The 72,089-nt window shown below is 40.2% G+C and overlaps 1 protein-coding gene and 1 pseudogene across 1 annotated transcript; one reads left to right on the top strand and one right to left on the bottom strand.

The window, feature by feature from the left end:
* The first annotated feature begins 26,206 nt into the window (after positions 1 to 26,206).
* Positions 26,207 to 53,782, top strand: LOC131255853 (uncharacterized; annotated as a pseudogene).
* A 3,517-nt stretch (positions 53,783 to 57,299) lies between these two features.
* Positions 57,300 to 60,872, bottom strand: LOC131255229 (receptor-like protein 18). The gene has a single exon (XM_058255922.1). It carries the CDS (start codon positions 60,870 to 60,872, stop codon positions 57,300 to 57,302), a length of 3,573 nt encoding a protein of 1,190 aa, XP_058111905.1.
* Positions 60,873 to 72,089: the final 11,217 nt, after the last annotated feature.

Raw genomic sequence — 72,089 nt, 5'->3', positions numbered from 1 at the left:
CACAAGCCTCCAAATTCAAGCAATGTGGCCCACCTATATTTTAATTGGATTCATTTTTGGAGAATCCAATAGACCGTGAGGCCCTTCATTATAAGTGGTTTAGATCATTGAAAAGACCATGATCCGAGCACTAAAGCCCCGGTATATCTTATGGCAACACATGGTGATGTAGGCATGCAAACCTTTGGTGATAATCCTTTCAAGCACTGTTTTTTATTATCCCTGGGAGTAGAGGAGTTGAAGAGTCAACACGGAACAAAGAGATAGGAATGCAATTTAATAGATGATGTTGCATGTCCATGGTCATCATCCAAACAACTTTCCACACGAACGTGACTGATCGGTGCTTTATTTGCTGATTATCATGTTGTTATTATATAATATAAATTCATTGGTCCCCAACAGCAGCAAGCTGGTCCACGGTTTAGCAACTCCAATCTGTGTCCATCTGGCATTCCCTGCTCGAGCGGATTCAGTTGATTCCAGGGTCCATTGAGGTCGGTGGGTCCCTAACTCTGGGGTCCACCATGATGTATATTCCTTACATCCACGTCGTCGATGCATTTTGACAGCTCACTTCAGGGCATGATCCAAAAAATAAAGCAAATCAAAAACTTATGTGGATCAACAAATATCAGCTTGATCCAGTACTTTTGTGGCCCACAAGAAGTTTTTAATACTCAATCGCCACTGTTTCATGTGGTGTGGTCCTCCTGAATTTTGGATCTAGATCATTTTAGGTCTTGTTTCCTAAAATGAGATAGCAAAATTTGCCACTATTTCATGTGATGTGGTCCACCTGAATTTTGGATCTAGATCTAAAATGAGCTAGCAAAACAGATGAATGGCATGGATATAAATAAATACATCAAGGTGGGCACTAGGGTGAAGGCCGCACCAAATTCATAGAGGTTGGGACCACACCTAATCCACTCTCCATTGGGATCATCCAATCTGTGTGTCCAATAGATAACTGGTCTGGATCAATGTACTACTCATTTCACGAAAGCACTGTTTTTCCCTTTTACATATCGTCTTGCCTCAATTGCAGCTGAGGCTCAGGTCTCAATTGCCAAATACAAGAGCGTAGGATTAAATCCAGAGTTCATAAACCAGCTCCAACGGTTGCTCAAACCAGTAAAGAGAAAAAAAAATGTTCTATTTCTTCTCTTGTCACTTGGGATTTAGAACTGTCCAGCGGAGCCCACAGGCTGACTACTCCAATGATCAGAGCCGTCCATGTTGTAGATTCCTTCTAATTAAGAAGGCCATCGCAATAAAATTGCACTGAAAAGATGATTACAGCCGTTGTTGTATCTATAGATGAACTTTGTCGTGGGGATAGAGAATTTCAATGGCTTGTATTCAATCCTAAAAATCAAATGTTATTATTTGTTCTAGTAATAAGAATTTGGACGGCTTTTATTATTAGACTATCTCAACATGTAGGTCGTAATGGATGGTGACATACACTACATACTAAGTGGGTCTACAACGGAAAGCTTTGTAAAGGCCACCGGCGATGTTTATTTCACATCCACAGCGTTTTTTTTTTATTTTCCTTCACCCAGTTCCGTGTAACGTATTCAACAAGTTGGATGGCCAATAAACATTACAGTAGGCCTTAAGAAGTTCTTAATCATGGGTGTTCAATCACAACCATCTCCTCGAGTGGGATCCTCCTTATATATGAATCTGTCTCATTTTCGAGCTCATACTCTAATACGGGATCACAAAATGAATGGACAGTGTGTATAAGACACATACATCATAGTGGGGCTCACGTAGCATTTCCAACACCGATGATTACTGGAGAGATCACTACCACAGCCGAGTACAAGAGGAGGGCTTTCCAATTCCCAGTTCGTTGTTCAAAGAGCACACGTTCTAATTTTTTAACTTTTTATTTTTATTTATTTTTCTTTTCATCTGTTATTTTTTCTTTTTGCATGCGGATCATGTATATTGAAGGCACAACGTCTTGTCATTAGTTCACATTATTAGAAATGTAAGTGTTTCTTGTACACAACGGAGGATAGAAGAAAATGATAACGAAACGATTAGATCTATCGAGTTCAAGGCTTGACTTGAATAATCAATTTCTCAAGACAAATTTGCTGTCCTTTTTCTAGAATTTCTAGCAGTGCAAACGAAGGAAATCTGCAAATTGCCTTCAGGATACAATGAACTCTCAATCCGATTTTCAACATGAAAATTTGCACATTTAAGTGTTGAACAGATCTCTAGTTTTGAAACCGATATGCCTTAAGATGCTCAGAGAAAACTCAATAAGAGATTAGATTGAGAGTAATTGCATAGAAGAAGATATAATCTTAAAGATTAAGAGTATCTACTTCTAGATTATAGTATCCAGGATTTATATCAATTGAAAGGTTATGGTTTTCTTCTTGAAGAGGTGCTAAAGAGCCCCTTCAAGAAATCTATACCCATTCACAGCAAATAATTACCTTTCCTTGAAAGGACATGATTCTTTGTCCTATGGCAGTTATTTCTATACCCATTCAGACAATAGCAGTTATCCAATAGGAAAAACTATATCCACATAAGCGACACGTGGTATAGGTGTCACATGTACAATCATGTCACAATTACTCTCAATCATAAAAAAGGTAATAAAACATCAGGGTTAACCTCGGTTCAATACCAGTTGAACTATGGTCCAAAAAAGTTTGAATCGTGTACTAAAAAGACTAAGACTCTTATTGCTCATTGCGACGATGCGCACGTGCGAAGTGTTAAGTGCGCCTAATAAAGCGCCCAAGCAGCTTTACAGCCCATGATGCGCGCATGGACGATGCTTTGCACCGCCGTCGAGGAGATTTGAACCCTAGTTGCATAAGTAAAAAACCCTTCTCTTACCAACTGACTATATACACTATTTATGAAAAGTTTAAATAATTAATATATTTATTTACTTTTTAAAAATAACTTTTATTTTTGAAATTTATTTTTATTCTCACAACAATCCTCCACAATTTTAAAAATAAAATCAGATTTTGGAACGGATGACATATTAGTATAAATAGGTGCATAAGTAAAGGTATCTTTTGGATTTGAACATTTACTTTAGTGTATACGTATCAAAGTTATGCCAGGTACTTAGTGACCCATTAGTCTTGAACTAAGGACCTTATATGACTCACCGGACACATAACATACATCTATTCATATATAACTGGAAATCTAAAAGTTCACACATTTCTGGTCTTGTGCGTATCCTTATTTCATGAGTATTATAGAGACGATCTCAATCTCTTTAAAAGCGACATCACTTCTCTACTTATATAGGTAGATCTATCAAAGATGATTCTGCTTATCTCAGCAAAGTCTACTTATAAATCTATTAAGAGTGAGTACTCAGCCTCCTGTAAAATGTAGAAACCAAACACTAGCTGAATTTTTAGGAATGAGACTCAAATTTTCTTTTTCTACTATATGTTTGAGTTACATACTTGACTTGTTTGTCCCTTTGAACCTGGCTACATACACTATTTATGAAAAGTTTAAATAATTAATATATTTATTTACTTTTTAAAAATAACTTTTATTTTTGAAATTTATTTTTATTATAAAAAACACAACACATATTAGCGTCTATGACATCAACTGAAATCAATTGAGAAAAACTAAAAAAGAAAAAAAGAAAAAAAACATAAGAATTTTTAATGGGAAAATATACTCTTTATATATATATATATATATATATATATATATATATATATATATATATATATATATATATATATATTACACATGCACGCACACCCCACACACTCACGCCTTAGTGGGATTTCACCACTTATAGATACTTGAACCCATGACTGGGTATTGAAACTCCTAAGAGTCTACCACCGGAGCAAGAGTGTAGGAATTTTTAATGGGAAAATATACTCTCAACTTTTGTACACTGATTTTCTCTTTCCATAGTGTTTTTACGTGTGGAACTATTAGACCGCATCATGATGCATGTGTTAGATCCACATTGTCTATTCATTTTTTTCTGATCATGGTAAGAGCCTAAAATTGATCTAGATGAAAAGCTCTAGTGGACTGCATCAAAGAAAGATTTTGAGATTGAATGACTACAATCGAAACCTTTCTAAGGCCCTCCAGAACATTTATTTGCCATCTAACTTATTCATAGGATCACACATATTTGGATGAAGGGAAAACACAAATATAAGCTTCATTTAGGCCTTCTTTTGCCACAAGAAGTTTTCAATGGTAGGCATCAAATTCCTACTTTTTCCTGGTCCACTTGAACTTTTCATCTACATCGGTTGTTGGCTCATGCCGTAAATGATATGGAAAATGATGTGATCTACACGTCAAAACATTACACTTTTCATCTCTTCAGAATGGGATTAGGTACTGACAGCTCACTTCCAGAGAGGAAAAAAAAAAAAAGAATAAAAAATTCTTTTTCTTCTCTTGTCACTTAGGATTTAGAGCCGTCCATTGGAGCCCACAGGCTGTGGTCCAATGATCAAAACATGTCCATGTTGTAGATTCCATTCTATGAAGGCCATCGTAATAAAATTACACCGAAAGGATGATTACAACTGTAGCAATCTATAGATGAACTTTGAAGAGAACTTTGAAGTGTGGATGGAGAATTTTCAGTGGCTTGTATCCAATCCAAAAAATCAAATGTTATCATTTATTGTAGTAATATGAATTTGGACGGCTTTGATTTTTAGCTATCTCAACATGTAGGTCCTAATGGGTGGTGACATACGCTACATCCTAAGTGGATCTACAACCAAAAGCTTTGTAAGGTCCACTGCGATGTCTATTTCACATCTACACCGTCCACCAGTTTTGCTAGATCATGTTAGGGCATGATCCAAAAAATTATCTAAATCAAATCTATTCTAAGAAAAAATTGTTAAAATTCATTAAATATAATATTATATATGTATGAATACAAATGAATGTGTATGAATATAAATTCGGAACACTAAAACGCAAAGTTTTTAATGGGTCATAGTTTTATAATATTAGTTCAGATCACATCTAAGATACGCTCAAAGGAAAAATTTCATCTCAAATGGGGGACCGTATCCTACCAAAACCCATGTGGGACATCCAGTTAAAATTTATAAATAATCATAATAATAAGTTTTAACCATTAAAAATTGATCAGTTTTAGTAACTGCTTTGAATGGTTTATCTCAACTCTAGATTTAATCCTATGGTTGCTATTTGGCAACTAAGGATTGAGCATGCAACAGGCACTGGAAACGGAATGTCCGGTGTGAACATAAGACTTTGAAAGTCCTTCCTCTGACTGACAGGCATGCCACATGTAAGAGGTTTGCCCCGCCTGCACAGTAATCCATTCAAGCAAGGCTCTATGGGGGCCACTGCGATGTAAATATTTTATCCACGCCGTTCATCATTTTTCTTAGATCATTTTAAGATATGAGCCAAGCAATGAGGCAGGTACAGGGCTTAAGTGGACCACAGAGTGGGGATTGAGCATTAAAAACTTTTTGGGAGCCGGAGAAGCTTCGGATCAAGCTGATATTTATTTTGTCCATTCGTCCACGTCGACATGACCTTGCGAATAGGTTGGATGGTTAAAAAAACATTACAGTGGACCTTAGAAAGGCTTCAACGGTGGGTGTCATTATCACTACATCTTCCATTAGTGGACCTGCTTATTGTTTTTGGCTCATACCTTAAATGATCTGAGAAAAGCGATGATCGGCGTGGATAAAACACTTACACCATGGTGGGCCCCACAAATCCGTCGTCAGGGCGGGGCAGGACGCAATCCACGTCCACGAAAGAGATGCAAAGCAGTCAACAAGCGTGTACCATTCTTTCCATTTGGTCATGAATGCCCGTGTAGAAAGCTTACCATTCTTTCAATTTAGTCACGAATGCTCGTGTAGAAAGCTTAACCTTCTTTCAATTTAGTCATGAATGCCCGTGTAGAAAGCTTACCCTTCTTTCAATTTAGTCATGAATGACCGTGTAGAAAGCTTTGCAGGTGGTGACCATGAAAGACTTTTATCCATCAAAATGTCGGACCCCACCTTTGTTCATTAATGTTGCTAGAATACATTGCCCGACGTATTGCTATTGGTTATGCATAGGTTTTAGTCTTTCCGACCTGGCTTCATCTTTCAATGGTCTGATCAATGGGCCTCACCTTGGATGAAAACGTGAAAGCTTTATAAGGTATGAAAGAGTAATTGGAGTGAACGAGTGTATGTTACTAGTAAAAATATGGCCAGGGGTGTATTTTTGTGCCCACAGGAATATTTGTTTAGCATCCAAACTGTGAATCTAATGAGGCCCTTCATGAAGATGGGACACACTAAAAATCATGCTGATAAAAAAACCTCACATAGGCCACACCATATGAAACAGTATGAAAGCATTCCCAAATTTCCAAATTCAAGCAATGTGGCCCACCTATATTTTGATTGGATTTATTTTTTAAGCATCAAGAACGTCTATAAATAGTAAGTTTACTGTTTTATAGTAAGTCATGATTTCTAAGAATTTTAGTTATAGTTTGATTCCGAAACTTCTTCTATGGCTTAGTATCCCTATTTAAAGGGGTGTAAACTCATTTATTCGGTCATCAATCAATTTATGAAAATTTCTAAATCGTATTTCTATTTTCTTGCTTTTTTCCTCGTGGATTCAAAAAGTCTTAATGAGGAGTCTAGAGAAGCTTCATGGATTCGTGACGCAGGGAAGGACGTGAGGTCGAGCATCGTCTTCCTCAAGAGGATAACTATTCTGAATCCACGGAACTTCTCTGGACTCCTCACAGAGACTTCTCGAATCCACGAGGACAAAAAGCAGAAAATAGAAATAAATTCTAATAAATTCGAAATTAATTACTGAATGAATAAAAACGAGTTCACAACTCTTTAAATAGGGGTACCAAGCAATGAGAAATAAATCAGAATCAAACTACAATTTGAACTCCTAGAATTCGTGCCTTGCTATAAATAGTAAACTTACTATTTATAGACGATCGTTATGTCTACTAGTGCGCAAGGTTTTCGGCCAAAAATAGTAAGTGTCCTATTTGGCTTCACCAAACCGTTCTCCTAATTTTTCTAAGCTCTTTTCACATTGGACGCAACTCCTAAAGACCAACAGATGAAGAGTTATAATCAAACTAAAACTTATTATTTATAGTAAAAAAGAAATTAAAATAGGGAAACGACAGTCGATCTGGCGGTATTTTGCAAATCCGGCTTGAGTAACCTAGCGTAGTGGGGTTAGTTGGCTAAAGTATATCGTTCTACCCCAAAATCATATGTTTTATGTCAGATAACTCATTCCGGATTACGAGATATGCCCAATTTAAGATCCGATGGTTTGGATCACTTCTGTCATCGACCGGGCCTTTTCTGATCCATCTTCGCCACGTAACTGTCCGCAACCCGCTCTACATCAGTCTCCTCTACATCAAAAGAACTCGTCCTTGAGTTCTCGTCTTGCTCTGGTTCATGATACTAGGTCAGATCCGCGACGTTGAAAGTCCGTGAGATCGTCATGTCATCTGGAAGATCAACAACATAAGCGTTGTCATTGATTTTTCGGATGATTGGTACCGATCCAATATTTTTATTCTTTAACTTGTTGTACGTTCCGGTCGAAAATCTTTCTTTGCACAAATGAACCATTACTTGGTCGCCCACCTCGAACACTATTTGTCGACAATGCTTGTCCGCTTACTCCTTATACTTTCCGTTCAAGGCATGTAGCTTATTCTGTACCTCCACATAAATGCCCATGATCCTGTCTGCCATATGTTCTGCTGCGATGCTCATGCTTGGGAGCTTGGGCAGAGGGACCAAGTCTAGTGTGTGGCGATGTACTCGTCCGTAAATAACCTGGAACGGGGATTTCCTTATCAAGCTTCACCATGTTGTTGAATGCAAACTCCGCTTGAGACATGGCCAAATCTCACTGCTTAGATTTTTCTCTTGCAATACATCGAAGGAGTTTCCCAACGTATGATTCACAACCTCGGTTTGCCCGTAAGTCTATGTGTGGTAGGCGCTGCTGAACTGAAGTCGTGTATCGAATCGAGTTTACAAAGTCCATCAAAAGTGGCTTATGAACTTCGTGTCATGGTCAGAAGTAATAGTCTTGGGAATCCCGTGTAACTACATAATTTTTCTAAAGAATAGATTCGCCACGTGTGTTGCATCGAGAGTCTTCTTGCATAAAATAAAGTGCGCCATTTTGGAGAAACGATCTACTACCACGAATACTGAATCCATGTCGCGTTGTGTTCGTGGGAGACCAAACATGAAGTCCATAGATAAACCCTCCCAAGGGCCGTCAGGCACGGGTAACGGGGTATAGAGGCCCGTATTATGAGATTGTCCCTTGGAGGTCTGATAAATATAAAAACTTTGGACTGCCTTTCCCACATCACGTACCAATTGCGGCCAGTAATACCGTTCTTCCACAAGAGCTCGTGTCTTGTCTCGCCCAATGTGTTTACTAAGGCTACCTCCATGTAGCTCTTAGATTATCTGTTCCCTTAGCGAACTGTTAAGGATGTACAATTGATTTTCCTTGAAAAGGAACCCGTCTTGCATATGTAAGTTGCCGGGGTGACCTTCTTAGCATCTAACATATGCGTCCTTGAAGTCATTATCGTCGGCATATATGTCTTTGAGACGCTCGAACCTAACAACCTCATTGCTCATAGTGATTAACAAAGTTGCACTGCGACTCAGCGCATCTGCTACTTTGTTCTGTTGCCCTGACTTATGTTTTAGCACGAACGTGAATTCCTGCAAAAACGAAATCCATTTAGCATGCACACGGTTAATGTTAGCTTGGTTATTAATGAATTTGAGAGCTTGATGGTTCGTGTAAAGTATGAATTCCTTTTGAATCAAATAATATCGCCAGTGTCGCAATGCCTGGACCACTGCGTACAACTCGATCTCATATGTAAACCACTTCTTACGTGCATTGCTAAGTTTCTCACTATAGAAGGCTACCAGTCTGCTTTCTTGAGATAAAACTCTCTCAACCCTGACATATGAGGCATCAAATTCAACTTCAAACAGTTTGTCGAAGTTGGGAAGTACAAGAACTGAGGTCATGGATAATCTGCGCTTAATTTCAACAAAGCTCCTATCTGCTTCGTCAGTCCACTGAAACTGCCCTTTTTTCATGCCATCTGTGAATGGTACTGAATTTTTTCACGAACTGACGATAGAATGTCGCCAGTCTATGAAAACTTCGCACTTCGTGAATATTTGTGGGAACTTGCCATTCTATGATTGCCTTCACCTTTTCCTCATCCACCGAATGCCCGTGGATGTTATGATAAAACCTAGAAACAATAAGGTATCAGTCATGAAGCTGCAGTTTTTAAAATTGAGATACAATTTATTTTCAGTGAGCACCTGAAAGACCTTCTTGAGGTGTTCCATATGGGTGGTTTTGTCTTGATTATATATCAAAATATCATCGAAATAAACTACAACAAACCGCCAAATGAAAGGTTTTAGAACTTGGTTCATCAATCTCATGAATACCAGGCGCATTCGAAAGACTGAAGGGCATGACCATCCATTCGTACAATCCTTCCTTGGTCTTAAAGGTCGTTTTCCACTCATCACCTGGCCGTATTCGAATCTAATGGTAGTTGCTCTTTAGGTCTAATTTAGAGAATATTTTTGTACCCTCTAATAAGTCTAGCATATCATCTAATCGAGGTATAAGAAACCTGTATTTTATAATGATTTTGTTAATGGCCCGGTTGTCGACACACATGTGCTAACTCCCATCTTTCTTTTGAGTTAATAAAGTTGGTACGTTACATGGGCTCATGCTTTCTCGAATAAGACCCTTACGGATCAGCTCCTCCACTTGTCCTTGTAAAATCTCACATTTATTCAGACTTATTCAATAATGAGGTCGATTGGATAAACTGGACCCAGGGACAAAGTCGATACGATGTGGGATATCCCGCATGGGGGGTAAACTATCGGGAAGGTCATCGGGCCAGATTTCTTTCAATTCATGTAACAAGAGCCTTAGTCTTTCAAGGATGATAGTAGGTTGGAGTTCTTCTCCTTTTGCAATTAATGCATAAGACTGTCCTGTTACTTTGGATTCTTACACGAAGTCTTGTATGGTTAAGAGAAAACGGCCCTCCACTTTAGAAGTTTCAAGTGGTCCCTCTGGATCCATAGGGGCCAATATGGTCTTCCGGGCATCCTTGATGAAGATATATATGTTATCTCGCCCTTTATGAGTGATGTCACGGTCAGATTGTCAGGGCCGATCGAGTAGTATGTGACATGCTTTCATGTCAACCACATTCCATACTACTTCATCCTTATAATGTTTGTCAATTGAAAAGGATATGGTACGCTGTTTACTTACCTTTGTTTCGCTGACCTTCTTAGTCTAACCGATTGTATATGAAGAGGGATGACGCTCCATTTTCAATTGTGATTTTTCCACCATGACCTTAAAGGCGATGTTCTCGCTGCTTCCACTATCAATGATCACGTCACAAACCCTTCAATTCACCATACACCTAGTGCGGAAGATGTTATGCCGCTGTGGATGCACTTCTTTTCTTGGCGCATATAGTAGCCACCTCATGACGAGTGACTCGCTGCGATCTTGCTGAACCCAACTTGAATCATCTGCCTCGTCTTCGATGATATGCTTCTGTTCTTCAAAATCTGGATCTTCATAGGCGTTATCAGCATTACCATCATAGATGGCGAGGTTCGCCACTTTTCACTGGGGACAAGTATTTGATAGATGGCCCGGTTGGCTGCAACAATAGCAATTGTCGGGCCTTGGTCGAGCATAGGGCTTCGGGATTCTACTTGGACTAGCAGTAGTCGATACGCCCCTTTAGGGTCTAGCTTGTCTGCTTCCCTGATCTTGGCTCTCAGACGTAGGAGGTTGAGTATGTACTCCTACGGGCTCCTTCCCCTTAGGCTGTGGAGCTCCCTAGGGCGGACTTGCAGCAGCGATCCTTGCGGTATGATAGGTCCGTGTGTTAGGACGTTCAAGTTGCACTTCCGCCCGAGTAGCTAACTTGATTGCATCATTCATCGTTCAAACGGACTACAACTGGACCCGATCCTGGATCGTTATACGCAATCCACCGTTGAATCGGGCGACTTGCTGTGATTTAGTCTAGACCAAATCGTTACGCGCCGTCAGGCGATAAAATTCTTCTGCGTATTCTCTCACCGACTGACTACCCTGTCGATAATTTTGATATTGTTGGAACAATACCTGATATAATTGCTAGGGAGGAATCAGACATATAATAGTTGCTTCATCTGCTGCCATATGCGGATTGGTGCTTTCATCTGCCTGATTCGTGCGAGTTGTAGTTGTTCCCACCAAGCTGAAGCTCAGCCTTTCAACTTGTATGCCACAAGCTTGACCTTCTTTGCTTCAGGAATGTCCATATAGTCAAAAAATCACCCAACTTCAGAAAGTCAATCGAGGAAGTCCTCAGTGTGTAGTTAGCCATTGAAGTTAGGAATATCAACTCGCATCTTGAATTCTCAATCTACTCAATCGCCGCCTTGTTTGGGGTGTTGAAAGATTATGTCGTCAATCTCCTCCTCACTGGATCCCCCTTCCTCAGGAATGACCTTTGAATGCACTGCCGGTATTATCCTACTCTTAGGGTGATTACGAGTTTCAGCAATTGGCAGTGGAGGATTACCACTAGAGCTGGGCATCAGACCGAGTCTGATCGGATTTGGTCCAACTCGACTCTATTCGAAATCTGTAAGGCCTGACCCGAATTCGATCCGATCCGAGGCCGGATCCGGGTCATCTGACTTGAACCTATCGGAATCCGTATTGGCCTGAACCGGTCCGAGTCCGACTCGGTCAGGAAAACCAAGTCGGATCGGATTGGGCAAAGTCCGGATCATCCATTTCATTATTTCAACTGTTTCTTATGGTGTGATCTACTTAATTATTAGATATACTTAAAAATTTAGCATCAATCCCTACAATGATCTGAAAAAACTGATGAACGGTGTGGATAAACCAAAAAAATCAAAACAGGCCCCACATAGTTTACTTAGTGAGATAAAATAACTTACTACGAAATGGCTTCTTGAAGAAGCTTCGTACTACCGGCTATAGGCTATAGCTGACACCAGCTATATAGCTGCTCTAGGAAATCGGATTGCGTACTCAGTACGCTCTTGTCGTACTGTGTAAAATCTGTTGGGCCCACCCTGAATGTATGTGATCTATCCATGCCGTCCATCTGTTTTTCCATATTATTTTAGCGGTTGAGTCCAAAATTTAATAATACCCAAAGATCAAGTGGACCATACCATAGGAAACAGTTGGAATAATGATTTTCACCGTTGAAACCATTTCAGGGCCCACGGTAATGTTTATTTCTCATCAAACCTGTTCATACGATCACATAGACATGGATTAAGGGAAAAAAACAAATACAAGCTTGATCCAACACTTCCGTGGCCCCCAAGAAATTTTCAACGGTAGATGTTCAATTTACACTGTTTCCTGTGGTGTGGTCCACTTGAGGTTTATATATACTTCATTTTTATTATCAAGCCCTAAAATTATCTGGTAAAATGGATGGATGGAGTGGATAAAATATATAAATCATGGTGGACCCCATAGGATTTACTCAGTATGCTTAGGGTACCGATTTACTCAGTACGCAATCTCCTTCCCTGCTCTAGCCTGTCGTTTGTACATGAACTTGTAGTGGTTACATACGAGCATGGTATATCCCAGCATTTCTAGCCAATGCGTCGTAATATGGAAAATCTGAGCCGTGAAGAAGGTGGGGCACCATACAAAGATCATCCATTGCAAGGATAACTCTGGTCCACTGATCACACAAGCCACACCACCAAAATCAATGAAACCTACTTATTTGATTCAACATTCATGTATGCCCCACATAATGAGTGGATCAGCCAAATTTCTAAGTAGAAAATCTTCATATTGTGACCCATCTTTTGAACGGCTCGAATTTTCTATAAATATGACACGGTGGCAGAACAGATGGAGCTGTATATGAAAGTTCACATGCTTCTCCTCATCTATTGGGAGACTTAAACCGCCACTGCGGCTCTAGGTACATGTCGTGTGAAGACGCGCACTGACGCTCCTCGAGCTCCGAGTTGTACGAACGGTTGGAGATCAAAGTTACAGGGCCCCACAGTGATGTATTTATTATATCTATACCGTTCATCTATTTTTAGAGATAATTTTAGAGCATTATCAAAAAAATGAACCATATCCAAAGATCATCCGCACCACACCATAAATAGCAACAGAGATAATGATTTTCACCGTTAAACAATTTGTAGGGCCCACTATAACATTTAGTTTCCATCCAATCTGTTCATAAGGTCACAAAGACCTTAATGAAGAGGAAAAATAAATTTCATATTGATCCAAAACTTCTGTGAACCTAAAAAGGGTTTCAATGGTAGACGTTCAATCTCCCACTGCTTTCCGCAGTGTGGTCCACTTAATAGTTAGATTTGTCTTATTTTTTGTCTTAAGCCATAATACGATATTGCAAATGGATGGACGGTTTGGATATAACACATACCTCATGATCAGACCGACAAAACTTGCTAACGTTACACCAGCCAATTCGCTTCGTACACCAGCCAATCTGCTTCCACCAACTTGGTCCAACTTTGAAGACTCCAGGCTGTAAATAGCTGTATGCGAACCATTCAATGCTGGCTACGACTCTCTTTCTCTCTCTCTCTTCTTCTTCCGAACACAGAGAGATCCCGTAAAGCTTCAAAACTGAATGGCAGAAAGAGAGAGATATAGAGAGAAATAGACAGATATAGAGAGATAGAGTTGGGGGGCTCGAGTGTACATTGAGCAGGGTTTTTTGGTGGCAAACGAAAAGCCAAAGATGGATGGGCGATAAGACTTTATTGAGGAAGAGAATTTTGTAAAATAGAGGGATATTTACATCCTGGGTCGGGTCGGTTCTGACCCTTTTGGTCTGGGTTTTCGGATGGTTCTGTCCGGATACACCACTATCCGAACCCGACCCGAAAAATAATCGGATCTGAATGGACGGACTCGATCAGGGCCGATCTAGGCCATCGGTTTTGTTTAGAACGATACCGACTCAGGTCGAATCCACCGGATCGGGTCCAACATTCCCACCTCTAATTACCACCAGGAATACGAAGTTGCCCTAAGGTTTCTGCCAAGAGACCCGCTATGCAATCGATGGAAACCTACAGCCCTTGCATGGCTTGCCGATTTTCTTGCTGCGCTGCTTCAAAAGTTGTCGCCATTAAAGATAAATTCCCTAGAGCACCGCCCATGGGATTGTTGCCTGACTCGTCGTTAGAAGTCATCTATCCAAGGAAAAATCTCGCTTTGATACCAAATTGACACAGGGAAGGACGTGAGGTTGAGCACTGTCTTCCTCAAGAGGATAACTATTTCGAATCCACGAAACTTCTTTGGACTCCTCAGAGAGACTTCTCGAATCCACAAGGAAAGAAAGCAGAAAATAGAAATAAATTCCAATAAATTTGAAATTGATTAATGAATAAATAAAAACGAGTTCACAACCCTTTAAATAGGGGTACCAAGCAATGGGAAAGAAATCAGAATCAAACTACAACTATAACTCCTAGAATTCGTGACTTACTTAAATAGTAAGCTTACTATTTATAGATGGCCGTGATGTCTACTAGTGCGCAAGGTTTTCGGCCAAAAATAGTAAGTGTCCTATTTGGCTTCACCCAACCATTCTCCTAATTTTTCTAAGATCTTTTCATGTTGGACACAACTCCTAAAGCCCAACGAATGAAGAGTTATAATCAAACTAAAACTTACTATTTATAGTAAAAACGAAATTAAAATAGGAAAATAATCGTCGATCTGGTGGTATTTTGCAAATCCGGCTTGGGTAACCCGGTATAGTGGGGTTGGTTGGCTAAAGTAGCTCGTTCTACCTCAAAATCATATATTTTACGTCATATAACTTATTCCGGATTGTGAGATACGCTTGAATTAAGGTCCAATGATCTGGATCACTTCTATCGTCGACCGGGCCTTTTCTAATCCATCTTGGTCATGTAACTGTCCGCGACCTACTTTACATCAATTCGAAGTAGTTATCCTTGAGAAAAACAGTGATCGACCTCATTACATTCATCCCAACGTTAGTTATCTTTTTGTGTCCCGTTGTGTATGTCCCTTACATCTATGCCATCTATCCATTATAATAGCTCACTTTAGAGCATGATAAAAATAAAAAAAATAAAGTAGATCCAAATCTTAAGTGGACCACACCACAGGAAATATTGACTGAATACCCACCATTAATGTAACCCTATAAATTTTTATGATACTCAGGTTTCATAAATACATGGGAAGATTTTTTGTTTTTGTTTTTATTTTATTTTATTATTATTTTTTTTTTTGGTGTATTATTAGTGTAAGTTTGTATGCATGTGAACCCAAATAACTTGTATAGACAAAAATTTGAGAACTCTAAACAAGACAAAACCTTCGGGACGTCTCATTGCAATAATTCAACCATACATTACCAGACTTAGGGCCCAGATTCGTAAGATCCAGAGTCCGACAGACCCACAACTTGCTGTAGGAATATTCGGCGCTAATTTACATTGATCGGATCGTCAAATTTTGAAACGGACCGCCCAAATCCACTTAGACTAGCCTAAAAACACGTTGGATGGTTGATGGACCAATCTGGATCAATCTTAGGGCGATCTGACCACTAAAATCATATAAATCATAATGAACAGCTGAAAGTACACGACGTGTAGTACACAAGGAGTCTGACCCACTCCAGGAAATTCCACTAAACCAGTACAGGGCTGGGCCACGCAGTGGACGGCTTGGATCATCCATCCACAAAAATCGACAAAAAAAAAAGTTAAAGTTATCGGGTCAGCAGGTGCTGACCGGGTCAAACTCGATAAAACGACTAACTCGAAGAAAGTTACCCCTGGCCCACCATAATAATCCTACAGATGATCTGGACCGTCCATCATGTTCGGAGTTCAAATCCGATCAACCGTATGTAAGACGCACACCTTTACACGCACGTGTGGAGGGGAATTCTCCACTCATCTGAACCGTTGGAGGCTATACATCTCAGCCCTTCAATTCCTTCTCACTGGTATCGTTCAAGAAACCATGTTTTTTTACTTTCCACCAACGATTTCAAACTGTTACAAGCAAGGTGTGATCGTGGCCATCCACGTCCCCTCCGGATCATCCCCAGCGTATAAAGGGTATCTAGAGGATCATATACAGTTAGAAACGCTAACAGAATACGCTCCCCCATGTGCGTCTGTCCTCGTGCACGAAAAACCAGCGGAAAGTGAGGATTCGAAGCCCATCGACTTTCCGATCCTAACCAACCGAATATTGGGTCCCAAAAGCTTTGTGGGACCCATCCAAGACGTCCAGAACGTTTGGATCGCAAGATTAACAATTCGAATGAAATCCGCCATTAGAGGTGGGGTCTTCTTCCCCGTTCGAACGGAGCAGAAATCCTGTTTCGAACACAGAGAAAGAGAGAGGAAAAAGACAGAGAGGGAGAGATAAAGTAGAGAGAGAAACAGAGAACGTCCTCCATCGCTGCCGGGTTTCACAGCTGAGTCCATGACTCGCTCCTTAACTCAGAACCAGGTCTTACATTATCTTCGACACTCTCGCAAGCTCCTTCCTTAACCAGAGATCTCTGGACATACAGAGAAGGTGGAAGAAGATATCATGGGAGAGTGAAGAAGAGTTGCAGCTCTTCTTTCGATTCTACTGAGTTGAACAGCGAGTCGACTCGCTGACTTAATCACTGCTGAGATTCCAGTAACTTGCTGGTTGGTTTTTGGTTGCCGATATCTGAAGGGACAAGAAGGAAGAGGAAGAAAGAAGAAAGAGAAAAAGGAGGAAATTCGTTTTCCTTTCTACCAACTCCGACAGACCCAAAACCAACCTTACACGACCCATTGCCACACCTAATAGTGAGAAATGAATATTTGAAATAGTACACTAAAAATGGAAATGGGTGTAAGGAAATCAATTAGGGATGTGTAAAAAGTCACTCCCATAAATCATAATGTTCATTATCTTTTAGCAGTGGGATACATTTTACTAATAAATAATTTGTACTTTGAGTTATCTACTACTGCTTTAATTTTGGGTTGTTGTATATCAATAATTGCAATAAATATTTTATTATTTTAAATAATGTTTATGGACATTCATCAAATTTAACTATCAAAAGCAACCATTGATCTCATCTTTATCAATCATTCATCCACTGCTGACGCACATGTCAATGTTCAAATTTAATAGGTTCATGTGTTAATGTATGGCTGATACTTTCTTTGCATGGGGACTCTTTATCTATTGCACTGATGGATTTTTGTTTTCTTTAGTCTGATGGGCTTTTTCACAATGATTTTTTGTTATTTGTTATAGGAAAAAAACATAGGTATGTGTAAGAATCAAGATTAGTTTAAAAAATAAAGTTTTGAAGAAATGGAAAATAAAAAATATAAATAAGTACAATATAACTATTTTATCATTTGAAATAATCTAGGACTTGTTGGCAAATCAGTCTTTCAAAAGTCTCCTTGTTGTACACCATGTATTCATGTCCAACACCACTACACGTGTTCGTGTTCAAGCTACAATGTTACATCGGCTCATTTATTAGCTATGCAATTCAGGGAGGTCGGCCTCTGGTGATCTCCAATCTTCTAACATCAGATTGTGGCCCATTTTCAATATCCTGATGATCTCAGTTGGATTCAAATGGTAATTTGGCTTGGGAGCCGGCAGTTGTCTCATTTTCATTTGATAGTACAAGGATGCATTGATGATATCAATCGTGATCAAGGTTTTGTAAGTTGAACATCTTTGAGAGGTTTGATCAACATGAAAGCGCTTATAACTGTTGTGAATGAAATTTGGTGAGGTTTGATCAACACAGAAGCATTTATTACAGTTGTGAAGACATTTGGTGAGGTTTGATCAACACAAAGCATGTATAACAGCATCACAACATTGCACTAGTGCAAGATTTCAGCCATTGATCAGTTGTGCTCTCAGTCATCTATATTATCTGGTCCAAAAATCAGGCTGGTTGGTAGGATTCAGGATTGTGTACTTACTAAGGTGGGGCTCATGATTTATGGACTCCCCAGGTGGTGCTCAGCTGATCCGTGGTATCTAACATAAAACATGTTACACCAATTTTCAGTAAGAGACGGGTTTTTTATTATAATTTAGAGTTCGAAACAGGACAAGAGATGGATTTTCTTTTATAATTGAGACTTCGAAACGGTGAAAACATCAAATATGTGACCATCAATATATAGTTGGATACGTTAGATTAGAAAAGTATAAATATCATCATTCTTCTCTCGTGCTTTAGTTCCCTTGGGATACTTTGCTCCTCCTATCCCCAATTCTCTTATTGTGGTTGTATTAGATCAAATGCTGGAGAGGGAAAAATCAACAATAGCATTCGCTCAATAAATAGAATACATTCTCTGATTCCCTTCCTCCAAAGTGTCAATACATTTTCGGATTCCCATTCTCCGAGGTGTCAGAGTTCACAAAAAGAATTTTCATTCTCTACGTTTAGTTTATGTTGATGATTACATAATTGTAAGTTTCTTTGAAAAGATTTATTTATGAATCTAAACTGTTAACTTTGCGGTATTTTACCTATGGAATGGTTTTGTAAAAAATTCAACATCATAAAGAATATTGACTTTGTAAGTTGTAGAGCGAACTCAACTGACAACTTGTTCTTCGAGAGATCTAATTAAAAGAAAGTGATTGGCCATGCTTCGGGCATAACTGGTCATTAATTTAATAGCTGCGGTTAGGTAGAGATGTTATGCAGATCTTTCAGCCTTTGTACTTGTAACTGCACACATTTGTAAAGTGTTAATGCATCATCCTTTGAGGCAGTGAAATATACATACTAATAAGTGTTAATGCATCACACTTATTGGGTGAGCTGGGTTCAATCCCAATTAGTGTGGTGTTACTTTTTTTACTTAAAAATAAAAAATAAAAATTATTTGTTAAGTAGCTTTCCATGAATGAGTGAAGGGATTTTGATTAGTTAGCTTTACAAGGTTAAACTGGTTATTTGGGCCTTTAAGGCTTGTTTGGAACACATGATTAAATGGTATGGAATTGCATTAGAACGAATTAATACCATTATTGCACAATGATTGTATGTATAGAAATACCATGGTATTTTGATCATCTAATTCCACGCATAGGGTTAAGTAAAATATATGTTTGGTGAGACATAAAATTGTAATTAATGGACCAAATTTTACACCTAGTGTCAATACACTTGTACATTTTGAATGTCAAGGGAAAAGGACGCGTATGGATGAATGGTGTGGATAAAATACAAATGTAGTGGATTTTGAAATCCACCATAAAGATAGCGGCATCTATTGCTGCAACCGGATGATGTGATACTTGTATTATTAATCCAATCCTTTATGTCGTTTTTAAATGCCTAATGAAATTTGCATGAGGCCACACGTAATCTAACGTTGCCTTAGTATTTTGGATACAAAGGCTATGCTACAAGAATGGCAATAAACACTATCAGTTCCTTTCCCAGGCCACAAAATGCATCCAGATCCAATGCTAACTTGTCGCGTTTTGGTGGTTTAGCTGTCTCTTTCTTTATTTGAGGCATAAATATGGTTCGGATGTGAACCTTTAAAAATGACATGCTTTCTAACTTGATCCAGATGTTATGGTATGCATATTTGAGGCATAAAGATACTTTTTACATTCATTTTATGTGCATTACACTATCTGTCATTACGTTCTGTTGTGGAAGCTATTGATTCGTGTTTCCACATGAAATTCAAGTTGTCCTGGTGACCCATTGATGTAGAGCGGGTCGCGGACAGTTTCATGGCCAAGATGGATCAGAAAAGACCCGGTCGACGACAGAAGTGATCCGGACCATCGGACCTTAGATCGGGCGTATCTCGCAATCCGGAATGAGTTAGCTGACGTAAAATATATGATTTTGGGGTAGAACGAGCTACTTTAGCCAACCAACCCTGCTACGCCGGGTTGCGCCGCCCGGAATTGCGAAAAACCCCTTGATTGACGGTCGTTTCTCTGTTTTAATTTCGTTTTTACTATAAATAGTAAGTTTTAGTTTGATTATAACTCTTCATCTGTTGGGCTTTAGGAGTTGCGCCCAACGTGAAAAGAGCTTAGAATAATTAGGGGAACGGTTTGGTGAAGCCAAATAGGACACTTACTATTTTTGGCCGAAAACCTTGCGCACTAGTAGACATCACGACCGTCTATAAATAGTAAGTTTACTATTTATAGTAAGTCGCGGATTCTAGGAGTTTGAGTTGTAGTTTGATTATGATTTCTTTCCCATTGCTTGATACCCTTATTTAAAGGGTTGTGAACTCGATTTTAATGATTCATCAATCAATTTCGAATTTATTAGAATTTATTTCTATTTTCTGCTTTCTTTCCTCGTGGATTCGAGAAGTCTCTGTGAGGAGTCCAGAGAAGTTCCGTGGATTCGGAATAGTTATCCCCTTGAGGAAGACGGTGCTCGACCTCACGTCCTCCCCTGCGTCACCCATGAAGGTATATGATATCATACAACTTAGTTTTGAAAGCTGCAAACAGAGAAACAATTAGATATGCTTCACCTCAATGTGTAGTTGGATTAGAGTTAGCAATATCTAGTGAAGAAGTTAATAGAATGATAGAATTTAGAGCTAGGGTCATGATAACCAAAAGTTTGGTCACTCTTGTATTTGGTGAGCCATTGTTGTACCCCAGATACATTTTTGTACTACTGAGCCATTTTCATGCCCATGGGCCATTTTTTGTATTTGGTGAGGCATTTTTGCACCCAGAAGACATTTTCATGCCCATGAGCTATTTTTGCACTGATGAACCATTTTCAAACCCGTGAGTCATTTTTGGGCCTGTCAACCATTTTCACACCCGAGAGCCAATTTTGCCATTTTTATACCAGTAAGCTATTTTCATTCTCATAATGCTTTTTGTATCACTTATTTATTTATTTATTTTTATCACCAGAGGTTCTGTAGACAGTTGGTGGGGAGCTCTAAAATAGTATGTAGAGAATTATAGAAAATTATGTGGTAGAAGCATGTCAATTGCCTAAAGATCTTTAGAAGTTTCTAGAGTTTTCTAAAGAGGTCCTGTGGATAGTGTCATATAGAGAAAATCTAAAAGTATTCTCAGTTGTTGGATGATTATCACATGGCATCATCGTAGCAATCAAAGTTTCTAGAGTTTTCAAGTGAGCAATATCCAAATCTAGTTATCTAGAGTAATGAAGTTATACAGGCAATTGATCCCACCATGAAGATCACATCTGTATGTTGAGTCAGAACATCACTTATCCATCTGTTTTGATGGCGTGACCCGCTTGATGAGTGAATCAACTGATTTTTGCTTCAGGTTACTTTCATGATGGGGCCTACCATTTGCATGCTTGTCCCACTGGTGACTCGTTAGTAGGAAAGATGGAGCAGCATTTTCTACACAAGGGCAATGAGAGGAATTTCAGCCTCAAGCTTTTATTGATAAAGCAAGATTTTCTGCATTTGCATGTTTTTGTAGATCATGACATGTAACAAACCACTCGTGAAATTCCTGCAAGTCCATGTACTGAAAAAGAGTACAGGGAAGATTTTCTATTTCTTTGCTTTACCTCTCTCTCTCTCTTTTCATTTTTTCTGTTCTTGATGGAAAGAGCTGCAAATGCATAAGATACTTAGAATGGTAATATATATCTTCTTTTTAACTCTCATCTAGTCTTGGTTACTTACGTGATGATTGTGTCTGGAAATAAGTAGATGCTTTTTTCCTTTCGATCTGTTTTCTTCTTCTTCTTCTTCATCTGATCAATATTCTCATGTATGCAGAGAACTCACTAATCAGGCCTCTTACTTTGAATATCTTATCAATATTTTCTTGTTCGCAGAGAACTCACTATATAATCAGGCCTCCTACTCTGAATATCTTCCCATCTGAGCCCATGCATGTAGAGCCACACCAACGTATAATATTCAAAGAACTCTCTCTCTCTCTCTCTCTCTCTCTCTCTCTCTCTCTCTCTGTGTGTGTGTGTCTTTGGGTTCATCAAGCAGTCCAAGACAACAGCCGTACCAAAGAATGGTCCATTACACCCCCCCCCAACACACATGGATCCTTACTCCTGCTCCGGTGGTAGACTCTTAGGAGTTTCAACACCCGGTCAAGGGTTCGAGTATCCATAGGTGGTGAAATCCTACTAAGGCGTGAGTGTGTGTGTGTGCGTGTGTGCATGTGTTATATATATATATATATGGAATCCTCTCCTTGTTGCAATTTTTCAATTTTTTTTAACCATTATCACCCATAGCTTGATTAGGGGTGTGCTTAGGGACAGGCTTATTCTGTGAAGTCTAATTTTACAGGAATAGTTAGAGTGGGTTTTCTAACCGAGTGGAGCTTATGACTAGAAAATTTGGTGTGGAAATCTTTGCCACTCAGACATGAGTAAGGGGAAAGCACCAATATCAACTTGATCCAAAAATTCGAAGCCCTAAGAAGTTTTTAACAGCAAGTGTTTGATTCTCGCTATTTCCCACAGTGTAGTCCACAAATTTTGGATTTGTTTTATTTTTGGGCTCATGTCCTTAGCTTTAACTGGCAGAGCAAATGGGCAGCCCATATTTATTTAGTAAATTCCTTGATTTTAGAGTAAAAAAATAAGTTGTCACTCTCTGCATAGAAAATGATACAGTAATTAGTAAATAATTATTAACCAAATAGGCTATTACTTGGTTATTTGAGGGCATGGATTGGGTATTCCTCTCACCAAGATTTAGCCAGAGACGGACAGTACTGCTGACCGCTACTTGACGCTACAATGATGTATATGTTTATCTAAGCTGTATATCTATTTTAAAATATCATTTTAGAGCCCGATACTCTAAAGGAGAAAGATTGAAAACCTGGGTGAATGGAAAACATACATATCAAACCAAAACTTGTGCCCCTTAAGAGGTTTTCAGTGGCAGACATTCAATCCCTATTGTTTTCCAGAGTGTAGTCTACTTGAGCATTTAATCTGCATCAATTTTGATATATTTATTAAAATTAATTTTTCAGAATGGATGGACAGCATGGATAGAAAAAAATACATCACAGTGGGCCCACAAAGCCCCTGACCGAACCATCTGTCTCTAGCTAGGTCCGGTACCCCATCCCCGGGCGTTAGTTGATTTACATTCCCAACTAAACGGAGGTGTCCCATCAGACAAAATCCTTTTTATCCATCAGGTATATCACATCAACGCAATCAGATCTAAACCCTCCAAATTCGGTGGCCTACTTGGACAGAACACATCCCCTCCAATGGTACAACTTAACCCTCCAATCGTGGCCATCAAATGGCAGACAATATCAAAATGGTTGCTAATACTTATTAGACGGTCAATATCAGAAACCTGAGGTGATCTGATCAGTTTGATCCTTTTATACGGTTCGTCCAAAGTAAGAATCCCAATTTGCAGTCTAGATTGAAGTTCTCTTATGCCCTGTGAATGATAGATGGTAACCACCACTTAAGAGGGAGTGGATAACACCTAGGTGTGTGTTATCCTTACCATATGGGGTCCACCTTGATGTGTTTTTTGTATATCCACTCCGTACATCGGTTTTTACATCCATTTTGTGGCGTGATCCAACACCTTAATAAAATATAAATCTCAGTTGGACCATACCACTAGAAACAATAATGAATAACCATTAAGGCTAAAATCAGCTTTTGATATATCTGATCTCTGGATCTTTCTGACATTATCAATAGGTTTGATTGTAAATAAACATTAGAAAAATCTTACGATGGGCCCTTTGAAATTTTTAACGGTGAGGCACTCAATCACCACGGTCTCTTGTAATATGGTTCACCTAAGATTTTTATCTTAATTTTTTTGGGATCCAATACTAAAATTGGATGGAGAAATGGATGGACAACATGGATATACAAAAAATCATCAAGGTGGGCGCACTATATGGGTAACACAGACTAAGGTGTTACCTAGGTATAGAGGTGGGCATTTTTGACCCGATCCATTGGATCCGACCTTATCAGACCCGATCCGACCAGTTCCGAACCAAACTGACGGCCTGGATCGGGTAGGATCGGGTAAGATCATTTAGATCCGACTAGTTTTTGAATCGAGATTGGGTAGCGATTAATCCGGACCGTTCCGATCTGAAAACCCAATCCGAATAGATCCGACCGTTCCGATCCGAAAACCTGATCCGAATAGATCCAGACTGTTCCGATCCGGCCAGATCCGAAGTGAAAATCAATATTTTTACTTTTTCCTATGGTGTGGTCCACTTGAGCTTTGGATATTCATCAATTTTGGGTTCAACAGCTAAAATAATCTGAAAAAACGAATGGATGGTGTGGATACACCACATGCATTCTCGGTGGGCCCCGACAGAGTTCACTCGCCTGTGCGTATGAGTTTTTTGCATGGCACGTCAACAGGCGGGCAACTACTGTATTCTGTATTATTTGCTTTGTAAGTCAACACCGTAGGCTGCGAGAGTATGTATTAAAGTGACTTAACCAAGTTCCTTGGGCCCCACCATAATGTATGTTTTGTATCCAACCTTCCATCCATTTGGAGAGATCATTTCAAGGCAATATCCAAAGAATGAATGAAATCCAAAGCGAGTGGACCCCAACATAGAAAGCTCTATGGACAATGACGCCCACCATTAAAATTTTTTTAAATGCTACAAAACTTTTAGATTAACCTGATATTTGTGTTTTCCCTTATTTCTTTATTTTTCAACTTTTGAACAGGTTTGGATTTCAAATAAACATTACGGTGGGCCTTAGGATAGTTTCAATGGTGGGAATCATTTTCCCCACTTTTTTTTTTCTGTGATGTGGTCCACTATAGATTTTTATCTACATCATTATTTGGCTCATGCCCTAAAATGATATCTCAAAATTGATGGTCGGTGTGGATATAACACATATAGCGTAGTGGGGCCAACAGAAATCGGTAACGTTACTTCAGTAGCCTGCCCGATGGGACAACATAAGCAAGTAGCCTGCCGATGGGACAACACAGGTAGCAGGTGTTGATACAAATTTTTTATAGTCATGTGGGGCCCACCTTGATGTATATATGTTATCTAAGCCGTTCATCTATTTTGATATATCATTTTAGGCGTTGAACAAAAGTGGACCACACCCTATCAAATGATCCGAATAGTGCCCAACCCGATCCGACTCGGTTTCCCTGACCGAGTAAGACTTGGATTGAGTCAAATAAATCAAGTATCGAATTTGTCCGAGTTAGGTGACCTGGACTCAGTCTCGGATCAGATTGATTTCGGGTTAGCCTATTTGAATTTCAGATCTGACTGAGTTAGGCCCAATCCGATCCGATCCGACCCGGACCGATGCCCAGCTCTACGGGTAACAACTAATCCGCTCCATACTTAAGATTTAAGAAATGGTAAAATACGCAGCATGTAGTCCGCATCTTCACACATTACACACGTGTTTTCATTTGGACAAATAGGGCCCATTTTATTGCAATCCAAACCATTTGATTGAAATACGTTACAATGTAGACTGTTGTTGCATTACTCTTAACGGTCAATTCGTAGGACACAAATCCAACAGATAACACTCCTCTTATCATGTACTTTTTGATCCATTGTCCATCTGTAGAGAGACAAAACAGAACAACGGTCTGGATTACCCAACCAATGGCCCCACTTGTCAGAATGTGAAACTCATGTATATGCTGGTTCCCATACCATATTGGCGCTGAACAAATCATTGACTTCTCAGCCGTCCATTTAACATCATCAACCAGATAATAACAATGATTCCCTTCAGATGCTCTATCTACAACGGAATCCACCATTTGGACGATCTGGATTGACCTACAAGTGGGCCACGTGTACAGTACATAGTCACCACCATATAATAAAAAGGGTGGAAAACCTACATTTTAATTGGATGAAATCCAAACCTATTCTTCCACGTCTCACTCTCAATACCACAAACACTCTTCCTCCTCCTGTATCTTTCAAAATTCCACAAATACCCTTCTGCCTTTTCCCCTTCTCTCAATGAAATTCCAAGAATACCCTTCGCATCCCTCTCCATGGCGAGCAGTAACAGCAGCAACAATAGCAGAGACGATCCTCTGTCCTTCTCAATACTTCATCTTCTCCGATCCCAGTCTCTGATGCCGCTGATTCATTTCTCGCCGATCACAATTCTCAGATCGGCAGCGCCTCCGGAAGCTTCCAGAACGATGGCTTGCTTTCTTCTGGGGGAGGCGACGGGGGCAGAGATGTCGAGTTCGGGTTCCTGCGGCCGGAGTTCCGGCAGGGCCCGCTTGTAGGGACGGTGCAGATCTATGAGAGGCACGTGTTCCTCTGCTACAAGAATCCGCAGGTGTGGCCACCGCATGTCGAGGCAGCGGAATTCGATCGGCTTCCACGGCTGTTGTCGGCGCTCATGACTGCAAGGAAGGGCCAGGTGAAGAAGCTGGTAACTCCCTCTCTCTCTCTCTCTCTCTCTCTCTCTCTCTCTTGTGTGGATTGATTAGTAGTCTGCTTTACTACCTGATAATTGTAGTCCACGGATTGTCTTTCATTGTTGGCTGGAACCGTTCATCTGGTGGCTCCTGTGGTTGATGACTTTGGGTTTTGTGTTACTGAATCTTTGCCTGTCAAATCTTAACCGTTGATCTTGTTTTTTATTGATGGGCAATGGTGGGGCTGCCAGTTCGTGGAGAGGTTTTGCAGCTTAGCCAGTTCATTTTGGGGTCTGGTGGATGATAGGGTTCAAGCCCTATCAATCCCATGTGAAAGAGGGGAAGGGTGTCTTCTTGTGTAAAACACGGTTAAAGGTAAAACCATCTCATATTAATTACTCCTGAAGGAACTACATAAATAGAGGTACAAAATCTTACCTAGCTGGTAAAATAAACACAAACACTAACAACCTATTTAAACTCAAATACTAACAACTAAGTAAATCTCCTAATTTAGAGGAGTAAAAACAGCAACTACTAGATACATCAGCATGCTGGACTTGTAGGTTGGGCACATACCATTGCCCCCCTCTGAAGCTTGTCCATTTACTCATGATGTGAAAAAAAGATCACTCCATAGTTCCCATGTAGCCTCTTCACTTGGCATGCCAGGAAACCTTCACTGTCAAATCAGGGCCAGATTCCACTGGTAACAAATCAGGCAGTTCTGGTTCCTCAATCATGAAGATTTGCATTTATTTACAATGATGGCCTGGTGTGAAGTGTTCATCTTAGTAATAGTTAGGGGTGTACATCGAGTCGAACCAAGTCGAGCTGGCCTCGGCTCGGTCCTTGAGCCTGACTGGCCAGCTCGGCTCAGTTCGGTCAGCAGCTCGGGCCAGTTCGAGCCGAGTTCGCCATTGCAGCATTTTCACAAACACCTGGACCGCACCTTCAAAATCTCATTGTATTTGAGACAACAACAATGGTTTTACAGGTATTTTATCAAACACCTTCTAAGCAACGTAAAAATCAAGAAAAAAAGGGTGTTGGTTTCATATACATACTTTCCTTGCCACCAACCACACTTCTTTGAGTCATTTCATCAAACACTTGGTGAGCAACATCAATATCAAAGTAACCGAGTCACCGAAATGGTTCGATTCGAGCTGGGTTCGATCCGAGTCGAGTCGAGCTGGAGCCAGCTCTAACTCGGCTCGAACTCAGCTTCGAACCGAGTCGAATCGAGCTTTTTCGAGTTGAGTCCAGCAAGCTAACCAAGCTAGCTCGGTTCGTGTACACCTCTAGTAATAGTAAAGACCTCGATCATGTCTGATCCTCATATTTTCGGGTGTATCTTTTTAATAGGAGCCATTACTGCTCTAGGCCAAGTTTTCGGGTGGGATTGCATGGGTGCAACATTCGACCCTATACTTATATACCCTCCTGTATCTGTTTGTGTTGGCACATGATTAGGCGTTGGTCGTGAAGACATTCTCAATTATGCAAGCTTCTCCTCCTGGCGACCAACCCCATTGCCTCCTATAGAGTAGAGGGTCGAAACATCAACACTTCCTGGCTAACCTCATCACATAACCTTTGAATGAACATGCCCATTAGAGCTGGATTTGACCACCCTTCAATGCAATTGGTAAGGTGCTCAAATTCGTCTTGATAGCTTTGGACGGTCCTTATTCCTTGCTCCAGCTTCCCCCTAATACCATCAGGATTCTTGTAATTGGTTGGCCCAAAACGGATCTACATGGCCTCTGTGATTCCCCATCCATGTTGAACTAGGCAAGGAGAACCTTATCAATTTCTATTGTTTGATGGTAGCGAAAAATTGCTCAAATTTGTAGATGAACTCTAATGGATTGAATCTACCAAAGTGTGAAAAATCAATCCAAGCGAAACGTGGTTGAATCCTTTCGTCTCTTTGTTCGTTTGGATTTGCAGCACTGGATTCTTTGATCCCCGAGTGCTCTCTATTGGTGGTGGGGGGAAGCCACAAGAAGAGGCGCTCCAATGTTTGTTTGATCAATTTAAACTAGGTGTTCATATGATCTTTGGCTTTGTTTGTTGCCTCTGTCTTGGGAAGGGCGTCCTCTTGTGTAAAACACGGTTAAATGTAAAAATCATATGGTATTTTATTACTTCCTGAAAGAATTACATAAATAGAGTTACAAAATCTTACCTAGCTGACAAGATAAACATAAATACTAACAACTAAACAAATCTCTTATTTAAACACAAATACTAACAACTAATAGATTTAGAAAATTCAGATCTGTAAAACAGAGGACCTAGGCTAACACAAATGCGGTGCACGAAAATATAAAAGATTACGAGAGTGGCCCACTTGGAAGTCCCTACTTCCAATTTAGCGTGAGTAATGCAACAAGCACCTGAAAAGTCAATGGCGCCAATAAAATCAGGTTTGGAAAAGTGAATGTGATTTACAAAAAAATGAGATTTTCGTTAGGGTTTTGGGATATAGGGATTGAGATTTGTGATTTTTTTTTTTTAGGAATTAGGGATCTAGGGATTAAGGGCTTTATGGATTATTGGGAGGGGAATCAAGGAGGGAAAAGTACCAAAAGGAGCCCACACGTCGCAACCTGTATGGACGCACGGCGTGTGGGTCCATGCGTGGATGGGTAGGGGAAAAGAGAAAGGAGGTGGATTGGGTTGGGTTTTGATGGGTTTAGAAGAGTTGTAAGGGAAGGAAAAAAGGAAAAAAGAAAAAAGAAAAAGAAGAAGAAGTGGATTACCTTGTTGGAGAAGAGAAAGGGGAAGAAAGCACCTTGGAGGAATCCACCACCAAGCAAGCCTCTACCCTTCCACAATTCAATTAGCAGGGAGGGTTTCTCACAAACCCTAACAACAAAGGAAAAATACCCTTCCAACACAAGGAGCTTTTTTCTTTTATTTTTTCAAGCTCTCATTAGGGTTAGACATCCACCCCTCCTTTGCTTTTATATTAAAACTTCAAAAAAATTACAAATATGCCACTCACTTAAGTGACAGCCCGCCATCCAAAATAAGCAAAGTAAAACACTTACCATCAATCTTAACCATCCAATAAATTCTAAAAATAACAAAAAAAATAAATGAAACAAGATCAGAAACCAAGGGGCTTAGATCTAAAAGATCTAGTGGCCGGATGGCCTGATTGACAAGATTCAACTGTCAGATTGACACTAAATAAAAATTCTATTGCTAAAACTGTCTCCTAAGCAGCCCACACGCACATAAGTGGGGTCTTCCTAATGCATGTCCAATGCATGTGGGGTCTTCAAAATGGCCCGACGGGCCCCATTTGGAACTCGTCTCCCATTTACAAAGAGAGCTGTGCTGATGTGGCTGGTCGCCTTCGTCTCTGGTACACCTGAGTAGGTTCTCCGATATTCCCATCAATTATGTTACCATAAACATGTTCAAAAGAAAAATTGAATACATATTTGGAATATGTACTTATTCTGAATTTTCTATATATATGTTTCTAGAATTTTTCGAGCAAAAAGAATTTTCAGCCGTTGAGGGAGTCATAGCTAAGGAATTCTATAACAGTAATCGTGACTGTAACATCCACCATCCTCACCTTTACGATACGGATTGTAACTACCGTTATAGTCTTTCTCTCTCTCTCTAATTGAAAGAAAAACCTGCGAAACCTGTATCGGCCTCTATCACGGACCGTAATGGGGCCGTTACGGCCTTTGCAAGGGGCGTAACATAGGCTTTATAGGTTATTTTTTCCATAGTGGCCATTATGGCCTTTTTGACCCTGTAATGTGTAACAGTTGTCACTGTTACCTTTACATAATGGTCTTTACGACCCCATAATGGTTGTTATGACACACCATGGTCATAGTGGTCGTTACGCCCACGCATTGGCCGTTACGACCAATACCCGTACACCGCTACTGTTACCGATACAAAATACCTTACTCCCCATAGATAAGGAAACTGTCCATCGTTCTAAGGATCGCAAGGTTTTTGGTTATCCAATCATGTGAGTAGTCAACCACTTCATAGAAGGTCAATTAGTTTGCATGAGCTAACAAATTCTCTGAAATCCCTTGATCCGGTGAGCTTGCTTGAGCGTCCAAGCTTTTTTGAGCTTGAATCTAATCACATTGAAGTTGCCCCCAATACACCATGGCCCCTCCAAACCTGTTGTTGATTGACTTTTCCTCACTTCAAAAGTCGGCCTTCAAACTTCTCTAATGGGCCCTTGTACATCTGATACCACCCAGACTGTCGCGTCCATAGTCCGTGATGGGAGCCATTTAGAGAATTATTGGTGGGTTTTGAATTTTTAGAGTAAGTGGGGTTTGCGTTTTGAAGGTATTTGGTTATCATTGGTGAGTTTTGATTTTTGGACAAAATGGGTATTCTGTTCGAAAGGTTTTTGCAGATTATTGGTGGATTTTGATATTTAGGGGAAATGAATTTGGATTTTGGAGATTATTGGTGGCTTGGACTTTTGGAGGAAACAAGATTTGGGTTTTGGAGATATTTGGAACTATTCATTGGTTTTGAGTTTAGATATTTGCAATGATTTGGATTGGGGTTTCAAAATATATTTGGACATTAGCATGGTTTGGTTTGAATCTTTTTGATATATCTGCAGCTTGACTCTTAAGACTTCTGATGCAGGACCAATGCATGAAATCAAATAATGTGTGAGATTAATCAACAAAATTAAATTAATTAATAAAAATCACAAATCCTGCTAACATCGTCACAAATATCAAGCTTCTAAGAGGAAAGCATGCATAGTTTAAGCACAAGTTGTCAAGTATCGTCTTACACGATCATTAAACATGGAAAACTAGGATTTAATGGATGTAGAGGCGTCTAAATAAGTATATGGTTAGGTGTATTGTAAAGGGGAAGGTTTAATACTACCTAGGGTTTACTAGATTTGGGTGTGGCTGAAGCTAGGATTAGGGAAGTTTGGGGACAAGGTGAAATTAGGGCTAAATTGAGGAATTGGATGAAGGGATTAAATGATTCAGGTATTATGAGATGTGAATTAGGGTTTTGGATGTAGGGAATCGGGGATTTTAGGTTCATTGAAGGATTTGGGGATCCAAGGTTTAGGAATTTGGGAAAATTGGGAGATTTGGGGTTTTAGGGTTAGGGTTAGGGTTTCGAACAATGGATGAAAGGGTTTTGAAGGGGAAATGAAAAGATGCAAGGGGTATAAAGATATGACTGTATGGACCAGCCGATGGGCTTGCACATATGGTTGTACGGTCAAACGTGTCGGGTCTGGTCAGCTTGGGTTTGGTTCGTAATCATGGGGTTTTGATGGAAATGATAATTAAGAAGAAAGGAAGGTGTTTGGAAGGGTTATGGATGGCTTAGGGTGAAGAAAAGAAGAGATTTCAACAAAATACCTCGAATGAAGAAGGAAGACTCACTCCAAATCGCACAGAACTAGTCTTCACATCTCATGAAGAAGAGAAAACAGAGACGTTTTTTTTACCTTCTTCTCTTCTGCTTTTGCTTCTTCTTCTTCTTCTTCTGCTTCTTCTTCTGCTTCTGCTTCTGTTGCTTCTACTTCTGCTTCTCCTTCTCCTCCTCCTCCTCCTCCTTCTTCTTCAACAGAGAGATTGGGGCCTGCCTTCTTCTTCTTTTTGTTGAGAAAATCACCATTAGAGAGAGCTTCACCAACCCCCATGGGGTCTTCAACATAGATACTCGCCTAGCCACAGAGAGATTGGGGCCTGCCTTATCCTCTGATACGTGCGCAAAGGCGTACGTGATGTGATGTCCTCATCAATTTCCTTGACAATTATCGAATTTTGCAGAACAAAAGTTGTAGATGTTAAATTGAGCTAATGTTTGGTGAAGTTATTTTCACCACATTAGAACATTTCATTCTTTAGGGTTAAATTTTTGTGTTGTGATTAAGGTTTTGGAAAATTTTTAAGTGTAGGTTTGTCGTTGCCTAATTATTTGAAAATAATTTGCATGTAAGTCCTTGTTTTGAGAATCATGTTATTTGGATTTTGAAGTTTGGACATGGAACATGTTTCTCTAGTATAAAAAGCAGCAGGTAGGTTTTGCTTTTCAAGAATAGTTTTTGGGTTTTGGAGGGTAGTACTGTACTGGTGGCTTTTGATTTTTTGGAGGAAATGCAATATGGATTTTTTGATGTACTGATTTGTTGTGCTCTTATTATTATTATTATTTTTAAACACTTGTTCATTCCTTTTTAGTTTGTTTGGTAACGTTAGGATTTGTAATGTTTGAGTTCCTGAGATAATGAATCAGATTTGACTTTTGGAGTAGAAGTGGTTGGATTTTGATTTGATGATATTGATTTTCTATGGAAATTGATGTGGGGACTAGGTTTGGAGGGATGAGTTAAATCTTTGTTTCATTGTGGCTTTTTGATATTTAGAGAGAGTTATGTGGGAGTTTTAGTCATTTAGATCAATCACATGTTTCTTCATAGGACCTTTGGCTATTCACCAAACAATTTTAATATTATCAAGGCTTGAGTTTGTGATGAATTTACTTGTTGGCCTGATACCTATACCGTACTGGTGATTCGGTTTTTGGACTGTTTTGAAAGAGTCCTCTTGCCTGATAATCATAGGAGAAATTCATTGAAGAAATTCACCCTGACTTTTGATTCCAAGTCTAACCTTGGAGGTTCTTTGTACAGTGAATGGTGGGAAGGTGATGCTTGTGCCACCCTACATGAACTCTTCTTTTATGATTCCATCCTACCATAGCCAACTACCAAAAATATCACGAAACATTATTTGCATAACCCGAAGTAATGCGTAAATACATGAAAATAAATGGATAATTACTGACAAGTATGGCAGGCTTGAGACCATTTGCTACTTGTAACTTGCTGTCCTTGAGGAACTCCTGAACTTGGAGAGTGTTCTCATAACAAGCAGAAGACCAAATGATGCTATCCATTTTTTAACAACATTATAATATCTTTGTAACCGACCCTAGTTAATTGGATAATGCTTAGATCACTATGATAATAATTTCTTTGCAATTATTGCTCCCATCTATGTGAATCCAGACAAATAGTTTTTTCATTGTCTTGAAACTTGACAAATTTGTCTTTCTTTTAGTGATGTTTGGTGTTGTTGTCACTTGGTATTGATTCCCGCATGGAGGAATTAACATCATAGGCAAACAATGGTAGTTAGTGTGTTTGTCGAGAAGAGGTTATGGAAATGTTTGTCTAATTGCAAGAGGAAGCTAATAGTCTCACGCAGCTGACGGGCTCCCTTCGGGTTGCTCATCAGATTCTCGAGCTCCCGCAGCGGCCGGGCTCTCTCAAGATGAGGAAATAACTGGAAATGCGCATCTCTCCGGCATCTTCGCCAGATATAGCGATGGCTAGAGATGGTGAGGCTAGAGAAGGTGAGTGGAAACTAATTACGAAGAGGAATCTTATCGATAAGAAAAAAGATGTTGATAGCTACCCAACCCTCTTTGTCAAAGGTTTCCCAGAAGGTTAGCTACCCATCAACTTTGCAAGAGTTTTTGGGAGAGCTGGAACATTGATGGATGTAGTGAGACCTAGACATAAACAAAACGAATTTTACAGGGGGTTTGCTTTAGTGAGAATGAGTTCGGAGAGAGAACTAGCTAAGGTGATTGAGATTCTTCATGGCGAAAGCTCGGGAGAGTGAAGATGCTAGTCCAGAGAGCAAGGTTCAGTCTGGAACTGAAATGTAAAAAAAGTGCAGGAGAGTACAAACAGAAAAGGGCCCCAGCAGTGCGAAGGGTATAGAGAATGCTAGTGTATTGTATTTGTATTGTATTTATTGTGTGTGGTTAGTGGGCTCTTTTAGTGTAAGTGCATGTGCACACTTCCTTATTCTCCTGCAGTGTACTATATGATTTATCATAATAAAATATTATGTGTTAGGGCAAGCAAGCCTAACGCATCATCTCTCCCAAACTCTCCTCCTCTCTCAGTATTCTCATCTCTTCTTCACATTTTCCTCATCAAATTTTTCTTTACTTGGTATCAGAGCAAAGATCCAGGCATTCCGCATCCAACAGGTTAAGAGGCGACACGTCACCTTGTTGACGTCAGCAGCCGTACGGCTGACGTCAGCGTTGTACGGACGCATGGGTTCAGTTTGAGCTAAAAGTTTAGGGGTTTGATAGATCTTGATCTTAGAAGATTTGTCATGATTTTTTCAGAATTTATTGGACCTCATTTCATGGTATTTTGGGCGAAATAGAGAAATTCGAAAATCGGTTCGAGATTCCGTTTTTCTTCGATCTACCTCAAATCGGTAAGCTTTTCTTTGGTTTCTTTGCTCAAGATGGACCGAAATCTTCCTCCCAAGCTATCCATGATGGATTTTTTACTTAAGATCAATGTTTGAGAGGTTTTTAACCTCAAATTGGCGTGCGGCTCGGCCGTTTTTCACTCGATCAGGCCCCATTTGACTGCGTTTCATGGTATTTTGGATGATTAATATTTGTTTGAGGTTTATCTCTTGTTATCTTGAAGGATTGAGTGAGATAGAGTTGCTTGAATCAATCTTTCTTGGCATAGGGGGTCTCTTGGCATATGTTTATTTCTCTTGGACTCTACTATGGCTGACAAAGGGCCCTCATCTCTTGGCATAGGGTCTCTTGAATCCAACCCCTTGCAGATTACCTCCATTAAGTTGAATGGTGACAACTATCTTCAATGGGCATAATCTGTAAAAGTATTTTTAGGAGCCCGTGACAAGTTGTCGTATATTTGGATGATTCCCCAAGCTCTACAGATGTTACCTACAAGTCTTGGACAAAGGAGAAATATCAAGTTATTGCATGGTTGTTGAATAACATGGATTCCTCGATTAGCCATTCAGTGATGTTTTTATCCTCGGCTAAAGGCATTTGGGATACGTTTCATGATATGTTCTCGGAATCTTAGAATTTTTCACGGGTATCCCAGCTTATTTAAGAAATTGGTCAGTTTCAATAAAACTCCAGATCCTTAAAAGACTACTATTCGACGCTTCGGGGTATGTGGGATGAGTTAGATATGTATCAGCCTCTTCCTTCCAAATGTAAAGAGGATCATGAACATGCTCATAAGCAACGGGATGATACTCGTATTATGCAGTTCCTCGCTGGGTTGAGTTCTGATTATCTTCACGTTTGCGATCAGGTTATGCAGGATCCTCTTCCCCCATTGACGACAGTCTATGTCATGTGTCGGTGTGCTATGATCTCAACTCTTCCTTCTCATTCATTTGTGCCACCTGAGCGTTCGACACATCTTGCTGGCGATCAGTCCTCCCTTGGTCTTTGGGTACCATCCTTGAGCTTAGGGCGCATTGTTGGTTTTGGTGGTCGTGGTAGAGGCCGCGAGGGAGATTGCAGTCGGGCAGCCGTAGTCTTCGTGGTCGTGGTAGCGTGGATGAGGATGTGATGGTTCCTGTATTTGTTCACATTGCGGTGGAACTAATCACACTATTGATTATTGCTGGCGGCTACATGGTCATCCTACATATGCCGCTGCTTTTATTGCTTCCACTGTTACTTCTAAGACAGTCTTCCACCCCGACAGCTGAGCAGTCTACTTCAGGGGAGTCTCTTATCATTTCTCGGGCGACATATGATGCCCTTATGCGGCTTCACATTCGGGATATTCCTGAGCTTTTTCACGCAGCTTCAGCCCAGTCAGGTACTGCCTTTCTTGCGTCATCTTCTCCTACCTCATGGGTCAGCAACTCTGGAGCTTCCTCCCATATGACTGGTAAGTTGCAATTCTTTTCTTCTTATTCTTCTTCTTCTCCCACTCAGTATGTCATAGTTGCAGATGAAACCTAATCTCCCATCTCTGGGATTGGTTCCATCCCTCTCTCTTCTTCCTTGTCTTTGTCCTCCATATTGTATGTGCCTCGTTTTCCATTAAACTTATTGTCTGTTAGCTCTCTTACTAAATCACTCAATTGTTCCATCACCTTCTTTCCTTATTGTTTGTTTTGGGACCTACAGACGAAGAGAATGATTGGTGGGGGCATGAGCAAGGAGGCGTTTATCTTCTCGATGATACACTTGTTGCCGCTTCTAGTACCCTTTCTCTAGATCGAGAGTCCATGACTCGGTGGCATTGCCGCTTAGGCCACCCATCCATTGCTAGATTGAGACTTTTGTTTCCCTCCTTATTTGTCACTAAACCATTACGCTGTGATATTTGTGAATTGTCTAAACATTATTGTGCTACGTTTCCTCCTAGCTCTTCTGGGAGGAAATCTCAACCTTTTCTTCTGGTTCACTCAGATGTCTCGGGACTAGCTCCGGTTACCTCGACTTTTGGATTTAGATATTTTGTTACCTTTATTGATGATTATTCCCGCATGACTTCAATTTTTCTTTTGAAATCTAAAAGTGAAGTGTTTGATGCGTTTAAAGTGTTTTATCATGAAGCGTGTACTTAATTTCATTGTTCCATCAAATCCCTCCACTCTGATAATGGGAGAGAATACATGTTTACTGCCTTTTTGTCCTTCTTGCAGGAACGTGGTATTTTGTCTAGGATGTTATGTGCTCGCACTCCTCAACAAAATGGTATTGCTGAACGAAAGAATCGTCATCTTCTTGAAGTTGCTCGCACCCTTCTGCTTGGTATGCATCTACCCAAACGTCTTTGGGGTGATGCTCTTTTAACTGCTACTTTTCTTATTAATCTTATACCCTCACGTATTTTGTCTTACAAATCTTCATTTACTATGTTTTATCCTCATGATAATCCATTTCCTCTACCACCTAAAGTTTTTGGTTGTACATGCTTTGTTCAAATTTTGGATGAGAGTAATGATAAACTTAATTCCAGGGCGATTATATATGTCTTTATAGGGTATACTCGGAGTTAGAAAGGGTATAAATGCTTTGACCCATTGACTCGCAAGAAATATGTCTCTGCCGATGTCACCTTCTTTGAGGATCTTTCTTTTTTTCCCTCTCCAGGCCGATCCCTCTGTGATCCTCGTGCGTCGGGGGAGTATGACACTTATCCTCTTTCCACTACTGATCATGGGAAAACTCCTCTCCCCTCTATTCAGCATCCTGTTAATGATATGGGTGAGCCTAAGCCTATGCGGGTGTATCATTGTGGAGATAAATCTTCACAAGCTCAGCCATTCACTCTTCCGCTCACTTTGGATGTTGGTTCAGGTGACTCTCTTAACTCAAGTTTAGATCTTCCCATTGCCTTGTGCAAAGGGTCACGATCTTGTACTCAACACCCCATTAGTAATTTCGTTTCATATGATTATCTTTCACCGTCTTTTCAGTCGTTTGCAGCTTCCCTTTCATCACAGACTATTCTTAGACCTCTCACATGCTCTTCAGAGTCCCGATTAGAAAAAGGCAATGATGGAAGAAATGTTTGCTCTTGAGAAAAATTATACTGGGGATCTTGTGCCACTTCTTGTAGGCCATAAACCTGTTGGTTGTCGATGGGTTTATACAATCAAGTTTCTTCTAGATGGCTCAATTGATCGCTATAAAGCCCGTCTTGTTGCTAAAGGTTACACACGGACTCATGGTGTGGATTACTTTGAGACATTTTCTCCGGTGGCTAAGCTTAATTCAATTCGCGTTGTGCTCTCCTTGGCCGTTAATTTATCATGGCCCTTGTTTCAACTTGATGTTAAGAATGCATTTCTCCATGGAGATCTTGCAGAGGAAGTTTACATGCATCAACCTCCTGGCTTTGTTGCTTCTCACAATCTTGCACTTGTATGTCGGTTGAAAAAGGCTCTTTATGGACTCAAACAATCTCCACATGCATAGTTCAAAAAATTTAGTCAGGCTCTCTTGGAGTTTTTGGCTTTATTCGTAGTCATGCTGATCATTCTCTCTTTATACGTCGTCGATCGACGGGCATCATGGTTCTCATTGTCTATGTGGATGATATTGTTTTGTCCGGTAGTGATTTTGTTAGAATGAGGGAGGTCAAAGTTTTTTGAGGACCAAGTTTGAGATCAAGGATCTTGGTCCTCTTCGCTACTTCCTCGGAATTGAAGTTGCTCGCTCATCATCCAAATTGGTCTTGTCACAACGAAAATATGCGCTTGATCTTCTCATGGAGACCGGCATGTTAGGGTGCAAGCCTGCTACCACTCCCATGGATACTTCACAGAAGCTTCGACCAGATGATGGTGCTCTCCTTACTGATCCCGAGATGTATCGACGACTTGTAGGCTGGCTTATTTACCTGACTATTACTCGCCCAGATCTCTCATTTGCGGTGGGGGTTGTTAGCCAATTCATGCAAGCTCCCCGTACTTCTCATCTCACGGCTGTCTACCGCATACTTTGGTATTTAAAATCAGCCTCGGGTCTTGGCCTCCGCTTTCAGTTGCATGGTCATTTTCATTTTTCTGGCTATTCCGATGCTGATTGTGCAGGTAGTACTTTTGATCGCCGCTCTACATCCGGCTTCTGTACCTTCCTAGGTGGTAATCTTATAACCTGGAAGAGCAAAAAGCAGCCAGTTGTTGCCCGGTCCTCGGCTGAAGCAGAATATCGTGCTATGGCTCATGCGACTTGTGAACTTGTGTGGCTTCGCAATCTTCTTAAAGAACTTGACTATCCTCCTTCGGATCCTATTCCTCTTCACTGTGACAATCAAGCGGCCATCCATATTGCTGGTAACCCAATTTTTCATGAGTAAACCAAGCATATTGAGGTCGACTGTTACTTTATTCGGGAGAAAGTCGCTTCTAAGGAAATCGTCACTCCTTTTGTTCGATCTGGGGATCAACTTGCTGTTGTTCTTACAAAGTCCTTGAGTCGAGATGCTCTTCATCGTGTTCGTGACAAGTTGGGCATGATCAACATCTATGCTCCAACTTGAGGGGGAGTATAGAGAATGCTAGTGTATCATATTTGTATTGTATTTATTGTGTGTGGTTAGTGGGATCTTTTAGTGTAAGTGCATGTGCACACTTCCCTATTCTCCTGCAGTGTACTATATGCTTTATCATAATAAAATATTATGTGTTAGGGCAAGCAAGCCTAACACATCATCTCTCCCAAACTCTCCTCCTCCTCGTCTCTCAATATTCTCATCTCTTCTTCACATTATCCTCATCAAATCCTTCTCTACTAAGGGAACCCAATCTGGATAGCTTCTATCAAAAAGGAAATTCTTCTTTCAAGGAGGTGCTCACAAAATTAAAGATAGACGGGAATGACAGAGCAGACACCAGCCGAAAGACGATATTAACTAATAAAGAGTCGTTAGAAGAATCAAGCGAAGTCCCTTGTGTGATCATTAACCAAGATATCCTTGATCACTCCAGAATCGAACTCTCTAATTTGGTAGTGGCCTTCATCAGAGAAGGGGCTTCTATAGCTCAACTTGGAGATTGGATTTATGATTGTTGCAGACTTGCACCGGAGAATTTCATTATTAAATCGATAGGTTTCAACGAACTCTGGATCAAGGTTGTCCAGGTGCGAATCTGGACCTCTTGATTATGGCTGCGGCATTGCACAAAAATGGACCGATCTGCTCCATTCAGACTTGGGCAGAATTCTTTGCATTCGGATACAAAGATGTGTGGATTCTCATTTGGTCAGTTCCCTTGGAACTCTGGAACGAAGACTTCTTCTTAGCAGCAGCATCCCAATTGGGCAGTTTCATTGAAATCGACCCGAAGACAAAGCAAGGAGAGGAGATGGGGGTTATCAGAGTTAGGGTGCGACATAAAAAGGGGAAGTTTCTTCCATCTTTCATCTACGCTTCGGCTGAGGGTAGAAAACTCATCCTTCCGATTCAACAAGAGAGGAAAGATGACCCTATCCCCCGTTGAGGAGACATTTGGAGGTCCAGAGGGTCTTAGGTATCGAGGGACGAGAATAGCGAAGCAAGAGTTGAAGACGAAGGTGTACGTCCTCCGTGCTTAAGAGGGAAACCTGTGTAATACTGGAGTACCATACCTTTTGACAGACACGTCGTATTGTAGAAGGGAGTAGTACTCCTATGGACAGTATAGATTTCATTGGGCCGATTCAAAGCTCGTCTCCTTTACTGATAGACACGTGTTTGAAGCAGAAGATATATATCCTAGCCTTACGTACGCGATCGGCGATGACCCCACGTAACTTACCCGATCTCGAGATTCGATATGATTCTCAGAGCATTGGGATAGCGGTCGAGCCTGGCTGCTTTGTAGGAACGTGTGGCAGATATCAAGAGAATAGTCCGGGTTGGGAGCACTCAAACCGGGAGGTTCGGAAGACGCAGTTATCGAAAAGTCAGGAGGCTCGGGATTGTTGATTTTCGAAACGCCGGTTCAGTTCCCTGATGCCAGCTTGAGAGTCGAAAAGCAGACTTGATACAAGCTTTGGGTCTGACAATGTAGCTTCGGACGCTGCAGACCCAACTCTTAATGCTCGGATTAATGATGGCATTGTTTTGTTGCTATTCAAGATGGAGACACGTGTTCGCGTCTGTGATGGCCCGAACCAACACCACTCCATGTACCCGCTCTTTCTCTCTCTGCTGCGGAAGAACTCTACCGCTCTCAACCAACCTAGCCAACTGCTCGAAAATATGGAAGGTGAAGATCTATCAGAAAGTGATAGAGATTTTCAATCCTGGTCTTCGGATTGTGAGATCTCCCTTGTAAGTCTTTCGTCCTCTATAGAGGGCCTTCCAGAAAGAGGTCTCATTACCCTCTTCCACGAAGACAATGGAGATCACATCACGGAAGCAGAACCCCTTCAGATCAAAGCGGGACCGGTCTTAGAAGAAATGGGAAGAACTCAATTGGTTAGAAAGGATTTTGAAGATCAAAGGGTGGATTTGGTCAACATCATCTAAAAGAAAAAATGGATCAGAGATGCAATGGGCCATGTGGGAGGGGCCATAGGATTATCTTTCGGGCGACTACCCAGAGGACTTTGTACCCCTTTTCCATTGCATAGAAGCCCGTGGGCGATCATTGATGGCTTCAAGATCTCCTAATAGGCCCTCCACCAAGTTGACTACCAAGAAAAAGCCTCACAATTTGCACACGAGCCCCTGCTTGTCTAAGGGGGTTCACCGAAATTGCATTAGAGGAGGTCCTTGGGGTAGATCAATTTCCTAAAAGATGATTATTTCCTAGAATGTTAGAGGGGTGGGATTCAAACACAAGAAGGATCATCAAAGATATTTGTGGGAGATGCAAAGCGGACGTCATCTATCTTCGGGAAACCAGGGTTCAGAATTTCTCTGATTCTCTGCTAAGCATGCTCTGGAAAGAAAAAGACGTGAAGTGGGTCACGCTGGACGCTATTGGACATGCTGGAGGAATCCCAGTGGCATGGAAATCTTCATCTTGGTCCCTTCTCCAATCCTGGAATGGATCATTCTCTGTGTCAATAGTCCTTAAAGAGATTGCTTCCGATTTCTCGTCTTATTACAGCAGTCTACGATCCAAATCAGGAGGACAAAAGGAAAGTGTTTTGGGAAGAATTGAATGAAGCTAGGCTCAAATTCGACGGCCCATGGTGCATAGGGGGTGATTTCAATGTTACGATATATGCGGCAGAAAAATCCAGTGGGGGCAGAGTTTCTTCTTCCATGCACTCTTTCTCACAATGGATTGACGATCAGGAGTTGGTGGATCTCCCCCTGTCTGGATTCAAATTCACTTGGTCGAATGGTAGGACCACCTCGATTCTTGCTAGGTTGGATCGTTTCCTTGTCTCGGTCGAGTGGACAAAAGCCTTCCCTATCGTTTCTCAATCTCTCTGGCCGAGAGCTACCTTAGATCACATTCCGCTATTCCTTGATGCCAAATTTGATAATTGGGGGCCAAAACTGTTCAGATTCGAGATCTCCTGGTTAAAGGTTTAAGGTTTCCAGTCACAATGGATTGACGATCAGCGATTGGTGGATAGGATTCAATGTTGAAGGGTTCGCAAGATACAGGCTAAGTACTAAGCTGAAAATGCTCAAGGAAAAGATTAAGGGGTGGAAAACCAATGATCTCGGGAAAAGGGACTTGGAAACTTCCCTAGCTGAATTGCAGTCGATTGATCGCAACGCTGAAGGTTCTCCGATGTCAATAGATACACTTCTCAGAAGAATTCATCTTACTCAAAGTTATGCAGCCAGGGTGTTTGAGCATGAAGTATCTTGGAGACAAAAATCTCGATCTTAATGGATTAAAGAAGGAGATAAAAATACTAGGTTCTTTCACTGTATCGCTATCGCTTGGGCCAGAAGTAACAAAATCTGCAGTCTTGTGGTTAATGGGGTCCGACTAGAAGATAAGCACTATCTCGGAAGAGGTAGTTCGATTCTATTCTGATCTCCTTCATAGCGAAGGATGGCAGCGGCCCAAGTTAGACCTTTTGCATTTTCATTATATTTTTGAAGTGGAAGCCAAGGGTCCCGAAGCGCAGTTCTCGCCTGAAGAAGTTAAGGGGGTACTGGACGCCCTAGGAGGAGATAAGGCTCCCGGTCCTGATGGTTTTCTGATCACTTTCTTCCAAACGTTTTGGGAAGTGATTAAGGAAGACATGATGGCTTTCTTCTCAGAGTTTCACGCTAGAGGTCGCTTTTCGACAGTACTAGGGGCTTCCTTTATTGCTCTCATTCCCAAGTCTCAGGGTGCTGATTCGCTGAAGGACTTTAGGCCGATCAGTCTTTTGGGCAGCCCATATAAGAATTTGGCCAAAGTCTTGGCGTCTCGTTTGAAAGGGGTTCTAGGCAACATTATTTTAGAAAACCAAAGCGCATTTATCTCGGGAAGGCAAATCATCGACACCGCTCTTATCGCCAACGAATGTTTGGACTCGAGTCATAGATCCGGATCTAAAGGTCTTCTTTGCAAGTTAGATATTGAGAAAGCTTATGATCATGTTGATCGGGACTTTCTCCAATATATGTTGTCTCGAATGGGGTTCGGATCCAAAGTGGAATGGTTGGATTAAAGAATGTTTACGGTCTGTCTATTTCTCGATCCTCAATGGTTTCCCGAAAGGGTTCTTTAGCAGCTTGAGAGGCCTTCGGCAAGGTGATTCGCTGTCTCCGTTCCTATTTCTTATCGTCGAGGAGGCGTTATCCAGAATGTTGAGATCAGGCCAAGAAGAAGGTATTATCAGTGGCTTCAGGGTTAAAGGTAATAATCTCATATCCCACATCCAATTTGCAGACGACACCCTCCTTTTTTGTGAGGCAGATTTTGATAAAATCATCAATCTGCGTACAATCATCAGATGTTTTGAAGCTACTTCGGGCCTTAAAAGTCAATTTGGAAAAATCTAAGATGTTCGGTGTGAATATGGAGGAAGAGCTGCATCAATTTGCTAATTTCTTTCAATGCTCCGCGGGAAATTTTCTGACCACCTTTGTCAGTCTCCCCCTCTGTATTGGCAAGCCCCCGAAGATTTTTTGGGACAAAATTATCGATAGGTTTGAAAGGTACTTAGCAAGATAGAAATGCAGATATTTGTCGCTTGGTGGTCGGCTCATGTTGATTAAATCAACACTTTCGAATCTGCCCTTGTACTTCATGTCTCTCTTCAAATGCCCGCCCTCGATCCTGTTGACGCTAGAGAGATTGAGAAGAGATTTCCTGTGGCATGGGAAAGAGGAGAAGAAAAAATTTCACCTCCTTCAATGGAAGGAGGCGTGTGATCATGTGAAATTAGGAGGAACAGGGGTCAGAGATCTGAAAATTATGAATCGGGCCTTTCTAGGTAAATGGACCTGGAGGTTAGGGACAGAAAAAGGGACTATGGAATATTTTAATCAAGTGCAAATACGGTAGTTTAGCGGGAGGATGGTGGACCAAAGATTCCTCAGCTTATCGTGCTTCTTGTCTTTGGAAAGATGTCTTATTTGTAAAAAAAAAAAAAAAAAGCGGTGCTTAAAGGAATTAGATTTGCTGTAGTGAAGGGAGAGAACATTTGGTTCTGGGAAGACACTTGGGTGGGAGATGTGGCCTTAAAAGATGGTTTCCCTAATATATTTCGTCTAGCTCCTAATCCTGGTGCATCAGTAGCTGACTGCTATTCCTTTAGAGGGGACGAAATTATTTGGAATCCTAGCTACCGCAGAAATCTGCTAGATAGGGAGATTGAAGAATATGCACCTCTTCTTGGGTGTATCAGCAGTACTAATCCAAATCTGTCTGGAGAAGACAGGCTCCTTTGGAGTCTCGACAAGCTGGGAAAGTTCTCCACTTCATCCTTTTACCGCTGCCTTAGTAGTATCCCCTCCCCCTCGGCTGATTTAATGACTCATCACGTGTGGAAGTATAAAGTTCCCCCTAAGATAGCGGTATTCGGGTGGCTGGTGGGTAAGAAGAAGGTTCTGACCAAGGTGTTTTGTAACGGTAATGGTGGCTGTAACGGCCACCACCGTTACTGTTATGATACGAGCCGTAACGGCCACCACCGTTACTGTTATGATACGAGCCGTAACGGCCGTTACAATCCCTGCGTTTTTTATTTTTTGAAAAATGTTGTTACTGGACTGTTACGGCCCGTTTTTCTGTAACGGCTGTTACGGCCGTTTTGACCTCGTAACGCGTAACGGTTATGACCGTTACTGTTACATAATGGCCGTAACGGCTGTTACATAACCAATTTTGAATACCTTGGTTCTGACTGTCGACAATCTAAGAAAGAGGGGAATGATTCTCACAAACGTCTGCCTATGTTGCTTGACTAATGAGGAATCGGTATATCACCTTTTCATCCAATGTCCCTTTTTCAAGTGGGTTTGGACGGCAACCTTACAATGGTTCAGTCTAGCGTGAGTGTTTCCAGATTCGACTAATGGGCTTCTTTAAGCTTGGCATGACCCTTCCCTCGGGAAGGAAAAGACTATTGTTTGGAGAATGGTCCTCTTGGCCGTCTGGTGGGCAGTATGGGAAGAAAGAAATGGGAAGTGCTTCAACGATATCTCTAACTCGCCGGAATCAGTCCGGTGTAGAGTTCACCATTATTTAGTTGAATGGGCCTCTATCTATATTAACTCAGATGTTTGTATTCTTTTTCCTTTTCGAGGGTGATCGTCCCTCTACCTTAGTGGCCTGATCTTCTCCCCTTTGGTTTTGCTGTTTTTTCCTCTTTATAAAGTGTCAGTTATCTCTATAAAAAAAAATGGTTGTTGGTGTGTGGGTGTGTAAATATCCTTTTATTGATTATGGAACCCTTCAATGAAGTCGTAGAGGATCTCTCTCTCTCTCTCTCTCTCTCTCTCTCTCTCTCTCTATCTGTTTAAGGGTAATACATCTGTTTCCATTGAATAGTTGCAGAGACAAAAATCAAAGCAGTAAAAGGATACAACCCAAAATTACAACCCGAACAAGGATGAAACTACATAAACATTTACATTCTTAACCCAGATACCCATTTTAATACATTTCTTTTGGATTTTCAAACTACTACTTCCCATGAGCCTTGTTTGTGTTGGAAGCATCGTCTATTATGTTCCACCCCATATATTCTAAAAAACTGCTAACAAGACGAGGCGCCAAATCACTGACTTTTCCTTAGAAACCTGTTGTGCTAAGCCCAAAGTGAATCTACTCCTGATTGTGACATAACCCAGTCAACACCAAAAGATGTTACAAACATGAGTCAAACTTGTTGCACAAAAGGGCAATGAATGAAAAGGTGATCTATCGATTTTGCATTGTTCATTCACATTTGGCAAATATTGGGGAGGATCATAGACCTTTTTTAGAGATTGTCTATGATTAAGATTTTCTTTTACCCAACTAACCAAACAAAAAAGCCACCTTGGAAGGTGCATTGTAGAACCCGAAAGCATGAAAATGTTCTCGTCTTCTTTACCTCCCCCCTCGCTTGGACACCATATTTGGAAACTATAATTTCTTTCCACAACTTGCCCACTTTGGATCCAAATCTCCATTGCCACTTTCCTAGCAATGCCACGTTCATAGACTCCAACACTCTAATGTTTGCCCCACATCAGAAAATAAATTGCACATCTCTTCTCACTTTATTAAGTGGAATTTATGCTTTTCTTTGGCCTCTCTTTATAAGAAGTCAAGCCTTAACTTTTCCAGCCTGTCCAAATCTGACTTCAAACACTTAAATAAAGACATGAAGTAGAGGGGAAGGTTAGAGCTGCGTTGGTAAGATTGATTCGAACTCCAATTGACAGATGGCGGCTCTTCCATGTCATCAACTTCCCCTCGAACCTTTCAACTACCCTACTCTACAAATGTTTTGCCTTTTTCCCTAATCATCGCCAAAGGCCCAAATAAATGGATGGAAAAGACCCAATTCCACACCCAAATACATCTGTAGAAGTAGATACTTCCTCCTTGGATAGCCTAATGCTTAGCTTCTCACTTTTTCTAACATTAATCGTTAGTCCTGACAGCGACTAAACCTTTAGTCCCCCGCTCGTTAGATGAGCTGGTGGAGATAGTGTAGTATGTTTGTGAGTGATCCAGGGTTCTACCCTTAGTAATATTACCTTTCAAAATAAAAACAAAATACTTTAGTCCTGACACCTCTTTGTAACCTTGCAAAGTTTTCCTTAATTATCCACCATCAATATTTCTGCATCACAAAATGGAATTGTATCATTCACAAATTACAAATGAGATATCCGGTCCCCCCCTTTTTTATATGACAATATGGTGTCCCCACTCCTTTTTAGGTGAGACTAATGCTTGTGGATGCATGCAGTCACCTGCAAACCACGTGCATCAGGTAATCCCGGTGAGGGGAATCGAACTCGTGTCCGTGTGGAGCAAACCCATGGTGCTAGCCATTCGCAAAAACCCTGTGTGGGTTTCCAGTCCCCTTCTTGTGATTCTTTGCAACCAGAGATAAGACCTGCCTCTTGACCTTTTGCTAACATTCTACTTAAAGCTTCCTCTACCACTATGCATTTCAGGCCATTATTAAGGTTAGCTGCATGGAAAATATGCCCTAGCCCAAAAATTGGGCTGGTGCACTCATTAGGTGGAAGCTGCATGTACATTGAATGTGGACTGCCGGTCATACTTCCGTAACCGTTCATTTTTCTGGAATGCATTGGCTCTCCATGACCTGCATGAGTTTTAGGCCTAGGGTGCATTACTCGATAATAGAAAAAAGTTTTTATCGTGCACATGTGGGTGGCATGGGCATCTATGGAGCACTTGTTCTTGGTGTCTACAATAGGTTCGTTCCTCATCATCGTCTAAGCCTTCACCGAACTAATTGGTGTCGGCCAAGTAGCATTCCTCGTAAATAATATTGTTATTAGAAGTAGGCAGTCATTATTGTGTTGCATTAATTCTTCAATTGCAAACACAACTGTTGTTATAGGCTAGAGATGAACTCTTCTCTCTTATCCTCTTAAAAAAAGAACTCTATTTTTCTCTCCTTTTCATTTTCTTTTTGCTCTTTCTTTCCTTAAACAGACCCGCTTAACCATATGTGAGGGGCATGATGGCACCGAGACATCAAATGGAGATGTACTGATCTTTCCAGACATGATTAGATACAGGTTAGACCACATGTTACATTGAAGTACCTTTTGGTTGCTTGCGCATCAAACATATGAAGCTTCGACATTGTTTTCCTTTGAGGAATGGTAGTCGCATAGGGCTGTGTGCCCATTTGCTGGAGTAAAACACAAGAACCTTACAGGTGCCAAAGCAGCGCTGAAGTTTGAGATCCAGGTTGCTCATCAGGCAGGCTCCATGATGAAAGTGCCATGGCCTGAAAATAAGTCCTGTCTACTTGTCAGGTCTGCCACATGTTTGTGAAAAAAATACTGTTAAAAACAATGACCAGTGACCCCATTCCACATACATGTGCAGCTCACCTGATTGGCGGACCCTCCTATTTATTGAGCTAGGCCACATTCACCATGGGGCCTGCCTGATGAAAAGCTCAAAAATCGCCATTGTCTACCACTACCAGTCTACCACACGTTTGGTGCTTGCTGATGCCTGCCTGCAAGTAGCGTTTCTCCTTTTATTTTTCTAGATTCGTTCCACTGATTTTAAACATGTGCAAGGTTACAGGGGATTGACGCATTTTGATGTCGACACATTTGTGGAAGTACTTGTGAAAGACACTGAATGGCTACCTGGAACATCTGAAACTCTAAAGGGTTCATACGTTTTCGTATGTTCTCATGGGAGCAGAGATCGGAGATGTGGTGTTTGTGGTCCTGCTCTCATTATGAAATTCAAAGAAGAGATAGATGCACGTGGCCTGCAAGGTCAAGTGTCTATCAGCCCCTGCTCACATATTGGGGGCCATAAATATGCAGGGAATGTCATTATATTTGGTCCAAATCTCAATGGAGAACTGACAGGTCATTGGTAAGTGGAATCCATTCACTTGATTTATAGCTCATCTTCTATGCCAGTCACCTGTTTATGGTTTCATCTTTTATTTCTAGTTTCCAAAATGTTCGGGGAAATTCATTTGCATAGAATAGTTGAAGAAGTATAGTTTACTGAGATGCATGATTCTGAACAAGTAGGGCCTTCTGCGATCCAGACCATGATCTGATTGGCCCCACCATGGATGGGGGATGGGCCAAGATATCTCAACTTTGAAATATCAAAAAATCTTATAAATCTTTGGCCTATTGTCCAATATGTGAGAAATTTAGGGCATCTTCCTGTCCACCATGATGTCCATTGATCAATTGTGTCTTCAGACTGGATCAGTGTAGTGTGGTCCACACTGTATAGATGTCCGCCTCTGTTAATTCCTCAAAAGAGTATTCTATTGTTAGTTTTCATGGTGTGGTCCATCAGATCAAACGACTGTAATCTGGATCACTGCACTGTGGGCCTTACATGTAGAGTATTGCAAAAATCTCAACAAATGATCCTTATACTTAAAGAAAGTCCCTCCCTCTCTCCCTCCCTCTCTTTCCAAAATGTTTTAGAGTAAAATGGATTTCTAGTCATCTGGTTATGTTTTTCACAGGTATGGGTATGTCACTCCAAATGATGTCCCAGTTTTGCTTGAACAACATATTGGCAGAGGAGAAATTGTAGATGCACTGTGGAGGTAGCTTTTCATTCCTGAATTAGCTCATCTTGATTTCAATATTTCTAATTGTTTTCTTTCTGCTTTTCTGTATCAAAGGTAAAACTTTCTTATTCCAAGGAAAATTCAATCTTTTTATGTATAATTTAGAACTTTTGAAATGGTAACTGCAATACAATTTCTTAGAGAGAGTTTTGTGCATTAGGATGCATTCCTTGACATGAGTATCACCTAGTGGCTAGTCTGGGATGTTGGAATTAGTTTGGCTTGCTTGATTTTCGTTTGTCGTTTCTCTAAGAGAAGGTTTGAAATTGGTGTATCAGTTTCAGGTATCATATCATTCACCACTGATATGGCTCTGTATTGACCTGTATTGGGCTTTTTATGAACACAAAAACCAAAGGTAGGACAACACAAATCGGGGAAGGTTAATTTGTGAATAACAATAACAAATACAAATACAAAGTCAAATATGAGGGAACTTGAAAAAATAAAAAATAAAAAAGGATAAATAAGAGGGAACTGTTGGGAATTCACTTGCCCAAAGAGAAGGTATATCCAATGGGAGGAGTCATGACCTTTCCAAATAAACTACAAGAAACTCTCATCGAAGTGGAATAGAAATTCTTGAATGCCTTTGCTAGGTTTACGTATGGGCATATATAGAAGAGGGTCACCTTATGGGAAAATGCAGTCATCGTTGACCTGTTGGACCCAGCGCCCAGGTGGTTTGGTCAATAGTGGGTCAATATTGAATGGTGATGTGGATGATCTCGTTGACTGCCATCAATCATCATAAAAAATGATTTTACCGAAAATTTTTCAAATTTATCTTTTAGCCACATCATTGAATCTGCCTCAGAGATGGATGGATGACAATTTGAAAGCATATCTAACAACCTAACCAATTCATCCATCTCTTCATCTTTCAAATTTCTTCTACAAGGAGCCCAGGTAATTTCCTTGCCATGAAAAGAGAAACAATGATCAACCAAAATATTTCCTCTTGAAACACTTGAAAGAAAGATATAGGATAACCATTAAGCTTGGGGGCTTTATCCCTTCACAAAATTGAAATCACTTGATCTCCTCATTGATCAAAACTAATCAATTTACATCTTCCTCACTAATAAAATTAGAACCCATTACAGATGGTTTAGCTAAATTGGGTGTCTTAAAAGTCCTATAAATGTATGTCAGGAGAGTTGAGATCTGTGTCCTATTGTGATTTTATTCTAGGCAGTCACATGTGCATGTTGCGTGCGTGCATGGGTATGTGTGCATGTATATGTTTGTGTGCAAGTGCATGTATGTGCGTTCATGCATACACATGAGCATATGTGTGGGCATTTTAGCTTCAGGTTAACTGGAAAAGGTGTATTATCTCTGGTTCTGCCTTTTCCTTTCTTGTAATTGCTTTGTGGCTTTTCAATAAAAATTCCATTCATTAAAGAGGCCAGAGAAGGTCATTGCTATTCTTCTTTGGATAAAGCAATAAAAGCTTCGAGTTAAACCACTTCATTGCAAATTGCATGCTTGGTTGCTCTCTTTTATCATTTTCCATTCTTATGGTTCTTCTATGGAAGAATTTAGTTCTTTTACAAATTATAATGTGAAATCTCTTTCATATCAGTTTGTTCCCTAGGTCTCCTAGCCCTCCTTTGGTAAATCAGTTTATGATATTTGCATGTTCCCTTCTTTTCTCGCCTTTGGCGGGCTTTTCAATAAATTTAATATTATATATCTCTCAAAAAAAATTTCATGTGTGTGTGTGTGTGTGTGTGTGTGACACTTATTTCCAAATTTGGGTGGTGCTGTTGTTAGAACCTATTTCCGCACTTCTATGATTCTATATATGGCCTACCATAGCATTTTGCTCAGGCCTATTTTTCATCTTGGGTTCAGAGGCAAAACTTGACCCAACCTGCCAATACGACTCGGACTGACTCAAAAAGTGAGGTTTGGGTCGACCCATTTCCCCTATAGGTTGGGTTTGGGTTTGTGTTTTGTCAACTCGAAATCAAATGGGTTGGGTTTGGGTTGTGCTTTGTCAACTCGAAATCAAATGGGTTGGGTTTGGGTTTGCTCGGCCGGATCCGGCGGTCATGAATATATTCCCCTCTGCTTCCTCGCTATCTGTGTATTTATATTATAATATAATGTAAGTTTAAATACTATAAACTTAAGTTATGATGGTTGTAATTTGGTTGTAGTAAGAGTTTTATTTTATATTTATTAGGAGATCTAAATATGTGGTTGATTGTTTATATTTTTTCTACAAAATGAAAATATTTTTATTTTTAATTTATTTAATTTTATATTTTTTAATTAAATTGGTCATGTGGGTTAGCCTTTCAACCACTTGAATAAATTGGCTGGGTTTGGGTTGAACCTAATCTCATTATGATTGGAACCTAACCCGACCCAAACCCCACCTTACATGACCCATTGCCACACCTAATAGTGGGAATTGAAAATTTGAAATAGTACACTCAAAATGGAAATGGGTGTTAGGAAATCAATTAGGGATGTGTAAAAAGTGACTCCCATAAATCATAATGTTCATTATCTTTTAGCCGTGGGATACATTTTACCAATAGATAATTTGTCATCGAGTCATCTACTACTGCTATAATTTTCGGTTGTTGTATATCAATAATTGCAATAAACATTTGATTATTTTAAATAATGTTTATGGACATTCAGCAAAGTTGACTTTCAAAAGCAACCATTGATCTCATCGTTATATTTGTGTACACTGCTGACACACGTGTCAATGTTCAAGTTTAATAGGTTCATGTGTTAATGTATGGCTGATTCGCTTACGTCTGCGCAACTTTCTTTGTATGGGGACTCTTTATCTATTGCATTGATGGATCTTTGTTTTCTTCAGTTTGATGGGCTTTTTCTCAATGATTTTTTGTTATTTGTTAAAGAAAAAAACATAGGTTCATGTATTACTTGTGTAAGAATCAAGATTTGTTAAAAAAATAAAATTTTGAAGAAATGGAAAATAAAAAATGTAAATAATTGCAATATAACTATTTTATCATTTGAAATAATCTAGGACTTGTTGGCAAGTCAGTCTTTCAAAAGTCACCTTGTTGTACAGCATGTATTCTAAAACCTACCGCAGGTCATGTCATGGAAGAATTCTCACCAATGCATGATCTGTCTGGACAATTTTGTACCCATTTATCTCAAAGAATGTAATAACTTCAATATAGTTTGCTCTGACATATTGCTATGACTAATTGAAAAGTATTATTTTTCTCCATTCTTTGAGAATTTTATATCCTTCATCTAAGAAACCTATTGCAGTTAATCATGGAATTCATGTTTAATCATGAACCATTTCAATTGTGTCTGAATTGAATCATATGCTGTGAATTGTCAATTCTAGCATTTTAACAAGAAGTCATACTGATATTTGAATGTATATATTGATTTGTGCATGTTGAATTTGATTTCAGGGTTCAGATGGGTTTGTCGGAGCACCAAAAGAAAGCCCAGGACCCAGATTTCGACTTAATGAAGAAACCAATGCAGAGAAAAGTGCAAAAGAATTTACCCAAGCAGTTGAAATTGGAATCAATGTGAGTGAGAGCCAGATTGATGTGGTTGGATGCTGCCAAGGTGCCGGAAACTCTTCTTGTTGCCAGAATCCAAGTCCAAAGGAAAAAATTTAAAAGCAATCAATGGAGGGGGTGAAGAGCAACTAAGTAAGAGCAAGCAATGGTGGCAAAGGGGCTTGCACTCGCAAGGCGTGTGCAATGCCAACATGGTTTGAGAGTTGGGAACGGGAGGACACATATGCAGCCCTTGCAGTCGTTGGGGCAGTTGTGTCAGTCACCATAGCTTACAGCTGTTACAGGCATTTGAGATAAGAAGTCTTTACCTTCACAAGCTATAGTGGGTAATATAACTTTTTTGTTCTTTGTTTTTTGTATTGTATTCTACCGTTACATAGGGCCTATAATTTGGTTGTATTTTGTGTATGATCTGTAGAATACCAAAGAGAAGAAGTCCAATCTTTCTAGAAAATAGGCAACTAAGTTACATGACTTGGGTTATGATCTTTATTGCAATTAATTCAAAAAATCCCATCTTTGCTTCTACTTTCATTTATTCCTCATAAGGGTTGTTTGGATGTACCCAAAATGCAAATTGCAGTGTGTTATTCACACGTGTGCATTTTAAAGTAGCTACTGTTCCCTTGTCTTAAATGGAGGGCAATGTACCACTTGCGCTCCTTTATGAAATAACCTCAAAGCATGAATAAAATGAAAATGGGTCCGACTCCTTTTCATCCCATCTTCATTCTGGGCAGCATATGGGATGAGCCAGCTGCACCATTGTCTGATTAATCCACTGTTCTTATTGGTAACGACATGAAATGCCTATAGTGCAATTCAGGGTGGATGACTCTTATCACCAGAGTGAAGGTCGTCGGCCTCTGGCGACATCCAATCTTCTAACATCAGAGTATGTGTGGCCCACTTTTCAATCTCCTGATTATCTCGGTTGGATTCAAATGGAAAATTTGTCTTGGGAGGAGGCAGTTGTGTCATTTTCCTCCCTGACTAAAGGGTGCATTTGGATATTGCTTGAATCATGCCGGAATCATTAGTTGCTTTGAAATTTTGGAAATTGATTGTTTGCTCTGCTATGTTTGGTGTGATTTGAATTTTGAGAAATACAATAGATGAATGTAGGCTTCCTTCCCTTTTTTTTTTTTTTTTTTTTTTGTTTTGTTTTCATATCTTTCTGACATTATCAATGTCTAAAACACACTAATGGAGGATCCAGTATATATGGATGGACTCAATCAGTGTATCTTGCTGCTACACGCCAGTGAGAGAAATATATTTTATTCAAATTTTTTGGACTCTACACGCCAGTGAGAGAGAGCAATATTTTATTCAGATTCTTCAGACTACTGTTTCATTTGCTAGTATTGATGATATCAATCGTGAGGGATGAAGGGTTTTGGGTTTTGTAAGTTGAACATCTGTGAAGAGGTTTGATCAACGCAAAAGCGTTTATAACAGTTGTGAAGGAAATTTGGTGGGGTTTGATCAACACATAAGCGTTTATAACAGTTGTGAATAGAGCTGTACACGAATCGGGTTAGCTCAACTCGACTTGAAAAAGATGGATTCAACTTGGTTCGAGTTGAGTCGAGCTGATTTTTTGAGCTCGAAAAAATTTCGAGCCGAGCTCCACTCAACTCTGTAAATTGTTTGATGAAATACCTGTAAATTGTTGCTGCTGTTTTACATACCTTGAGAAATTGAAGGTGCACTCTGTGTTTGAGAAAAGCCACACATGCTCATTCTTGGCTCGAACTGGCCCGAGCTACTGACCGAACTAGGTCGAGCTAGCCAGTCAGGCTCGAGGACTGAGCCAAGTCGAGTTCGAGTTGGTGTCACCTAGTGGTTGAGCCAAGTCAAATTGTGCCCTGCTCGACTCGGTTTATAACAGTTGTGAATAGAGCTGTACACGAATCGGGTTAGCTCGACTTGACTCGAAAAAGATGGATTCAATTTGGTTCGAGTTGAGTCGAGCTGATTTTTTGAGCTCGAAAAAATTTCGAGCCGAGCTCCACTCAACTCGGATCGAAGCCCAACTCGAATCGAACTAGTTCAGTGACTTGGTTTTTTTGATATTTATGTTGCTTACTAAGTGTTTGATTAAATGACTCAACAAATTGCTGCTGTTTTACATACCTTGAGAAATTGAAGGTGCACTCTGTGTTTGAGAAAAGCTACACATGCTCATTCTTGGCTCAAACTGGCCGGAGCTACTGACCGAACTAGGCTGAGCTAGCCAGTTAGGCTCGAGGATCGAGCCAAGTCGAGTTCAAGCTGGTGTCACCTAGTGGTTGAGCCAAGTCAAATTGTGCTCTGCTCGACTCGGTTAGACTCATGTACAACTCTAGTTGTGAATGACATTTGGTGAGGTTTGATCAACACAAGCGTGTATAACAGTATCACAACATCGCACGCTGGAACAGATTTCAACCATTGATCAGTTGGGCTCCCAGTCATCTATATTATCTGGTCCAAAAAACAGGCTGGTTGGTAGGATTCATGATTGTGGACTAAGGTGGGGCTCTTGATTTATGGACTCCTAGGTGGTGCTCAACTGATTAGTGGTATCTAACATAAAACATGTTACACCAATTTTCAATCAGAGATGGATTTTCTATTATAATTTAGACTTCAAAACTGGACAGCGAAAACTTGAAATATGCGACCGTCATTATGTAGCTGGATACGTTACATAGAAAAGTATAAATATCATTATTCTTTCCTGTGCTTCAGTTCCCTTGAGATATTTTGCTCCACCTAGCTCCAAAGCTCCGGAATTCACAAAAGAATTCCCACTCCCACTTTGTATCCAACTCTAAACCCATGGATCCCCAATCATATTTACTTTTCAATTGTGTTGACGGTGGTGAAATGTTAGTATCTCTGCAATTTGTTAATGTTGACATCTACATAATTGTAAGCGATTTATTAATGAATATAAGAAACTGTTGACCTTGCTATATTTTACCTATGGGATAGTTTCGTGAAAGATTCAGCATCATAAAGAATGTTAACTTTGTAAGTTATAGAGAGATCTCACCTGGCAACTTATTCTTCGAGAGATCTAATGACTCAAGATTCTTTATGTTTGATGATAATGTTAGAATTTAGTTGATAAAATGGTTGTAATTAAGATATACTGAGACCATGTAGTGACTTTAGATCTCCAATTGATTATAGGATATCCTTGTGAAATTGGTTATTTGCGGTATCTACTATGGTGAAGATAGTAAGAATATTTGCCAGTTCCATTTCTTGCCCTTTGCTCACCATAGTCACTTATCTTAATAGGAGGCCGGACAAGGTACTACCCCTACCAAGACCTAACTAGAGACAACCAGTCCTGTTAGGGGCTGTGGGGCCCATTGTGATGTATATGTTTTATCTACGCTGTCCTTTTTTCAAAGATCATTTTATGGCATGAACTCAAAAAAGACGTAGACCAAAGGCTCAAGTGGCCCACCCCACCTGAAGAAATGGGGATCGAACCCTTACCATTTAAAACTTTCTAGGGCTCACCGTGATGTTTATTTGCCATCCAACCTGTTCATAAGGTCACATAGACATGGAGGAAGGGAAACATAAATATCGGCTTCATCTAAAACTTCTGTGGATCCCTGCCATGTAAATTATTTGGTCCATCAATTAAGTTGGTAAGTACGATCCATTATCCAAGGACTTTATAAGATTGGGTTTAACTAATCAATAATATCTCACGGGAAACATGCCACATGCATAATTTTCAATCAAAGACTAGTTTTCTATTACACCATGGTCTGCAAATGGTATAGTAAAAGCATGCAATGTGTGCACAATAATACTTAGTTGAATACATAAAATATAATAATATAAATACAATCCTTATTCCCTTCATGCTTTAGTGTTCTTGAGTTCTTCCTACATTCTGCTAGTTTTTTTTTTATATATAAATAATTTTAAACCCTTTACAGAAAGGTGGGAGCACACCACCTGTAACTTTGTTGATATGAATAAAATAATGTACAATCATTTGGGTGGGCCTTACAAAAAGAAATGTACCTCACCTAGCTTAGTATCGATGCATTAGACTAAATGCCTTACACGGAAATATTAACAAAAGCATTTTATCAATAAACATAATGTATTCTCTCTTTCCCTTTGTCCAAAGTGCTAGAGTCCAGAAAAGAATTCCCATTCCCACGCCGTATCCAACTCCAAACCCAATGCACATGAATTTCCAATCGTATTTGCTTTCCGATTGTGTTGATGGTAGTGTAACCTTGTTATCTTCACATTTCTTTGATAGTGGAGGACCGCATAATCCCAAGTTTCCTTGAAAAGATTCATTCGTAAATGTAAGAAACTGATTGCTTTGCGGTATGCTACCCACAAGGTGGTTTTGTGAAAGATTTAACACCTCAAGGAATGTTAATTTTATAAGTTCTGGAGGAATTTCACCTGACAAATTATTTCGTGAGAGATCTAATGACTCAAGATCTTTTATATTCCCAATTGATGCTGGAATTCGGCCTGTGAGATGGTTGAAGGATATATTTAGCCCATGCAGCGACTTTAGATCCCCAATTGATTTTGGGATATCCCCGTAAAATTGGTTATTTGAGAAATCCACTATGGTAAAGGCAAAAAGGATCTTTACTAGCTTCATTTCTAGCCTTTTGCTCACTACAGTCACTTCATCTTGATAGTATCCATTTCCAAAACCTTTGCTAAGGAATTGAGATTGGGATTTGCCCTCCTCCATCATTGCCTTCCAGCTCTTAAACATATTTGATGGTAAGCTACCTGTAAAGCTGTTAGAAGAGAGGTCGATGATTTGTAATAGTGACGAGTTGCGAGTTGTTAGGAATTGCCCAACGGTGCCATCAAATTTGTTGGATCTCAAGATGAGAACACGCAATTGGGACCAGTTTTCCAACGGAATAGGAAAGTTGTCATTTATTTGATTGCTTCCAAGGTTTAACACCTCCAACTTCTTGCAATTGGCCAACGACCTTGGTACTTGCCCTTCTAACCGATTTCGACTAAGATCAAGTGTCTCTAGAGTACATTGCTCTTTGAATGTTTTAGGCAAGATGCCTTGAAATGCATTTCCTCTAAGATTCAAAACAATGAGGCCAGAGCTGTTTTCGCCTAGACATGGTGGAATTGAACCATTGAAGCGGTTGTCAGACAGAATGAGGGCTATTATTGGAGCATTGCAAAAAAGCAGTGGAACTTCTCCACTAAAATTATTGCTTGAAAGTGAATAGAATTCGATGGAAAGTGGAGGGATTGGGATTGAGCCCTCTAGCTTATTAAAGCTTAGGTCAACGTATTGCAACGTGCTTATGGAAAGATCGTGAATTGGTGGCACTAATCCCTCCAAAGCATTATGAGAAAGATTCAAATAATTCAAATCCCCATTTCCAACCTTCCATATCCAATTGGGTATTTCACCATTGATTTTGTTATTGGAAAGGTCCAAATATTCCATCTCCTCTAGGCTTCTCAAGATATCTGGAAATTTGCTGATGTTGCAAGATCTTAATGACAACTCTTGGATTTTGGGGAAGGATATGGAGGTTGAATTGCTTCCGCTATAGCCGACTGAGAAGTGGTTATTTGAAAGATCAAGGTACCAGAGGTACTTAAGGTTTTGGAATAAGCAGCCAAGGTCCACATCACCGCTGAAATTGTTTGATGAAAGCATGAGGTAATGAAGGTTGATGAGTGCAAAGATGGATCTCGGAATATGCCCTTGCAAGCTGTTGTTGCTCAAGTCAATCATCCCTAATTGTGAAGAGGATGCATTCTGGAACTCGCCAAGCTGACCAGTAAATTGGTTATCTTGGAGATGCAGCTCTTGTAATGATGGGAGTGAAAACAATGATGATGGAATGGTCCCACTGAGTAAATTGTTAGACAAATAAATGAACTGTAGCACTGAAGAGGATGTGTATTGGAACTGGTCAAGATGACCACTAAATTGATTGTCTTGGAGATCCAGCCATAGTAACGATGGGAGTGAAAACAATGATGATGGAATGGTCCCACTGAGTGAATTCTTGAACAAATAAATGATCTCTAGCCGTGAAGAGGATGCATTTTGGAAATCTTCAAGCTGACCACTCAATTGGTTTTCTGAGAAATCCAAGGATTGTAACGATGGGAGTGAAAACAATGATGATGGGATGGTCCCACTAAGTGAATTCTTGTAAACGCTGAGCCACTGAAGATTTTGAAACTTGTTGCCATAGGAAGAAGGGATTGGACCGCTGAAATTATTGGATGAAAGATCCAAAGACACGAGTTTGTCCAGCTTCACAAGCAATGATGGCAATGGTCCGCTGAAACCATTGGCTGAAAGATCCAAATGAGCGAGGTTGCTGAGGTTGGCAATAGAGGATGGCAATAGTCCGCTGAAACCATTGTATGAAAGATCCAAATGCATGAGTTTCTCGAGCTTCACAGGCCATGATGACAATGGTCCACTGAAACCATTGTATGAAAGATCCAAATGCATGAGTTTCTCGAGCTTCACAAGCCATGATGGAAATTGGCCGGTTAGTTGGCAATCGCTAAGCTCGATCATTGTCAGCAGTTTGGAATTAGTGAATGAATCCCGTAGGTTGCTACAAAATCCAGTGTCGGATAGGGACCACTCCCGGAGAGTATTGTTTGGAGGGATTTCACCCGTCAGAAGTGGATTGTATCCTACAAAAAGGGTTTGTAGGTTTGGCAGCCTGAAAATACTCTCCGGAAATTTGCCATGCAAACCACAACTTCTGAGGCGCAGTGAAGTTAAAGAAGAGAAGTTCCCTATGAAGTTAGGTACCACCGAAGAGAGAGAGTTTCCACTGAGGTGGAGTTCAGATAGGAAATGGAGGTTGGAAAGGGAAGGATGGATGGGGCCTGAAAGATAACAACCTCTCAAGCTCAACTTGCGGAGAAGAGGGAGTGCCGAGGATAAGGCCATGCCCCACTCGCTACCCTGCGCTGAGATGTTTACCCAATCGAGATGGAGTTCTCTCAGACTCGAGAGATTTTGGACGAATGCTCCAATATTCGGGATTTCGAGTTTCAGGTATTCAGCAACCGAACCGTTGCTATATTCATTGAAAGATAGATCGAGGGACACCAAAGTGGTCAAGCGGGAGATTTCCAGCGGGATTTGGCCATAAATTCGCAAAGAAGAGAGGTTGAGATGGGTCAAACTGGTGAGCTGCTCAAACCCAGATGGGATTGGAGAGGGATCAAACTCATTGGAAGCGAGGTTGAGCTTCTGCAGGCTCCGAAGACGAAAGAGGCTTACGAAATCAATCCGACCGTAGATACGGAGCTTGCTGAGGTCGAGACTGGTCACGTAACCAGTGGCACCATGGCACGTGATGCCTTCCCAAGAACAGCAATCCCTGTTATCAGGATTCCAAGAAGGGAGTCTAGTTTTGGTGTACGGAACAGAGAAGTTAAAGCCTTGTTTCAAGTGGAGCAAAGCAGAGAAGTGATCTTCAATGCATTGCTCTTCGGTTGACAGGGCCTTACTGTTATTGACACTGGCAAAGACAAAAGAGGAAGAGAAAAGGAGGGAAGATAAAAGGAGAAATGAAAAGGCTTTATGAGTAAGAGGGTGGAGGAGATCCATTTGATTTTCTTGCGAGGATTTGGAATGTGTAGGAAGAGAGAAGGCTGGGAGGCATTATATAGGGAAGGGAAGGAGTGTTTAAATCAATCCCAACTACTCACATGCAATCACCGACAGCAGAGATTGGTTTAAGAAGCACGGCCCACATAGAGAGCCCCCGCGCGGGACCTTTCACAGGCATGCAACAGAAGGGAACTCAGATGGGTTTATCCACGCCGTTCATCCGTTTTTCCAGAGATCATCATAGGTGTTGAGCCAAAAATTTAAATATATCCAAAGCTAAGTGGAGCATACCATCGGAAACAGTAGAAGTATTGATTTCCACCGTTGAAACCTTTCCAAGTGCCACAGTGATGTTTATTTGTCATCCAACCTTGTTCATGAGATCAAACCGACATGGTTGAAGGGAAAACACAAATATAATCTTGATCTAAAACTTCTGTGGCCCAATAACTTTTCAACGGTAGACGCTTCATTTCACACTATTTATTTCTGGTGGTGTGGTCCACTTTAGCTTTGGAAAGTCTTCATTTTTTTGGCTAAAGCCCTGTAATTATCTGGTAAATGAAAGTACAAGGTGGATAAATTAAATACATGAATGATGGTGGGTCCCATAGAGTTTACTCAGTAGGCTTAGCGTAATAAGTTGCTCACTACGCAATCCGTGTGACATAATAAACATTGCCCCAGGTGGTTTTCAACGGTAGGTGTTCAATCACCTCCGTTTCATGTGGCGGGCTCCACCTGAGATATGGATCTGCCTCATTTTTTGAGCATGGTAGGCCCAAGAGCATTTCCAGCACCGAGTACAGGAAGGATCACTACCAAAGCCGAGTACAAGGGGAGGGCTTTCCAATTCCCAGTTCCTTGTCCAAAAACGCACACGTTCTCATCTCTTTCTTTTTCTTTCTTTCTTTTTTTTTTTTTTTTTCATTTACTATTTTTGCTTTTGAATGCGGATCGTCTATGTAAAAGACACAGCGTCCACGTCAGCGCTTATGATATCAGCGGAAAGGAAGCGGATTTCGTCCTACCCCTCTATGGGGTCTACCGTGATGTAAACGTCATATCCACGCCGTCCATACATATTAAAAGATTATTTTATAGCATGACCCAAAAAACGAAGTAGGTCAAGATCTCCAATGGACCACACCAAAGGAAGAAGTGGTGATAATGACACCACCATTGAAACCTCTCTAAGAGCCACTGTGATGTTTTTTTACCATCCAAAATATGAAATGTACACCCGTATGAAGTGAAAACACAAATATCAGCTTGATCCGAAACTTCTGCAGCTCCCAACAAGTTTTTAATGGTGGACCTTCAATACCCACTTTGTGGCCCAATTAAGCCTTGGTTCTGCTTCATTTTTGGGTTCGCTCTATATAATGATCTGTAAATAGGGATTGACGGCGTGGACAAGACGTTTTCATCACGGTGGACTCCACAGAGCTCTGCCGGCACGGATTAGGTCCCCGCTGGACCGATTTCTGTTGGAAAATCAGCTGATAAAAACTCCAAAAAGAAAGAAAAAAAGAATTAGGATTTATAATTGGAAAATATACATGTTTCCTCTTTTGTACACAGATTTTCTCTCCCGAGAGTGTCTTGACACTTGTAACCACCCACTGTGGACCGCACCACAATGCATGTATTAGATCCACATTGTCCATCCATTTTATTTTCCAATCATTTTGAACAATTGAGCCTGATGCAAAGCTCTAGTGGGCCACAGCAAATAAAGAAATTGGGATTGAACGGCTATAATTGAAACTTTTCTAGGGCCTACCGCCTACCATGACGTTGATTCTCCATCTAACTTATTCATAATATCACACGTACGGACATACCTGGATGAAGGGTAAACACAGATATCAGCTCGGGTGAAGTATCGAGCCCGGAACAGGCAGGGCAAGTACCTAATCTAGGCGTGGACCACACCATCCGGAAACAGTAGTGATTTATTTATTTTGGGTTAGCTTGTTAGTAAACACCCATGTCAGTACACACTCCATGTTAGCCACCCTCGCTGGGGATCGATAACCAAGACCTCAAGAGTGTTGAAACTAGGCATCTTCACTCAGTCTGCCAGTTGAGTTATGAATCTGGATGTGAAACGGTAGTGATTTAAATCTAGGGAATGTCTATCGTCTTGTATAGTTTTTCCTCCATGATACTAAGAAAAGGTTTTAATAAAAAAAATTAAAAAAATAAAAATAAAAAACCTATCACCCTTAAGACTTCCTTAGACCCACTGTAATGTTTATTTGTCATTAAACCTGTTGATTAAGTCACAGAACCCAAGATGTTAACAAAACACAATTATGGTCATATATGACGGGCACCAAATGTGGAAGTAGTGCATATGGTCATATATGACCACAGTGTAATTACCCGCTGATAGTCTCACGAAAGAACTTTTTTTTTTTCCCTACAGATCCCCTTACCTCAATTGCGGTTGAGGCTCAAGTCTCAATCACCAAATACAAACCGTAGGATTAAATCGAGAGTTTGAGATAAACTGGTGAAGGAAAATTTTCTTTTGCTTGTCTTGCCACTAAGGATTTAGAACCGTCCACTGAAACCCACAGGCCGATAGGTCCAATGATCAACTGTCCATGTTCTAGATTCCCATCATGATAAAATTATACTGAAAGGATATATTACAACTGTCTCTGTCTATACATGAACCTTGAAGTTTGGAGGGAGAATTTTCAATGGCTAGTATTCAATCCCAAAAATCAAATGTTAGGATCATAAATGACGAGTGATCATAGGAGTATACACTATTTTTTGTAGTAATAAGAATTTGGACGGTTTAGATTATTAGACCATCCTAATTGATGACATACACTACATCCTAAGTGGGTCCACAACCAAAAGCTTTGTAAGGTGCACTGGCCATGTCTATATGTCTATTTGATATCTGCTTTGGTCCCCAATTTTGTCATATCAATATTAGGGCATGATCCATAAAATTATCTAAATCTAATCCATCCTAAGAAAAATTTGTTGAAGGCAATATATATTATGTATGAATATCAATTTTGAACACTAAAAAGCAAAGTTCTAATGGGTCATATGAAAATCCAAGACTCAAAGATTGGGATGATTATGAGGTTATAGCTTTTATAAGGAAGTGATGAGAACACATCGGTTCAGATCTCATCTAAGATATGATCAGAGGTGAAAGTCCATCCCATATCCTACCTAAATCCATGTGGGAAATCTGATTTATATATAAATAACAACAATAACAACAACAATAATAATAATAATAAGCTTTAAATATTAAAATTTGGTCAGTTTTGGCAACTGCTTTAAACAGTAAATCTCAAACTCTTTCAATTTAATTCTATGGTTGCTATTTGTGACAGTGGTTTTCAGCATTCGGACAGGTAAGAAGATTGGCATGTGACATGAAAATGAGAAGAGAAGCTAAGGAATCAACTTGTCATGCACGTCAGAGCTCTATCCATCTTGTCATGTTAGCGTAGAAAGCTATACAGAGGGTGATCGTGGTTTTCAGCATGCTGACAGGTAGGAATATAAGTGTGAACATATACTTCAAAGTCTCTCCTTGGGCTGGCATGTGACATGAAAAGGAGAAGAGAAGTAAAGGAATTAACGCGTTAAGCATGTCAGACATCTATCAATTTAGTCACACCAGTATAGAAAGCTATGCAGATGGCGTCTATGTAAAGACCTTCATCCATTCATTTTGATAGAATGCATTTTGCCAGCCTATTGCTATTGGATACGCCTAGGTTTTAGTCTTTTCACTCCAGTTTGGGTCATGGATTATCATGGTAAAGCAGCGTAAAACTTACATTATTTTTTTAATTTTTACCTTATAGATTGAATGTACTGGTTCAATATATATATATATATATATATATATATATAGGTCAAATCATTGTAATCTTTCGGCGCATGGTATGGATTGGTGAGGGTGTGTTGATGTGGCATAATTTTATAGGCCCCATCATGATGTTTGTTATATGCACACCAATTATTCATCTAGCGTGATCGGTTATAAAATGAGACAAAAAATGAGGTAGTTCCAAAACAGAAATGGACAACACCACAACTAGGAGTGGGAGTTGAACACTTGTCATTGAAAACTTCTTGATCCGGTCCATAGAAGTGTTGGATCTTTTGCAATTTTAGGACATGCCATAAAATGATATTGCATAATGAATAGACGGTGTGGATGTAAAAACATGCCCAAATCTCTGAATTCAAGTAATGTGCCCACCTATATTTTGATTGGATTTATTTTGGAGCATCCATAAAATATGAGGCCCATCATTATAAATGGTTTAGATCATTGAAAAGATCATGAACCAAGCACCTACGACCCAACATATATATCTTATTGCAACACACCATTGATGTACTCTAGCAAATCTTGTTTGGTGATTCTTTCCCTAACTCTCTTTTCTTCTGCCTACTACAAGAGCACATATGACTTCAACTATACATGCTTGTAAGTCCTTGCAAATGACCTGAACAGTGGAATAAAGGAGGGTTAATAATTTGATAGATGGATGTTGTCTTTGCATGGTTATTATCTAAACAACTTTTCACGCTATCGTGATTGTGGTGTTTGGCACGATTATAATGTGTATGCCATATAACTTTGCCTATTTCCTTGTACTTCATTTTTACCTGGCAAAGTCCCGTGGGCCTCACTATAATGTATTTGTTATATCCACACAGTCCATCCCAATTTTCCGATGATTGTAGGACACATGATATGAAAAATGAAGCAAATCTAAAACTCAAATGGACCACACCACAAATTGCTGCGGAAGCAATGCCACCCACCATTGAAACCTTCCTTGGGCCCATGATGATGCTTATTTACTATCCAATATCTGTTAATAAGGTCACACAGACTAGGATGAACCGAAAAAGCAAATATCAGCTTGATCCAAAACTTATGTGGCCTCAAGAAGTTTTTAATTGTAGACATTCAATCCTCACTGTTTTTTATGGTGTGGTGCACTTGAACTTTAGATCCATCTCAGTTTTTTGGTTCATAACTTAAAATAATCTGAAAAATTGGATGGACAGTGTGGATATGACACATACATCATGGTGGGGCATACAAAACTTTGACATGGTAACATGCTCCGTGTTGAGTTTTGTACACCGAGCATTATGGAAACATGCGCGGTGTGCGGCAAACATTGGTTCTGATAACCCCATGTGGGAAATCTTATTTACATTTATAAAATAATGATAATAATTAATCAGTTTTAGAAACTACTTTAATTGGAGAATCTCCGACTACTTAATTCGGGACTAGGGATTGTTCTTCTGACAAGTACTAAAAGGGAATCTCTACTCTGAAGATAGACTTCAAAGTCTCTCTTCCTTCCTGTAAGAGAGGCAAAGGAAGAAAGGGAAGAGGCAAAGGAATCAACGAGCAAGTCATCCACGCAAACCGTCCTATCAATTTACTCACCCTAGCATGGAAAGTTGTGCAGACTGTAACCATGGAATGACCTTCATCTGCCAAAGTAGGGCCTACCTTTCTTTTTCAATGTTGTAGAGTACATTACACGCAGTATTGCTATTGGATATGCGTAAGTTTTAATCGTTCAATAACCTGTATTCATCTTTCCACGTTTCTTCCAAGGTGTGGCCTCACCTTGGATGAAACGTGGAAAGCTTCATGTTGGATGAAAGAGTGAGGGCCCATCATTATAAGTGGTTTAGATCATTGAAAAGACCATGATCTGAGCACTAAAGTCTCTATATATCTTATTGCAACACATGGTGATGTAGGCATGCAAACCTTCGGTGATAATCCTTTCAAGCACTGTTTTTTCTTATCCCTGGTAGTAGAGCATGCATGACATAAAACTATACATGTATGTGAGTTTGTGTACGTGAGTTGAACGGTCAACACGGGACAGAGATAGACCTGCAATTTAATAGATGATGTTGGCTTTCCATGGTCGTCATCCAAACAACTTTCCACACGAACGTGACTGATCGGTGCTTTATTTGCTGATTATCATGGCGTTATTATATAATATAAATTCATTGGTCCCCAACAACAACAAGATGGTCCAGGGTTTAGCAATTCCAATCTGTCCATCTGGCATTCCCTACTCGATCGGATTCAGTTGATTCCAGGGTCCATTGAGGTCGGTGGGTCCCTAACTCTGGGGTCCACCATGATGTATATTCCTTACATCCATGTCGTCCATGCATTTTGACAGCTTACTTAAGGGCATGATCCAAAAAATAAAGCGAATCAAAAACTTAGGTGGATCAACAAATATCAGCTTGATACAATACTTTTGTGGCCCACGAGAAGTTTTTAATGCTAAAGCACCACTGTTTCATGTAGTGTGGTCCTCCTGAATTTTGGATCTAGATCATTTTTGGTCTTGTGTCCTAAAATGAGATAGCAAAATGGCCACTATTTCATCTGGTGTGGTCCACCTGAATTTTGGATCTGGATCGTTTTTGGTCTCATGCCCTAAAATGAGCTAGCAAAACAGATGATTGGCATGGATATACAATAAATACATCAAGGTGGGCACTACAGTGAAGGCCGCACCAAATTCATTGAGGTTGGGGCCACACCTAATCCTCTCTCCATTGGGATCATCCAATCTGTGTCCAATAGATAACTGGTCTGAATCAATGTACTACTCATTTCACGAAAGCACTGTTTTTCCCTTTTACATATCGTCTTGCCTCAATTGCAGCTGAGGCTGCAGTCTCAATTGCCAAATACAAGAGCGTTGGATTAAATCCAGAGTTCAATATAAACCAGCTCTAACGGTTGCTCAAACCAGGAAAGAGAAAAAAATATATTCTTTTTCTTCTCTTGTCACTTGGGATTTAGAACTGTCCACCGGAGGCCACAGGCTGACTGCTCCAATGATCAGAACCGTCCATGTTGTAGATTCCATTCTAATTAAGAAGGCCATCGTAATAAAATTGCACTGAAAGGATGATTACAGCCGTTGTTGTCTATAGATGAACTTTGTCGCGGGGATAGAGAATTTTCAATGGCTTGTATTCAATCCTAAAAATCAAATGTTATTATTTGTTCTAGTAATAAGACTTTGGACGGCTTTTATTATTAAACCATCTCAACCTGTAGGTCCTAATGGATGGTGACATACACTACATCCTAAGTGGGTCTACAACAGAAAGCTTTGTAACGTCCACTGTGATGTTTATTTCACATCTTCACTGTCCACCAGTTTTGCCAATTCATGTTAAGGCATGATCCAAATTTTTTTTATCTAAATTCAATTTTAATGGGTCATGAGAAAATCCATGACTCAAAGATTAAGATGATTATAAGATCATAGCTTTTATATGGAAGTAAAGAGAGCATCAATTCAGATCAAATCTAAGATACGATTGAAGGTAAAATTCCAATTGAATTTCAAATGGCGGCACCATATCCTATCAAAACCCAAGTGAGAAATCTGGTTAAGGTTTATAAATAATCATAATAATAATCTTTAAATATTAAAAATTGATCGGTTTTAGTAAATGCTTTGAACAGTTTATCTCAATGCTGGATTTAATCCTATGGTTGCTATTTGGCTGCCAAGTCCTGAATTTTTTTATTTTTTTTTTTTTTTTGAGAAAAGGAGCAGGCGGAGGCCCTATATTCATTTCGTCATCAACAAAATTTACATTCGGGATTGACCAGAAAAATAGGACTGGGCAATCCTATCGTGGCTAATCTGAAAAGCAAGAATGAAAACAGATGCAGAAAAGGCTAAAAGTGGGCAGAACCAAGGCCTGAACATGAGACAGGTACTGGAAACTGAATGTCTGGTGTGAACATAAGACTTGAAAGTTTCCCCTTCGACGGGCATGCCGCATGGAAAGAGAGGCAAAGAAATCAACAAGTGTGTCATGCATGACGGAGCATTCTACCAATTTAGTCATGCATGCCAGTGTCGAAAGCTTTGCTGATGGTGACCATGGAAGACCTGATAGAGTTTGAAAATATTGACCCACCTATTTCTTATTGCTATCTAGAAGAATATATACAATTATATAGAACAATTACACGCAGCTGTTCAGCTTGAAAATCAGCTTAATCAGGTAGCTGTTACACGCAGCTGTTTAGCATAAAAATCAGCTTAATCAGGTAGCTGTTACACGCAGCTGTTCAGCCTAAAAATCAGCTAAGAGTAATCTTGTGCTTGATTTGAGGAGTCCTTCGTTACGCCCCTGCAAGATGGAGCTGTGACAAAAAACGCTCCTGCAAGATGGAGCTGTGACAATGGTTTTGTCAGTAAATCTGCGAGCTGATCTTGAGTGTAGCTGTTCAGCCTGAAAATCAGCTAAATCCGCAAGCTGATCTTGAGTGTAGCTGTGACAATTACACGTAGCTGTTCAGCCTGAAAATCAGCTTAATCAGGTAGCTGTTACACGTAGCTGTTTAGCATAAAAATCAGCTCAATCAGGTAGCTGTTACACGCAGCTGTTCAGCCTAAAAATCAGCTAAGAGTGAACTTGTGCTTCATTTGAGGAGTCCTCCGTTATATGCCCCTGCAAGATGGAGCCGTGACAATGGTTTTGTCAGTAAATCTGCGAACTGATCTTGAGTGTAGCTGTTCAGCCTGAAAATCAGCTAAATCCGCGAGCTGATCTTGAGTGTAGCTGTGACAATTACACGCAACTGTTCAGCCTGAAAATCAGCTTAATCAGGTAGCTGTTACACGCAGCTGTTTAGCATAAAAATCAGCTTAATCAGGTAGCTGTTACACGCAGCTGTTTAGCATAAAAATCAGCTTAATCAGGTAGCTGTTACACGCAGCTGTTTAGCATAAAAATCAGCTTAATCAGGTAGCTGTTACACGCAGCTATTCAGCCTAAAAATCAGCTAAGAGTGATCTTGTGCTTGATTTGAGGAGTCCTCCATTATACACCCCTGCAAGATGGAGCTGTGACAATGGTTTTGTCAGTAAATCCGCGAGCTGATCTTGAGTGTTGATGTGATGAACATTGAGAATGCCACGTTGAACCATATCACAAACAAAATGTAGATTAATCTGAATATGCTTCATCCGAGAATGCTGCACTGGATTAAAATTGAGATGAGTTGCACCCAAATTATCACATAACAATTTCGGTGAATCTTTCATTGGTAGCCTGAGTTCTGTGAATAGTGAGAGCAGCCACATAGTTTCTGAAGTTGCATTTGCAAGGGATCTATATTCAGCTTCGGTCGACGATCTTGCTACAACTTTTCGTTTTTTTGAACTCCAAGATATGGGGTTTGATCTAAGAAAGCAGATGTATGCGGATGTGAATGTACGATCATCAAAATTGCCTACCCAATCAGCATCAGAGTATGTTGTGAGAGCAAAACTGAAATTTTTGGTGATGTGGATGCCATGAAAGATAGTTTGCTTCAAGTAGCGGAGGAGTTCTTTGCAGCTGCCCAATGAGTTACTGTGGGGCAATGCATAAACTGTGAAAGTTTATTTACGGAGAAGCAAATGTCTGGACGGGTGAGAGACAAATATTGAAGACCGCCAATGACACTTCGAAACTCGATCCCAAACACTGAAACTACCCATCCCTCGGTCACAACCCCACCATCTCCAACAAATATCCCTTTTATTGCTCCGATACCATGATAGAGTTTGAAAATATTAACCCACCTATTTCTTATTGCTATCTAGAATAATATATACAAGTATATAGAATAATTACACGTAGCTGTTCAGCCTAATCAGCTTAATCAGGTAGCTGTTACACGCAGCTGTTTAGCATAAAAATCAGCTTAATCAGGTAGTTGTTACACGCAGCTGTTCGGCCTAAAAATCAGCTAAGAGTGATATTGTGCTTGATTTGAGGAGTCCTCCGTTATAAGACCTTCATCCATCAAAATGCCGGACCCCACCTTTCTTCATTAATGTTGCTAGGATAAATTGTCAGGTCTATTGCTATTGGATATGTATAGGTTTTAGTCTTTTCCACCTGGCTTCATCTTTCAATGGTCTGATCAATGGGCCTCACCTTGGATGAAAACATACGTGAAAGCTTTACAAGGTATGAAAGAGTCAAAGGAGTGGCGTATGTTACCCGTAAAAATATGGCTAGGGGAATATTTTTGTGTCCACGGTAATAGTTGTGTAGCATCCAAACTGTGAATCTAATGAGGCCCATCATGAAGATGTTAACAAAACACAATTATGGTCGTATATGACCAGCACCGAACGCTGGAAGTAGTGCATATGGTCATATATGACCATAGTGTAATTACCAGCTGATCATCTCACGAAAGAACATTTTTTTTTAACCTAGAGATCCCCTTGCCTCAATTGCGGTTGAGGCTCAAGTCTCGACCGCCAAATACAAACCGTAGGATTAAATCGAGAGTTTGAGGTAAACTGGTGAAGGAAAATTTTCTTCTGCTTGGTCTCGCCACTTAGGATTTAGAACCGTCCACTGAAGCCCACAGGCGGATAGGTCCAATGATCAACTGTCCATGTCACGATCACCATCTGCGTAGCTTTCTACGATAACATGACTAGATCGATAGAGCTCCGACGTGCATGACACGTTGATTCCTTTGCTTCTCTTCTCATTTTCATGTCACATGCCAGTCTTCCTACCTATCGGCAGGCTGAAAACCATAGCAACCATGGAATTAAATCGAAAGAGTTTGAGATTAACTATTTAAAGCAGTTACCAAAACTGACCAAATTTTAATATTTAAATCTTATTATTACTATTGTTGTTGTTGTTATTATTATTATTTATATATAAATCAGATTTCCCACCTGGATGTAGGTAGGATATGGGATGGACTTTCACCTCTTATCCTATCTTAGATGTGATCTGAACCGTTGTGTTCTCATCACTTCCACATAAAAGCTATGACCTCATAATCATCCCAATCTTTGAGTCTTGGATTTTTCATATGACCCATTAGAACTTTGCTTCTTAGTGTTTAGATTTCATATTCATACATAATATTGCCTTCAACAAATTTTTCTTAAGATGGATTAGATTTAGATAATTTTATGGATCATGCCCTAATATTGATATGACAAAACTGGTGACCAGAGCAGATATCAAATAGACATATAGACATGGCCAGTGGACCTTACAAAGCTTTTGGTTGTGGACCCACTTAGGATGTAGTGTATGTCATCAATTAGGACCTACATGCTGAGATGGTCTAATAATTTAAACCGTCCAAATTCT

Source organism: Magnolia sinica, chromosome 9, assembly GCF_029962835.1.
Source record: "Magnolia sinica isolate HGM2019 chromosome 9, MsV1, whole genome shotgun sequence".
NCBI lineage: Eukaryota > Viridiplantae > Streptophyta > Magnoliopsida > Magnoliales > Magnoliaceae > Magnolia > Magnolia sinica.
The sequence above is the reverse complement of the archived record's forward strand: the minus strand, read 5'-3'. Positions and strand labels throughout refer to the sequence as shown.

Coding starts and splice junctions, on each gene's coding strand:
- LOC131255229 (XM_058255922.1), bottom strand. CDS start 60,872: ATGGATCTCCTCCACCCTCTTACTCATAAAGCCTTTTCATTTCTCCTT.